Below are 72,089 nucleotides of genomic sequence, written 5' to 3'. Positions count from 1 at the left end.
GGGTAGTCATGCCCCAGAGGGACAGGGAGGCATTCACCAGGGAACTCCACAGCGAGCACCCAGGCATCGTGCTGATGAAGGCCATTGCCCGGTCACATGTTTGGTGGCCTGGAATTGATTCAGACCTGGAACACTATGTTCGCAGGTGCACGACGTGTGCCCAGCTAGGTAATGCCCCAAGGGAGGCCTCGCTCAGCCCGTGGCCCACCAGACAATGGTCATGTATTCTTGTAGACTATGCGGGCCCGTTCATGGGGAAAATGTTTCTCATTGTGGTAGATGTGTACTCGAAATGGATCGAGTGCATCATTTTGAATTCGTGCACAACATCCACCACTGTGGAGAGTCTACATGCGGTCTTTGCAGCCCACGGCTTGCCGGACATCCTTGTTAGTGATAATGGCCCATGTTTCACGAGCTACGAATTCCAGGAGTTCATGTCGGGCAATGGCATCAACCACGTCAGGACTGCACCGTTCAAGCCGGCTTCCAATGGCCAGACGGAACGTGCGGTCCAAATCATTAAGCAAGGTATGCTCAGGATTCAAGGACCCTCCCTTCAATGCCGCCTATCACGCCTCCTGCTGGCCTATAGATCCCGACCGCACTCGCTCACGGGGGTCCCGCCCGCTGAGCTACTTATGAAACAAACACTCAAAACTCGGTTGTCCCTCATTCACCCAGTCCTGACCGACATAGTTGAGGGCAAGCGCCAGTCCCAAAATGAGTACCATGACTGAAATTCAAGGGGGAGATGTATAGAAATAAATTACCCCATATTTGTCCTCAATCACGCCATGGGGCCCAAATGACTTGAGGGCACTGTAATAGACAAAGAGGGGAACAGGGTTATTGTGGTTAAACTTAACAATGGGCAGATATGCCATAAGCTTCTGGACCAAGTAAAAAAAAGGTTCAGCATGGACACTGAGGAACCTGAGGAAGATCATGAGATGGTGCTCACACCACTGCCAGTGAACGAGCAACAAGAACATTCAGCAGCATGTACAGTCCCGGCGGTCAGCCCGGAATCACCACAGGTGACAGACACTCACGCCAAGGCTCAACAACCAGTGCCCCAACTGCGGCGCTCCACGAGGGAGCGTAGACCACCTGAAGGACTTAACCTATGATCCCAATAAGACTTTGGGGGGGAGGTGATGTCATGTATGTAACCTCTATGTAACACCACTGCAATACTGTATATACTTAAGCAATGCACACCTTTACCACAGGGGGTGAACTTGTGGGAGACACTCCTTACCTGGTCATCCAGGTATATAAAGGGAGGTCCCACGCAGGGTCATGACTTCTTGGTCCTGTGAATAAAGGTTCAGGTCATGGAGTGACCTTGTCCATAGAATGTGCCTTGTGTGGGTTTTGTGCCATTGAGTAAGGACATTACAGTTCTGGTCTCTATAATTACAAAAAGATATAGAGGCACTGGAGAAGGTGCAAAAAAGGTTTCACAAGAATGATACCAGAACTGAGAGATCAGGAAGGACTGAACAGGCTGGGACTCTTTTCTCTCGAAAAGAGAAGGCTGATAGAGAGTTTTTAAATAGGGCAGACGTAGAAAAGATGTTTCCCCTTGTGGGTGGGTGGGGGCGAGACCAAAACTAGAGGCCATCAATATAAGATAGTCACTAATAAATCCAATGGGGAATTCAGAAGAAACTTCTTCATCCAGAGATTGGGGAGAATGTGGAATTCGCTACCACAGGGAGTGGTTGAGGCGAATAGTATCGATGCATTTAAGGGAAAGCTAGCTTGAGGGAGCAAGGAACAACAGGATATGCTGATAGGGCTAGATGAAGCAGGGTGGGAGGAGGCTCGTGTGGAGCAGAAACACCGGCACAGACCAGTAGGACCGAATGGCCTGTTTCTGTGCTGTAAATACTATGTCAGGATGTAGTGCAGTTGGGCCATGGAAAGAAAGAAAAAAAGACTTACATTTATATAACGTCTTTCATGACCACCGGACGTCCCAAAGGCTTTACAGCCAATGAAGTGTAGTCACTGTTGTTTTGTGGGAAACGCAGCAGCCAATTTGCACACAACAAACTCTCACAAACAGCAATGTGATAACGTCCAGATACTTTGTTTTTGGGATATCGATTGAGGGATAAATATTGGCCAGGACACCGTGGATAACTCCCCTGCTCTTCTTCAAAATAGTGCCATGGGATCTTTTACCTCCACCTGAGAAAGTAGACGGGGCCTCGGTTTTAATATCTCATCTGAAAGACGGCACCTCCGACACTGCGGCACTGGAGTGTCAGGCTAGATTTTCTTTGTGCTCAAGTCTCCGGAGTAGGACTCGAACCCTCGACCTTCTGACTCAGAGACGAGAGTGCCACCCACTGAGCCACAGCTGACACTGTGGAAGGCAGTGATTAGTTATCTCACAGAAACATATAAAATTCTGACGGGACTGGACAGGTTAGATGCAGGAAGAATGTTCCTGATGTTGGGGAAGTCCAGAACCAGGGGTCACAGTCTAAGGATAAGGCGTAAGCAATTTAGGACTGAGATGAGGAGAAACTTCTTCACTCAGAGAGTTGTTAACCTGTGGAATTCTCTACCGCAGAGAGTTGTTGATGCCAGTTCGTTAGATATATTCAAAAGGGAGTTAGATATGGCCCTGACGGCTAAAGGGATCAAGGGGTATGGAGAGAAAGCAGGAAAGGGGTACTGAGGTGCATGATCAGCCATGATCTTATTGAATGGCGGTGCAGGCTCGAAGGGCTAAATGGCCTACTCCTGCACCTATTTTCAATTTTCTAAATACACTGAGGCTATGATCTCGACCTGGCACCTCATTTGATGGGAGTGCTGATCGGAGAAAGACTGAGGTTTACATCTCTCCCTTTAGAAGCCACTCATTTAAGCAGAGGTGAATAGCAGCACACTTTTTGACAGGCAGTTTACCGGGATTTCAGAGAAAGCCAAGAAGGTAATACTTAACACTGACACTGAGGTACAAACAATAATTTCACAAACCAAAAGTTAAGGATAAGATCAGGTCTGATACTGTCATCAATACTGTCAGCACAACAAGGCTTGTTTTGGTAGGAAGAAAAAGCACACAAGCTGAGAAAGTAGACACAGTACGATACGCAGGAATAAACAACGGAACACAGCAAAGCACCCAGGGATAGCCACAAGCCTGTGAGTCGTCAACCACCCACACACTGCTTCTTTACTCTCACTGCGGATGCACTGTGCCTGACAAACACAAATTAAATTGAAGGCTTTTGGAGAGAAATGCAGTGTGAAATATTTATTAAAGGATTGTATCATTGAAATGTGATATCCAACACTAGTCTCCTTCTTCCTTGGACCTGTCAACCATGAGAATTCAGCACTTCTGGTAGAGAGGCGGTGAGGGAATTCCAGAGGTTAGGGCCTTGGCAGCTGAAGGCACAGCCATCAATGGTTGAGCGATTAAAATCAGCGATGCTCAAGAGGGCAGAATTAGTGAAGCGCAGATATCTCGGAGGAGGAGGTTACAGAGATAGGGAGGGGCGAGCACCTCTCTCAATCTTCGCTTCCTGTACCTTTCAGCCATCCTTTTTTAAAATCGGGTAAAGTGTAGCGTGTTTGGGAGGAGTCGGTGGCTTTGTAGCCATGGTTCCTAAAGCTCTCCACCACTGGGGAAAGGGGTTTTCCTCGGCTCGTGCCTGGGTCTGCTGTAGACTCATTGATAGAGATTGATCGCTGTGATTGGTCAACAACAGCATTCTGGTTGGATCATGTGACCACCAGGATGGTAGAAGGCGAACTGGATGGGCCTTGGTCTTTTAAGAAGAAGGAGCAGGAGTAGGCCATACGACCCCTCGAGCCTGCTCCGCCATTTAATACGATCATGGCTGATCCGATCATGGACTCAACTCCACTTCCCTGCCCACTCCCCATAACCCCTTATTCCCTTATCGTTTAAGAAACTGTCTATTTCTGTCTTAAATTTATTCAATGTCCCAGCTTCCACAGCTCCCTGAGGCAGCAAATTCCATAGATTTACAACCCTCTGAGAAAATAAATTTCTCCTCATCTCAGTTTTAAATGGGCAGCCCCTTATTCTAAGATCATGCCCTCTAGTTCTAGTCTCCCCTATCAGTGGAAACATCCTCTCTGCATCCACCTTGTCAAGCCCCCTCATAATCTTACACGTTTCGATAAGATCACCTCTCAATCTTCTGAAGTCCAATGAGTAGAGGCCCAACCTACTCAACCTTTCCTCATAAGTCAACTCCCTCATCTCCGGAATCAACCTTGTGAACCTTCTCTGAACTGCCACCAAAGCAAGTATATCCTTTCGTAAATATGGAAACCAAAGCTGCATGCAGTATTCCAGGTGTGGCCTCACCAATACCCTGTACAACTGCAGCAAGGCTTCCTTGCTTTTATACTCTATCCCCTTTGCAATAAAGGCCAAGATTCCATTGGCCTTCCTGATCAGTTGCTGTACCTGCATACTAACCTTTTGTGTTTCATGCACAAGTACCCCCAGGTCCCGTTAATATAGATTATAAATAGTTGGGGTCCCAGCACTGATCCTTGCGGCACCCCACTGGTTACTGATTGCCAATCCGAGAATGAACCATTGATCCCGACTCTCTTCGCCGATAGTTAGCCAATCCTCTATCCATGCTAATATATTACCCCCAACCCCGTGAACTTTTGTAATGACTCAAGAGATTGGTAACTGTAAACTCACTCAAGTGCAACCTGATCCATCTTTATTCCAGCCCAAGAGTGCCAGCGTGACAAAGACACACAGCTTATATACAGGTGACCAAGCACACATGCCACATGTGTACAGCCCGATGACCTCCAACTGCGGCGCCCTCTGGTGTCTGGTGACCCCCCAAGCATTAATACATAACAGCTATCTTTTCTCTTACACCCTTTTCTCCTCACTGGAATATATTTTTCTCGTCGAGCAATACCGCTGAGAAAAGCAGTTCTCAGGCTGGCAAAATCGACGGTTCCACAGGAAGCCACATTTCTGTCTTAATCACTGACCCAAATTCTAACTTTTCAACACATCACCGCTGGGCAAATCTGTCCATTCTTCTTGCAATCTATCAGCTTTTAAAACCTAAGGTAAGCATTACCTAACTGCTGGTCAGTGAAGCTCCCCACTCTAATTGAGTGGACATTGACAGGTCTACTTAAAAGATAGACTGGAGAAGCTGGGGTTGTTCTCCTTGGAGCAGAGAAGACTAAGAGGAGATTTGATTGAGCTGTTCAAAATCATGAAGGGTTTAGATAGAGTAAATAAAGAGAAACTGTTTCCAATATCTGAAGGGCCGATAATGAGCGAGCACAGGTTTTAGGTGATTGGCAAAAGAACCAGAGGCGACAACACAAAATACCTTTTTACACAATGAGTGGTTAGGATTTGGAACACACTGCCTGATAGGGTGGTGGATACAGATTTAATAGAAGCCTTAAAAAGGAAATTGGATAAATATTTGGAGAAAAAAATTGCAGGGATATGGGGAAACAGCGGGGCAGTGGGGCTAACTGGATTGGTCTTCGAAAGAGCCGGCGCAGACTCAATGGGCCGAATGGCCACCTTCAGTGCTGTACTATCCTATGATGATCTGGAGAGCCTTCAAATGGTGGGTTGCCCGCCCTCCATTACAGAGAGGCTTTCGATTCTAGGAGGTGGCAGCCTTCAACTACCATCAGGGTAAAACACGAATGCTCCTCCAGCCCCAAAAGCAAAGTCGCAGCCTCCCCTGTCCAGGACACCCCCACTTCTCTTTCCGTGAGACCCTCCTGAACCCCCCACCCACAACTTACCTTAATGTCGCTGAGCTGACCTTTGCTGCTGGCCAGGGGCTCTGGCCGTCCAATCATCCGATACCGCCTGCCACTCAACTGGGGCACATCTGACCAATGACACTGAGGCACGGGAGTTAAAATTCCCCAGGCCTTAAATCTTGGGCAGTGAATGCGTTTGGCCTTCTGTTTTTTTAGATGTGTAGTCGGTATTGTAATGTAGACAAACATGGTAGTAAATTTGCACACAGCGCGATCCCACAAATAGCAATTGGGTAAATGACCATCTGTTTTTTGTAGTGTCGGTTAAGGGGTAAGATCCCCAGCATTGAAGCACTGACCACACTTGATCAGCTCCGCTGGGCAGGCCACATCGTTTGCATGCCAGACACGAGACTCCAAAAACAAGCGCTCTACTCAGAACTCCTTCATGGCAAACGAGCCAAAGGTGGGCAGCGGAAACGTTACAAGGAACCATCAAAGCTTCCCTGATAAAGTGCCCCACTGACACCTGGGAGACCCTGGCCAAAGAAGTGGAAGAAGTGCATCCGGGAGGGCACTGAGCACTTCGAGTCTCATCGCCGAGAGACTCAAGCACAGGCTGCGGAAAGAGCGTGCAACAAACCAGTCCCACCCCCCCTTACCCTCAACAACTATCTGTCCCACCTGTGACAGACACTGTGGTTCTCGTATTGGACTGTACCGTCACCTAAGAAATCATGTTAAGAGTGGAAGCAAATCTTCCTCGATTCCGAGGGACTGCCTATGATGATGAAGCGCTGGCCAGACAATTCGTTGCTCTTCGACGAATCATGCCATGAGATCTTTTACAACATACCGAGGGCAGACAATGTAGTGTCCTTACACCTTACTATAGAATCACACGAGGCATGTACTGCAGACAAGGTCACGACGAGACCTGACACTTTTATTCCCAGGACCAAGAACTGCTGACCCTGTGTGGGACCTCCCTTTATATACCTGGATGACCAGGTGAGGAGTGTCTCCCACAAGTTCACCCCCTATGGTCAAGGTGTGCATTACTCAGGTGTATACAGTGTACAGTGTTGTTGCATAAAGGTTACAGTTATGTGAAGGTTACAAACATAACATCACCTCCCCCCAATGCCTTTGGGTCAAAGATTGAGTCTTTCAGGTTGACGCTCTCTCGTGGAGCGCCGCAGTTGGGGCTCAGGTGGTTGGGCCTTGGCATGCGTCTCTGTCGCCTGAGGTGATTCTGGCCTGTCCGGGCTGGCCGCAGGGACTGTGCATGCTGGTGAATGTCACTGTTGCTCGTTCACTGGCGGTGGTGTGGGTGACATCTCATGATCTTCCTCAGGTTCCTCAGTGTCCATGCTGAACCTTTTCTTTACTTGGTCCAGATGTTTGCGGCATATCTGTCCATTGTTAAGTCTGACCACTATGACCCTATTCCCCTCTTTGCCAATTACAGTACCCTCAAGCCACTTGGGTCCCAAAGCATGATTGAGAACAAATACAGGGTCATCAATTTCTATGCATCTCCCCACTGGGTTGCGATCATGGCACTCGATTTGGGACTGGCGCTTGCCCTCAACAATGTCTGACAGGTCTGGATGAATGAGGGACAGCCGCGTTTTAAGTGTGCGTTTCATGGGTAGTTCCGCGGGCGGGACTCCCGTGAGCGAATGCGGGCGGGACCTATAGGCCAGCAGGAGGCGCGATAGGCGGTACTGAAGGGAGGGTCCTTGAATCCGGAGCATGCCCTGTTTTATCATTTGAACCGCAAGTTCCGCCTGGCCATTGGAAGCCGGCTTGAATGGTGCTGTCCTGACGTGTTTGATACCATTACCTGACGTAAACTCCTGGAATTCATAGCTAGTGAAACACGGGCCATTATTGCTAACCAGGATGTCCGGCAAGCCATGGGTCGCAAAGCCACTATCCACAGTGGTGGATGTCGTGCACGAATTCAATATGATGCACTCGATCCATTTCGAGTATGCATCGACAACAATCAGGAACATTTTTCCCATGAACGGGCCTGCGTAGTCTACGTGAATACGTGACCATGGCCTGGTGGGCCAGGGCCACGGGCTGAGTGGGGCCTCCCTGGGGGCATTTCCCAGCTGAGAACACGTCGTGCACCTGCGAACCCAGTGTTCCAGGTCTGAGTCAATTCCCGGCCACCATACATGTGACCGGGCAATGGTCTTCATTAGCACGATGCCTGGGTGCTCGCTGTGGAGTTCCCTGATGAATGCTTCCCTTCCTTTCTGGGGCATGACTACCCGGCTGCCCCATAGCAGGCAGTCGGCTTGGATGGAGAGCTCGTCCATCCGTCTGTGAAACGGCCTGACCTCCTCGGGACACGCTCCGTGTGCGGGCGCCCAATCCCCAGTCAGGATACATTTCTTTATCAGGGATAGGAGGGGATCTCTGTTGATACAGATTTTGATCTGGCGGGCTGTGATGGAGGAGCCTGTGGTGTCGAAAGCCTCAACGGCCATGACCATCTCCACGCTTTGTTCTTATGCCCCCTCGGTGGTCGCCAGTGGGAGCCTGCTGAGTGCGTTAGCGCAATTTTCGGTGCCTGGCCGGTACCGTATGATGTAGGGCCCACCGCTGTATGCGGGCTGACGCATTGGCATTGACAGCCTTGCTGTCGGACAACAGGGATGTTAACGGTCTGTAGTCCGTTTCTAACTCAAACCTTCTGCCGAAAAGATACTAGTGCATCTTTTTCACCCCGTAGACACATGCGAGTGCTTCCTTTTCAACCATCCCATATCTCCGTTCTGCCTGGGAGAGCGACCTGGAGGCACAAGCCACAGGTTGTAGTTGGCCCTCATCATTACTCTGCTGCAACACGCACCCAACCCCATAGGATGATGCATCACACGTTAATACCAGTTTTTTACAGTGGTTGTACAAGGTCAACAGCTTGTTGGAACAAAGCAGATTCTGCACCCGATTGAAAGCCCGTTCTTGACAGTCCCCCCCAAAACCATTCACAACCCTTATACAGGAGCACGTGCAGCGGCTCCAACAATGTGCTTAAGTTCGGCAGAAAGTTCCTGAAGTAGTTCAATAGTCCCAGAAATGACCGCAACTACGATGTGATGCCGGGCCTGGGCGCACGACGGATCGCCTCCGTTTTGGATTCGGTAGGCCGGATCCCGTCTGCGGCAACCCTCCTGCCCAAAAACTCGAGCACTGGGGCTAAAAGCACAAACTTGGACTTCTTTAGTCGCAAGCCTACCCGGTCCAGCCGGCGTAGCACCTCCTCCAGGTTGTGGAGGTGTTCCTCGGTGTTTCGACCCGTGATAAGGATGTCATCTTGGAATATGATTTTTCCAGGGATGGATTTAAGTAAGCTTTCCATGTTCCTCTTGAAGATAGCGGCTGCTAAACGAATGCCAATCGGACACCTGTTGTAAATGAATAGCCCCTTGTGCGTAGTGATGGTGGTCAGAAGCTTGGATTCTTCAGCCAGTTCCTGAGTCATGTAGGCTGAAGTGAGGTCCAACTTGGTGAACAGCTTGCCACCTGCCAGTGTGGCAAAAAGATCCTTCGCTCTCAGAAGCAGGTATTGGTCCTGTAATGACACTTGGTTGATGGTGGCCTTGTAGTCGCCACACATCCTGACCGAGCCATCCGCTTTAAGGACAGGAATGATGGGGCTTGCCCAGTCACTGAATTCAACAGGCAAAATTATGCCCTCTCTTAGCAGCCTGTCCAACTCACTTTCAATTCTCTCACGCATCACATACGGCACGGCTCTGGCTTTGTGGTGCACTGGTCTGGCGTCCGGGGTGATGCGTATCACTACTTTGGTGCCCTTAAAGGTCCTGACACCTGGTTGAAAAAGTGGCTCGAATTTCTGTAGGACCTGTGAGCATGAACTTCGCTCCACAGATGAAATAGTGTGTACATCACTCCATTTCCAGTTCATCTCAGCTAGCCAGCTCCTCCCCAAGAGCGCGGGACCATTCCGCGGGCCAATCCAGAGTGGCAGCCAGTTCTCCGATCCATTGTGTGTGACCACCAAGTTTGCACTGCCTAGTACGGGGATGATCTCTCTGGTGTACGTCCGTAGCTGCTTGTCAATGCGTTCCAGTTTAGGCCTGTTAGCTTTGAGTGGCCGTAGTTTTTCAAATTGTTGGGCACTCAGAAGTGACTGGCTGGCTCCTGTGTCCAGCTCCATGAGTACCGGGATACCATTTAATAGAACTTTCATCATCATAGGTGGTGTTTTGGTATACAAGCTATGGACGTCTGCCACATGAACCTGCTGGACTTCAGCGTCCATAGCTTTGCCCCAAGCATCACCCTGCCTTGCAGACCCCTCGTCTGGTTCCTCTGCCTCATAAACTAGCCTCGCTACGGGCTTTCTGCACATTCTGGCCAGATGTCCACTGAAGTTACAGTTTCTACAGATAAATTGTTGAAACCTATAGGTTTTCGCAGCATGACTGCCACCGCACCTCCAGCATGAGCTGAGATTGTTGTGAACAAAGGAACTGTTAACATGCATTCCTCTCTGATTGTCTCTTTGATTACTCCTGAGCACTCTGTTGCTGAATGTCAATGGTCCCATCCCGGGACGCATTGTCCCTTGTGATGGCGTGAATTGCCGATCCCCCCGCCATTGTCTCTGTTGCTGGCCCACCCTAGAGCCTGTTGCTGCCTGGGCGGTGTCGAATTGCCCTTGCCTGCCTGCGGGGTTCTGTGTCTCGTTTACAATGTTAACTCCCTGGTCCATCGCCACGTTGGAACCAGGGCTGCGCGCATAAATTATCCTGGTCTCCTCTTCCCCTGCCATGAAGGTCTGAGCTATCAGTGTTGCTCTTTCCAAAGTCAAGTCCTTGGTCTCAATAAGCTTCCTGAAAATCCCGGCATGACCAATGCCCTCAATGAAGAAATCCCTTAACATCTCCCCCCTGCAGGCGTCTGTGAACTTACAGAGGCTGGCCAAACGCCGAAAGTCCGCAACGAAGTCCGATATGCTTTGTCCCTCCCGACGCCAGTGTGTATAGAACCGGTGCCGGGCCATGTGTATACTGCTCGCCGGTTTGAGGTGCTCACCGATCAGAGTGCTGAGCTCTTCAAAGGACTTATCCGCCGGCTTCTCGGGTGCGAGCAGGTCTTTCATCAGCACATACGTCTTGGATCCACAGCTGGTCAGTAGATGTGCCCTCCGTTTTTCAGCCGTTTCCTCTCCCAGCCAGTCCTTCGTGACAAAGCTCTGCTGGAGCCTCTCAACGAAATCGTCCCACCCCTCAACAACACAGTACCGTTCCTCTGTGCTACCGGTGGCCATCCTCGTGGGTCGTCGATTCCCGTTTCTCGTCGTCAAATGTGGTGTCCTTACACCTTACTATAGAATCACACGAGGCATGTACTGCAGACAAGATCACTATGTGACCTGACACTTTTATTCCCAGGACCAAGAAGTGCTGACCCTGCGTGGGACCTCCCTTTATATAACTGGATGACTAGGTGAGGACTGTCTCCCACAAGTTCACCCCCTGTGGTCAAGGTGTGCATTACTCAGGTGTATACAGTGTACAGTTTTGTTACATCAAGGTTACAGTTATGTGAAGGTTACAAACATGACAGACAAGGCCTTGGTTTAACGTCTCAGCCGAAAGACAATGCCTCTGACAGTGCAGCGCTCCCTCAGTCAGCCTAGATTCTGTGCTCAGGTCTCTGGAGTGAGGCTTAGAATCCGCAACCTTTATGGCTCAGAGGCGAGAGTGCTACCACTGATTGAGCCAAGGCTGACGCCTATTAGGTGGGACTGTTTTTCGGATCAGATGTTAAACTGAGGCTCTGACTACCCTTTCAATTAAGATTCCATGGCACTATTTTGAAGACGAGCAGGGGAGTTATCCTGTGTGACCTGGCCAAATTGCTGTTTGTGGGAGCTTGCTATGCGCAAATTGGCTGCCATGTCTCCCTACAACAGTGAGTACACTTTGAAAAGTGTTTCATTGTCTATAAAGCGCTTTGGCACTCTTTCAGCAAGCCTTACTTCTTAAATAGTTATTCAGAATAATGACTGGCCTGCTTGTCTACCTGATAAGCTTCAGGAAAGCAAATGTTATGTTAGCTTTTGTTACAATGGGATTAGAGTATAAGAGTAACAAAGTCTTACTACAATTATACAAGGCATTGATGAGGCTACATCTAGAGTACTGTGTACAGTTCTGGTCTCCTTAGCTAAGGAAAAACAGTTTTGTTTCAGAGGGAGTGCAACAAGAGTTCACTCGACGGGTTTCTTGGATGAGGGGATTGCCCTATGAGGAGAGATTGAGTAGACTAGGCCTATATTCCCTCGAGTTTAGAAGAATGAGAGGTGATCTTCTTGAAACATATAAAATTCTTAAGGGGCTTGACAGGGTTAATGCTGAGAAGATGTTTCTTCTGGCTGGGGAGTCGAGAACCAGGGGTCACAGTCTCAGAATAAGGGGTTGGCCATTCAGGACTGAGAGGAGAAATTTCTTCACTCAGAGGGTTGTGAATCTTTGGAATTCTCAACCCGCGAGAGCTGTAGATGCTCAGTCGTTGAATATATTCAACACCGAGGTCAATAACTTTTTGGGAACAAAGGGAATTAAGAGATTGATGGGATTGAAGGCCAATAAATCCCCAGGGCCTGATGGTCTGCATCCCAGAGTATTTAAGGAGGTGGCCTTGGAAATAGCGGATGCATTGACAGTCATTTTCCAACATTCCATAGACTCTGGATCAGTTCCTATGGAGTGGAGGGTAGCCAATGTAACCCCACTTTTTAAGAAAGGAGGGAGAGAGAAAACAGGGAATTATAGACCGGTCAGCCTGACATCGGTAGTGGGTAAAATGATGGAATCAATTATTAGGGATGTCATAGCAGTGCATTTGGAAAGAGGTGACATGATAGGTCCAAGTCAGCATGGATTTGTGAAAGGGAAATCATGCTTGACAAATCTTCTGGAATTCTTTGAGGGTGTTTCCAGTAGAGTGGACAAGGGGGAACCAGTTGATGTTTATTTGGACTTTCAGAAGGCTTTCGACAAGGTCCCACACAAGAGATTAATGTGCAAAGTTAAAGCACATGGGATTGGGGGTAGTGTGCTGACGTGGATTGAGAACTGGTTGGCAGACAGGAAGCAAAGAGTAGGAGTAAATGGTTACTTTTCAGAACGGCAGGCAGTGACTAGTGGGGTACCGCAAGGTTCTGTGCTGGGGCCCCAGCTGTTTACATTGTACATTAATGATTTAGACGAGGGAATTAAATGTAGTATCTCCAAATTTGCAGATGATACTAAGTTGGGTGGCAGTGTGAGCTGCGAAGAGGATGCTATGAGGCTGCAGAGCGACTTGGATAGGTTAGGTGAGTGGGCAAATGCATGGCAGATGAAGTATAATGTGGATAAATGTGAGGTTATCCACTTTGGTGGTAAAAACAGAGAGAAAGACTATTATCTGAATGGTGACAGATTAGGAAAAGGGGAGGTGCAACGAGACCTGGGTGTCATGGTACATCAGTCATTGAAGGTTGGCATGCAGGTACAGCAGGCGGTTAAGAAATCAACTGGCATGTTGGCCTTCATAGCAAGGGGATTTGAGTACAGGGGCAGGGAGGTGTTACTACAGTTGTACAGGGCCTTGGTGAGGCCACACCTGGAGTATTGTGTACAGTTTTGGTCTCCTAACTTGAGGAAGGACATTCTTGCTATTGAGGGAGTGCAGCGAAGGTTCACCAGACTGATTCCCGGGATGGCGGGACTGACATATCAAGAAAGACTGGATCAACTGGGCTTGTATTCACTGGAGTTCAGAAGAATGAGAGGGGATCTCATAGAAATGTTTAAAATTCTGACAGGTTTAGACAGGTTAGATGCAGGAAGAATGTTCCCAATGTTGGGGAAGTCCAGAACCAGGGGTCACAGTCTAAGGATAAGGGGTAAGCTATTTAGGACCGAGATGAGGAGAAACTTCTTCACCCAGAGAGTGGTGAACCTGTGGAATTCTCTACCACAGAAAGTTGTTGAGGCCAATTCACTAAATATATTCAAAAAGGAGTTAGATGTAGTCCTTGCTACTATGGGGATCAAGGGGTATGGCGAGAAAGCAGGAATGGGGTACTGAAGTTGCATGTTCAGCCATGAACTCATTGAATGGCGGTGCAGGCTCGAAGGGCCGAATGGCCTACTCCTGCACCTATTTTCTATGTTTCTATGTTTTTATATGGGGATAGCGCGGGAAGGTAAAGTTGAGGTAGAAGATGAGCCATGATCCCGTGGAATGGCAGAGCAGGCTTCAAGGGCAAAATGGCCCACTCCTGCTCTTATTTGTTCTGTTCTTATAAGCTACATGGAACATCAAAAGAGCTTTGGGATGTTACTCCTACTCCTGCACCTATTTTCTATGTTTCTATGTTATCCGAGACCCAATATGGTGCTATATTAAAATAAAATAATTGCATTTATATTGCGGCTTTCCCAACCACCGTAAGTCCCAAAATGCTTAACAGCCAATGAAGTACTTTTTGAAATGTAGTCACTGTTGTAATGTGGGAAACACAGCAGCCAATGTACGCACAGCAAGCTTGCAATGGGATAATGACCAGATAATCTGTTTCAGTGATTTCGGCTGAGGGATAAATATTGGCCAGCACACCGGGCAGAATTCTTCTTCGAAGGGCAGTGCGGCATCTCACCACCACCGGCCCGCCCGCCCGTCTCAGGGGACAGCCTCTTCTTTGAAATAGTGCCATGGGATCTTTAACATCAACCTGAGAGGGCAGAGGTCTCGGTTTAACATCTCATCCGACAGACGGCACCTCGGACAGCGCTGCGCTCCCTCGGCACTGCACTGGAGCGTCAGCCTGGACTTGCAAGTGATGAGTTGCTGAAGGTGTCTTTGGAGACCATGACTCTGCAATCATGACCAGGTGGTGGCGATGCGCCGGAACGCAAGGTGGCGCTGTGGGAGGAGTCGCTCCCTCCCTGGGCCGCGGGGTCTCCGCTTGCTGTGCATTGGTTGTTGTTGGCGGCTGTCCCCGGAGACCGGCGGTGAGATGGCGCACTCCTCGAACGCAGGGTCTGTCTCTCTCTTCACTCAGTGTATAACATCGCGGAGTTTGGGCGAAGTACGGCCCCAGGGGATTAGCAGCCGAGCAGCGGCCGGACTGCGCAGCCCGAGGGGACGGGCCTGGCCGGGCCGGACCGGACCGGGGAGGCCCGAGGCCCCGGGCCCCGGTTACCCCTAGCAACGGGCTCCCAGTGAGGGCGGCCGGGCCCGCGGTGACGGCCGGAGCCGGACAATCGGCACAGGCCCTCACAGCCCATCTACCACATCCACACACTTACACCCTGTTTAAATAATAAAACCCATTTCATACACATTTACATATCAGTGTATATGAAGCATTCAGTGTAACTTCACACATTTCAATTACTGTTAACCACAGAAATTTACAGCACGGAAGGAGGTAATTTCGGCCCATTGTGTCCGCGCCGGGCCGACAAGAGGCAAGAAACATATAAAAATAGGTGCAGGAGTAGGCCATTCGGCCCTTCCAGCCTGTACCACCATTCAATAAGATCATGGCTGATCATTCACCTCAGTCGGGTACATCTAACTCCCTTTTGAATATATCCAGCCTAAACCCACTTTCCAGCACTGGGTCCGTAACCCTGTAGGTTACTGCACTTCAAGTGCGCATCCAAGTACTTTTTAAATGTGGTGAGGGTTTCTGCCTCTACCGCCCTTTCAGGCAGTGAGTTCCAGACCCCCACCACCCTCCGGGTGAAGAAATGCCCCCTCAAATCCCCTCTAAACCTCCTACCGATTACTTTAAATCTATGAGCCCTGGTTGTTGACCCCTCAGCTAATGGAAATAGCTCCTTCCTATCCACCCTCTCTGGGTCCCTCATCATTTTATATACCTCAATAAGGTCTCCCCTCAGCCTCCTCTGTTCCAAAGAAAACAACCCCAGCCAATCCAATCTTTCCTCATAGCTAAAATTCTCCAATCCAAGTAATTTCCTCATAAATCTCCTCTGTACCCGCTCTAGTGCAATCACATCTTTCCTGTAAAGTGGTAACCAGACCATTTAATATAAATTTACACGTTTCAATTATTAACCATTTAATACATTTACATATTTCAGTATATAATAACCTATAATATAAATGTGCACATTTCAATTATCAGTGTCATAGAGTCATTACAGCACAGGAGGAGGCCATTTGGCCTATCGAATCCGTGCCAGTTCTCCTGAGCAATCCAGTTAGTCCCATTCCCCTGCTCTACCCCTTAGCCCTGCAAATTTATTTCCTTTAATTGCCTATCCAATTTCCTTTTGAAATCATTGATCGTCTCCGCATCCACTACCCTATTCAGCAGCGAGTTCCAGGTCATTACCACTCGCTGCGTAAAAAAGTTCCTCCTCACATCCCTGCTGTATCTCTTGCCCAAAACCTTAAATCTGTGTCCCCAGTCCTTGTTCCATCAGCTAATGGGAACAGCCTTTCTCTGTCTACCTTATCCAAACCCATCATTATCTTGTACACCTCTATCAAATCTCCCCGAAACCTCCTTTACTCCAAGGAGAAAAACCCCAGCTTCTCCAACCTAACTTTTCAGCTAAAATCCCTCATCCTTGGAGCCATTCTGGTAAATCTTCTCCATACTCTCTCAAGGACCTTCACTTCCTTCCTAAAGTGTGGTGACCAGAACTGGACGCAATACTCTAGTTGTGGCCTAATCAGAGCTTTATAAAGGTTCAGCAAAATTTCCCTGCTTTTGTACTCAGTACCTCTATTTATGAAGCCCAAGATCCCATATGCTTTGCTAACTACTCTCAATCTGTCCTGCCACCTTCAAAGATCTATGCACGTGAACCCCCAGGTCCCCTGTCCCTGCACTCTTAAGAACTGTGCCATTATGTCTATATTGTCTCTCACTATCCCTTGTGCCAAAATGCATCACCTCACACCTCACAAAGGCAGCCTGACATCAGTAGTGGGGAAAGTGTTGGAATCAATTATAAAAGATGAAATAGCAGCACATTTGGAAAGTCATGACAGGATCCGTCCAAGTCAGCATAGATTTATGAAAGGGAAATCCTGCTTGACAAATCTTCTAGAATTTTTTGAGGATGCAACTGGTAGAGTGGACAAGGGAGATCCAATGGATTTGGTGTATTTGGACTTTCAAAAGGCTTTTGACAAGATCCCATACAAGAGATTGGTGCGCAAAATTAAAGCACATGGTACTGGGGGTAATGTATTGACGTGGTTAGAGAACTGGTTGGCAGACAGGAAGCAGAGAGTTGGGATAAACGGGTCCTTTTCAGAATGGCAGGCAGTGACTAGTGGGGTACCGCAGGGTTCAGTGCTGGGACCCCAGCCAATTACAATATACATTAATGATTTGGATGAGGGAATTAGGTGTAATATCTCCAAGTTTGCAGATGACACTAAGCTGGGTGGCAGTGTGAGATGTGAGGAGGACGCTAAGAGGCTGCAGGGTGACTTGAACAGGTTAGGCGAGTGGTCAAACACGTGGCAGATGCGGTATAATGGGGATAAATGTGAGGTTATCCACTTTGGTGGCAAAAACACAAAGGCAGAATATTATCTTAATGGCAGCAGATTAGGAAAAGGGGAGGTGCATGGTACATCAGTCATTGAAAGTTGGCATGCAGGTTCAGCAGGTGAAGAAGGCAAATGGTATGTTGGCCTTCATAGCTAGGGGATTTGAGTATAGGAGCAGGGAGGTCTTACTGCAGTTGTACAGGGCCTTAGTGCGGCCTCACCTGGAATATTATGTTCATTTTTGGTCTGCTAATCTGAGGAAGGACGTTCTTGCTATTGAGGGAGTGCAGCGAAGGTTCACCAGACTGATTCCCGGGATGGCAGGACTGATATATGAGGAGAGACTGGATCGACTGGGCCTGTATTCACTGGAGTTTAGAAGGATGAGAGGGGATCTCATAGAAACATATAAGATTCTGACGGGACTGGACAGGTTAGATGCAGGAAGAATGTTCCTGATGTTGAGCAAGTCCAGAACCAGGGGACATAGTCTAAGGATAAGGATTAAGCCATTTAGGACTGAGATGAGGAGAAACTTCTTCACTCAGAGAGTTGTTAACCTGTGGAATTCCCTGCCGCAGAGAGTTGTTGACGCCAGTTCTGTAAAGTCCTTACACAATACCACAAATCCACACGAGGCACATTCTATGGACAAGGTCACTCCATGACCGGAACCTTTATTCACAGGACCAAGAAGTGATGACCAGGTGAGGAGTGTTTCCCATAAGTTCACCTCCTGTGGTCAAGGTGTCCATTTCTTACGTATATACAGTATTGCAGTATTGTTACATAAAGGTTACATACATGACATCACCTCCCCCTCAACATCGTATTGGGATCATAGGTTAAGTCTCTCGGGTGGTCTGCACTCTCTCGTGGAGCACCGCAGTTGGGGTTCTGGTTGTTGAGCCTTGGTATGTGTGTCTGTCCCCTGTGGTGATTCCGGCCTGTCCGGGCTGACCGCAGGGACTGTGCATGCTGCTGAATGTTCTTGTTGCTCGTTCACTGGCGGTGGTGTGAATACCATCTCATGATCTTCCTCAGGTTCCTCAGTGTCCATGCTGAACCATTTTTTTACTTGGTCCAGATGCTTGCGGCATATCTGCCCATTGTTAAGTTCAACCACTATGACCCTATTCCCCTCTTTGCCTATTACAGTGCCCTCAAGCCATTTGGGCCCCAAAGCATGATTGAGAACAAATACGGGGTCATCAATTTCTATACATCTCCCCCTTGAATTTCGGTCATGGTACTTGTTTTGGGACTGGCACTTGCCCTCAACAATGTCGGACAGGACTGGATGAATGAGGGACAGCCACGTTTTGAATGTTCGTTTCATGAGTAGCTCCGCGGGCGGGACACCCGTGAGCGTGTGCGGTCGGGACCTATAGGTCAGCAGGAGGCGCGATAGGCGGCATTGAAGGGAGGGTCCTTGAATTCGGAGCATGCCTTGTTTTATGATTTGAACCGCATGTTCCGCCTGGCCATTGGATGCCGGCTTGAACGGTGCTGTCCTGACATGGTTAATGCCATTACCCGACATGAACTCCCGGAATTCGTAGCTTATGAAACATGGGGCATTATCGCTAACAAGGAAGTCCGGCAAGCCGTGGGCCGCAAAGACCGCGCGCAGACTCTCCACGGTGGTGGATGTCGTGCACAAATTCAAAATGATGCACTGGACCCATTTCAAGTACGCATCAACCACAATCAGAAAATTTTTTCCCATGAACGGGCCCGCGTAGTCGACGTGAATACGTGACCATGGCCTGGTGGGCCAGGGCCACGGGCTGAGCGGGGCCTCCCTGGGGGCATTACCTAGCTGGGCACACGTCGTGCACCTGCGAACACAGTGTTCCAGGTCTGAATCAATTCTGGCCACCACACATGTGACCGGGCAATGGCCTTCACCAGCACAATGCCTGGGTGCTCGCTGTGGAGTTCCCTGATGAATGCTTCCCTGCCCCTCTGGGGCATGACTACCCGGCTGCCCCATAGTAGGCAGCCGGCTTGGATGGAGAGCTCATCCATCCGTCTGTGAAACGGTCTGACCTCCTCAGGGCATGCTCCGTGTGCGGGCGCCCAATCCCCAGTCAGGTCACATTTCTTAATCAGGGATAGGAGGGGATCTCTGTTGGTCCAGATTTTGATCTGGCGGGCTGTGATGGGGGAGCCTGCGCTGTCAAAGGCACCGACAGCCATGACCATCTCAGCGCTTTGCTCCGCTGCCCCCTCAGTGGTGGCCAGTGGAAGCCTGCTGAGCGCGTCAGCGCAGTTTTCGGTCCCGGTCGGTGCCGGATGGTGTCGTCATACGCAGCGAGCGTGAGAGCCCATCGCTGTATGCGGGCTGATGCATTGGCATTGACAGCCTTGCTGTCTGACAGCAGAGATGTTAACGGCTTGTGGTCCGTTTCTAATTCGAACCTCCTGCCAAAAAGGTACTGATGCATCTTTTTCACCCCATAGACACATGCAAGTGCTTCCTTCTCAACCATCCCATATCCCCGTTCAGCTTGAGAGCGCGACCTGGAGGCATAAGCCACAGGTTGTAGTTGACCCTCAGCATTGCCCTGCTGCAACACGCACCCAACCCCATAGGACGATGCATCACATGTCAGAACCAATTTCTTACGGTGGTCGTACAGGGTCAGCAACTTATTTGAACAAAGTAGGTTCCGCGCCCGATTGAAAGCCCGTCCCTGACAGTCCTCCCAAAACCAATCGCAACCCTTACGCAGGAGCACGTGTAGCGGCTCCAACAATGTGCTTAAGTTCGGCAGAAAGTTCCCGAAATAATTCAAGAGTCCCAAAAATGAACGCAACTCCGATGTGTTGCCGTGCCTGGGCGCTCATCAAATGGCCTCCGTTTTGGATTCGGTGGGCCGAATCCCGTCTGCAGCAACCCTCCTGTCCAGAAACTCGACCTCGGGAGCCAAAAACACACACTTAGGCTTCTTGGGTCGCAGGCCTACCCGGTCCAGTCGGCGTAGCACCTCCAGGTTGTGGAGGTGTTCCTCGGTGTCATGACCGGTGATGAGGATGTTGTCCTGAAATACGATTGTTCTGGGAATGGATTTGAGCAGACTTTCCATGTTTCTTTGAAAAATCGCGGCCGCTGATCGAATGCCAAATGGACACCTGTTGTAAACAAACAGTCCCTTGTGCGTGGTGATGATGGTCAGTAGTTTAGATTCGTCGGCCAGTTCTTGGGTCATGTAGGCTGAAGTAAGGTCCAACTTGGTGAACAGCTTGCTACCTGCCAGTGTGGCAAAAAGGTCCTCCGCTCTCGGGAGCGGGTATTGGTCTTGTAGGGACACCCGGTTGATAGTAGCCTTGTAGTCACCACAGATCCTGACCGAGCCATCCGCTTTTAGGACGGAAACGATGGGGCTTGCCCAGTTGCTGAATTCAACGGGCGAGATGATGCCCTCTCTCAGCAATCGGTCCAACTCGCTCTCAATTTTCTCCCGCATCACATACGGCACCGCTCTGGCTTTGTGGTGCACTGGTTTGGCTTCCGGGGTGATGCGTATCACTACTTTGGTACCTTTGAACGTCCCAACGCCAGGTTGGAATAGTGACTCAAATTGTTGTAGGACTTGTGAGCACGCACTTCGCTCCACAGATGACATTGCGTGCACATCCCCCCATTTCCATTTCAACTCAGCTCACCAGCTCCTCCCCAACAGTGCGGGACCATTGCCCGGGACAATCCAGAGCGGCAGCCGGTTCACCGATCCATTGTGTGTGACCGCCAACATTGCACTGCCTAGCACTGGAATGATTTCTTTGGTGTACATCCATAATTGAGTCTCAATGCGTTCTAGTTTGTGTCTGCTGGCTTTGAGTGGCCACAGCTTTTCGAATTGTTGAACACTCATGAGTGACTGGCTGGCCCCCGTGTCTAGCTCCATGCGTACAGGGGTGCCATTTAATAGGACTTTCATCATCATTGGTGGCGTTTTGGTATATGAGCTGTGAATGTTTGCCACGTGAACCCGCTGAACTTCAGCGTCCATTGATTTGCCCCAAGTGTCATCCTGCCTCGCAGACCCCTCATCTGGTTCATCCGCCTCGTATATTAGCCTGGTTACAGGCTTTCTGCATATTCTGGCTAAATGGCCACTGAGGTTACAATTTCTGCAGATGAACTGTTGAAACCTGCAAGTCCTGGCAGCATGTCTGCCCCCACACCTCCAGCCTGAACTGAGATTCCCATTGTTGTGAACAAAAGAGCTGTTACAAGGCATTCCTCGCTGATTGTCCCTTTGACTGCTCTTGAGCACCCTGTTAGTGGGTGTCAATGGCCCCATGCCGGGCCGCATTGTCCACTGGGGGGGGGGCGTAAATGTCCGTTCAGCCTGCCATTGTCTCTGTTGGAGACTTACTCTTGGGCCGATTGCTGCCTGGGGTGTGTCGAATTGCCCTCGCCTGCCTGCGGGGCTCTGTGTCGCGTTTATGATATTGATTTCCTGATCCATCGCCACGTTGGAGGCAGAATTGCGCGCGTATATTATCTTGGTTTCCTCCTCCCCCGCCATAAAAGTCTGAGCCATCAACGCCGCCGCTTCCAAGGTCAAGTCCTTGGTCTCAATTAGCTTTCTGAAAGTCCCAGCATGACCGATGCCCTCAATAAAGAAATCCCTTAGCATCTCCCCCCTACAGGCGTCTGTGAACTTACAGAGGCTGGCCAACCGCCGGAGGTCCACAACGAAATCCGGTATGCTCTGTCCTTCCCGACGTCGGTGGGTATAGAATCTGTGTTGGGTCATGTGTATGCTGCTCGCTGGTTTGAGGTGCTCACCGATTAGTTTGCTGAGCTCTTCAAAGGTTTTGTCCGCCGGCTTCTCGGGTGCTAGCAGGTCTTTCATGAGCACGTAAGTCTTAGGTCCACAGATGGGCCCTTCGCTTGTCGGCCGCTGCATCTCCTAGCCAGTCCTTCGTGACAAAACTCTGCTGGAGCCTCTCAACGAAATCGTCCCAGTCCTCACCAACACAGTACCGTTCATCTGTGCTGCTGGTGGCCATTCTCGTGGGTTGTTGATTCCTGTTTCTCATCGTCAATGTAAAGTCCTTACACAATACCACAAATCCACACGAGACACGTTCTATGGACAAGGTCACTCCATGACCTGAACCTTTATTCACAGGACCCAGAAGTGATGACCCTGCATGGGACATCCCTTTATATACCTGGATGACCAGGTGAGGAGTGTCTCCCACAAGTTAACCCCCTGTGGTCAAGGTGTGCATTTCTTACGTATATACAGTATTGCAATGTTGTTACATAAAGGTTACATACATGACAAGTTCATTGGATATATTGAAGAGGGAGTTAGATATGGCCCTTACGGCTAAAGCGATCAAGGGGTATAGAGAGAAAGCGGGAAAGGGGTACTGAGGTGAATGATCAGCCATGATCTTATTGAATGGTGGTGCAGGCTCGAAGGGCCGAATGGCCTACTCCTGCACCTATTTTCTATGTTTCTCTGTATTAAATTCCATCTGCCCATTCTGCTAGCCTATCTCTGTCCTGTTGCAGTCGATTGGTATCATCCTCACTGTTTGCCAGACCTCCAAGTTTGGTATCATCGGCAAATCTATAGTCCAATACCCACTCATATATATATATATATATATATATATCAAAAAAAGCAGTGGTCCTAGCACTGATCCCTGGGGAACACCACTGTCTACCATCCTCCAGTCTGAAAAACAACCATTTACCACGACTCACTGTTTTCTTTCCTTAAGCCAATTTCTTATCCAAGCTGGCACTGACCCATGAGCCTCAATTTTGTTAACCAGCCTTTTATGTGGTACTTTGTCAAACACGTTCTTAAAATCCATATAGACAACATCCATTGAATTCCCATCATAAACCTTCTCTGTTACTTTCTGAAAAAATTCAATTAGATTAGTCAAACACGATCTGCCTTTTACAAATCCGTGCTGGCTCTCTTAATTAACTTAAACCTCTCCACGTGCCTGTTAATATTTTCCCTGTTTATTGTTTCTAAAACCTTCACCACCACCGATGTTAAACTGACCGGCCTGTAGTTACGAGGATTGTCTTTACACACTTTCTTGAACAAGGGTGTTACATTCGCCACTTTCCAATCCTCTGGCACCCTATCTCCACCCCCACTTCCCTTAGCAACCTGGGATGCAAACCATCCACTCTAAGCATATCCAGCCTTTCCAGTACATACTGCCTATCAATTTTCACCTCATTCGTTACCTTTACCATCTCTGCTTCTACCGATATTTTGTCAGCATCCTCTTCCTTAGTAAACACCGATACAAAGTACTCATTAAGTATTCTAGCCTTGCCCTGCGCCTCTAAGCATATATCACATTCTTTGTCCCTAATAGGCCCCACCTCACCTTTTACAACCCGCTTACTATTTACATGCCGGTAGAAGATTTTTGGGTTCCATTTTAGTTAACTGCCATTCTATTCTTATATTCTTTCTTTGCCAATCTTATCTTCCTTTTCACTTCCCCTCTCAACCTATTCGGCAATTATTAACCATTTAATAAATTTACACATTTCAATTATTAACCATTAAATATAAATTTACACATTTTAATTATTATCAACCATCTATTAGAAACCTCTTAGAGACAGTAATGGGGCGGAAAGGTTTTTCCGACCGGGAGCAGACGGATGGTCTGACCCATCCGAAATTGCCCCCGAGCCAGGGGCGGAGGAGATGGGTTTCCGCTACGCCCTGTCGGGCACGTGCCCAACCCGTTACTACCTAGCGGTGACTCCTTACCGCCCCGCGAGGGAAATTGCCCGGTGGCAGCAGATCCGCTGCCGGTCGGTGCCCCCGACAGCTTTTCCCGGTGGGATGCTCCCAACTCTCTGTCGCCCCAAACACCGCTTCGAAATTATCGAAAAGTTAAAGAGGCCAATTTCACTCTATTCCCCACCCTATCGATTCGGGCGGAGAATATTCATTGAAGTCAAATTATCCACCCCAAACAGGGCGGAGGGCAATTTCGGCTCCCCAAGTGTCCACATCCAAATTCCAACTTGTCTTTTCTCTTTCAACTAACCTGCTGTATGTTTTGAACAATTCCTTTATATTTATATTGAAGAAAATCCCAAAATAAATTTGCACTGTGGGAATAATATCTAGGTAATTTTATATATTTATTACTTAGTTAATATGATTCTGTATTATCTTATAGAAATGTCTCCACTTATATAGTTAGTACATAATATATAAATTATATTTTTGCATTACATATATATGTTTTTGCAGCACGTTTGATTCAGAGGTTTGTGACAAGGAGCTATCATGACAAGACTGTTTTTGAACATTGTTCTTTAAAAGAAAAAGTTCCATTTTTTATTAACTTTAGGCTGCTATAACAGAATTAAACTTATTCTAAAGTCAGACTGAATTAGTAAGAAAATAATTAATATATTATTTTTGTTAAAAACGAATGTGTTGTATACATAAAATACATGTCAAAACTGGTGGTTTATAGAGAATAAACTAGTGACATGGGAAGTGCTAAGTGGTTTGTTTTCCAATCCCTGTATCAATTGATATATTTTCTAATGGAAGATCTAAGGGACAGATGATTCACAGGGAATGAATGGTTCTTGTTTTTTCTTAATGGGAATATAGAGTGGTGCAGATTACTGCAAAGACGTAGGCCAGGGCCATGTTAATCACAGAGGGACAGCTGTATTTTTTTTGTTTCAGGGGAGGGTTTAAATTGAGCACTGCTCATACTTTAGAACAGATGTGCCCACTATTTTGGAGCATTGGGCTGTAACTGGGGTTGTAACTAGTGAGTGGACCTTGTCTGACTAACGATGCACTTAGCACGAGTACAGTGCTACTTTCCTTCAGCAGTATTGTGAATTCCTGGTACAGGTCTCAACTGAAGGAGGAGAGCAGCGCTGTTGGGAATGGGAGCTGCGTCAATCCAGCGATCTCCTGCAAACATAAAAACATAGAAAATAGATGCAGGAGTAGGCCATTCGGCCCTTTGAGCCTGCACCACCATTCAATAAGATCATGGCTGATCATTCCCTCAGTACCCCTTTCCAGTTTTCCCTCCATACCCCTTGATCCCTTTAGCCGTAAGGGCCATATCTAACTCCCTCTTGAATATATCCAATAAACTGGCATCAACAACTCTCTGCAGCAGGGAATTCCACAGCTTAACAACTCTCTGAGTGAAGAAGTTTCTCCTCATCTCAGTCCGAAATGGCCTACCCCTTATCCTAAGACTGTGTCCCCTGGTTCTGGACTTTCCCAACATCGGGAACATTCTTCCCGCATCTAACCTATCCAGTCCCGTCAGAATCTTATACGTTTCTATGAGATCCTCTCTCATCCTTCTAAACTCCAGTGAATACAGGCCCAGTTGATCCAGTCTCTCCTTATATGTCAGTGCAGCCATCCCGGGAATCAGTCTGGTGAACCTTCGCTGCACTCCCTCTATAGCAAGAATGTCCTTCCTCAGATTAGGAGACCAAAACGGAACACAATATTCCAGGTGAGGTCTCACCAAGGCCCTGTACAACTGCAGTAAGACCTCCCTGCTCCTATACTCAAATCCCCTAGCTATGAAGGCCAACATACCATTTGCCTTCTTCACCGCCTGCTGTACCTGCATACCAACTTTCAATAACTGATGAACCATGACATCCAGGTCTCGTTGCACCTCCCCTTTTCCTAATCTGCCGCCATTCAGATAATATTCTGCCTTTGTGTTTTTGGCCCCAAAGTGGATAACCACACATTTATCCACATTATACTGTATCTGCCATGCATTGGCCCACTCACCTAACCTGTTTTAAGTCATCCTGCAGCCTCTTAGCGTCCTCCTCACGGCTCACACCGCCACCCAGTTTAGTGTCATCTGCAAACTTGGAGATATTACACTCAATTCCTTCATCTAAATCATTAATGTATATTGTAAAGAGCTGGGGTCCCAGCACTGAGCCCTGCGGCACTCCACTAGTCACTGCATGCCATTCTGAAAAGGACCCGTTTATCCCGACTCTCTGCCAACCAGTTCTCTATCCACGTCAGTACATTACCCCCAATACCATGTGCTTTAATTTTGCACACCAATCTCTTGTGTGGGACCTTGTCAAAAGCCTTTTGAAAGTCCAAATACACCACATCCACTGGTTCTCCCTTTTCCACTCTGCTAGTTACATCCTCAAAAAATTCCAGAAGATTCATCAAGCATGATTTCCCTTTCATATATTCATGCTGACTTGGACCGATCCTGTCACTGCTTTCCAAATGCGCTGCTATTTCATCCTTAATAATTGATTCCAACATTTTTCCCACTACCGATGTCAGGCTAAGCAGTCTATAATTACCCATTTTCTCTCTCCTTTTTTAAAAAGTGGTGTTACATTAGCTACCCTCCAGTCCATGGGAACTGATCCAGAGTCGATAAGAGTGTTGGAAAATGATCACCAATGCATCCACTATTTCTAGGGCCACTTCCTTAAGTGCTCTGGGATGCAGACTATTAGGCCTCGAGGATTTATCGGCCTTGACTCCGATTGATTTCCCGAACACAATTTCCCGTCTATTAAGGATATCCTTCAGTTCCTCCTTCTCACTAGACTCTCGGTCCCCTAGTACATCCGGAAGGTTATTTGTGTCTTCCTTCGTGAAGACAGAACCAAAGTATTTGTTCAATTGGTCTGCCATTTCCTTGTTCCCTATTATAAATTCACCTGAATCCGACTGCAAGGTACCTACGTTTGTCTCCACTAATCTTTTTCTCTTCACATATCTATAGAAGCCTTTGCAGTCAGTTTTTATGTTCCTCTCGTACTCTTATTTTCCCCCTCTTAATTAAACCCTTAGTCATCCTCTGCTGAATTCTAAATTTCTCCCAGTCCTCAGGTTTGCTGCTTGTTCTGGCCAATTTATATGCCTCTTCCTTGGATTTAACATTATCCTTAATTTCCCTTGTTAGCCACGGTTGAGCCACCTTCCCCGTTTTATTTTTACTCCAGACAGGGATGTACAATTGTTGAAGTTCATCCATGTGATCTTTAAATGTTTGCCATTGCCTATCCACCGTCAACCATTTAAGTATCATTTGCCGGTCTATTCTAGCCAATTCACGCCTCATACCGTCGAAGTTACCTTTCCTTAAGTTCAGGACCTTAGTTTCTGAATTAACTGTGTCACTTTCCATCTTAATAAAGAATTCTACCATATTATGGTCAATCTTCCCCAAGGGCCTCGCACAACAAGATTGACAATTAGTCCCTTCTCATTACACATCACTCAGTCGAGGATGGCCAGCTCTCTAGTTGGTTCCTCGACATATTGGTCTGGAAAACCATCCCTAATACACTCCAGGAAATCGTCCTCCACCTCATTGCTATCAGTTTGGTTAGCCCAATCAATATGTAGACTAAAGTTGCCCATAATAACTGCTGTACCTTTATTGCACACATCCCTTATTTCTTGTTTGATGCTGTCCCCAACCTCACTACTACTGTTTGATGATCTGTACACAACTCCTACTAGCGTTTTCTGCCCTTTGGTGTTCCGCAGCTCCACCCATACCGATTCCACATCATCCAAGCTAATGTCCCTCCTTACTATTGCATTAATTTCCTCTTTAACCAGCAACGCTACCCCGCCTCCTTTTCCTTTCAGTCTATCCTTCCTTAATGTTGAATACTCCTGGTTGTTGAGTTCCCAGCCTTGGTCACCCTGGAGCCATGTCTCCGTGATGCCAATTACATCATATCCGTTAACTGCTATCTGTGCAGTTAATTCGTCCACCTTATTCCGAATGCTCCTCGCATTGAGGCACAGAGCCTTCAGGCTTGCCTTTTTAACACACTTTGACCCTTTAGAATTTTGCTGTATTGTGGCCCTTTTTTTTTTTTGCCTTGGGTATCTCTGCCCTCCACTTTTACTATTCTCCTTTCTATATTTTGCTTCTGCCTCCATTTTATTTCCCTCTGTCTCCCTGCATAGGTTCCCATCCCCCTGCCATATTAGTTTAACTCCTCCCCAACAGCACTCGAAAACACTCCCCCAAGGACATTAGTTCCGGTCCTGCCCAGGTGCAGACCGTCCAGTGTGTACTGGTCCCACCTCCCCCAGAACCGGTTCCAGTGTCCCAGGAATTTGAATCCCTCCCTTCTGCACCACTCCTCAAGCCACATATTCATCTGAGCTATTCTGCGATTCCTACTCTGACTAGCATGTGGCACTGGTAGCAATCCTGAGATTACTACTTTTGAGGTCCTACTTTTTAATTTAATTTAGCTCCCTAAATTCGTCTCGTAGGACCTCATCCCGCTTTTTTACCTATATCATTGGGACCTATATGCACCACGACAACTGGCTGTTCACCCTCCCTTTTCAGAATGTCCTGCACCCGCTCCGAGACATCCTTGACCCTTGCACCAGGGAGGCAATATACCATCCTGGAGTCTTGCTTGCGGCCGCAGAAACGCCTATCTATTCCCCTTAGCAGTGGTGCTTGTGATTTTTTTAAAAATTCATAATCCTGTGGTAGATTAGCCGTTTTCTCAATAGGAGGGATCTCACTGAACAGTTAATGCGTCTATCTGTACCTGAAGTACATAAGAAATATCAGTGCCATACTATGTACGTGAAGAAACTGCACGCCTTTTAGCTTTGCATCGAGCACACGTTGTCCGAGCCTGCATAAATTGAGCCAGAGAAGGAGCGAGGTTTTTTTACACAGCGAGTTGTTGCGATCTGAAATACACGGCCTGAAAGGGTGCTGGAAGCAGATTCAATAGTAACTTTCAAAAGGGAATTGGATAAATACTTGAAAAGGAACGTTTTTCAGGTCTACGGGGAAAAAGCAGGGGGAGTGGGACTAATTGGATCGCTCTTTCAAAAAACTGGCACAGGCACACGATGGGCCAGATTGCCGCCTCCTGTGTTGTATGATTTTGTGAAAAGTGATCGTGACATTGCCTGACAAGTCATTCCAAGTTTGGTCATTCTCTACTTTCCATGTGTCGTGTGATTTTCTGATCAAGTACTTACCGTTTTGTCTAAAAAGTCTTGGAGGCAGTGAAAATTTTCCTTCTGAAAAAGGTAATAGGGAGAGGTGGGATTGTAATGCATGGCAATGATACATTTCAGGTCTTTTGAGAGAAAGGAAAGTTTGGAGATAAGTGATAATTGACATTTTTGTACAGGAGCAGTGCTAAAGAAATGAAACTTTGCTTTTGGGGGCAGTGGAAATGCTGGTCATAAAGACAAAGGAATGTCGTGTGAACAATGATTGCAGTAAAGACATGCAACAATGTATCTATCCATTATGGGAATATAGTAATCGGAGGAGGCCATTCAGCCCCTCGAGCCTTTTCATTCAATCAGATTATGGCTGATCTGTAACTCAACTTCATTTACCTGCCTTTGCTCCATATGCCTTGATACCCCTACCTAACAAAAATCTGTCGACCTCAGTCTTGAAAATTACAATTGACCCAATATCTGCAGCCTCTAGGGGCAGAGAATTCCAGATTTCCACTACCCTTGGTTTGAAAAAGTGCCTCCTGATTTCTCCCCTGAATGGCCTAGCTCTGATTTTAATTCCCCAACAGAGGAAGGAAATAGCTTCCATCGAGTGTACAGCACAGAAACAGGCCATTCAATCCAGCTGGTCTATGCCAGTGTTTATGTTCCACACAAGCTTCCTCCCACCCCTCTTCATCTAACCCTATCAGCGTGCCCTTTTCTACCTCATGTTTTTATCTAGCTTCCTCTTTCTTACCACTCTCTGGGTAAATAAGTTTCTCCTTAATTCCCCATTAGATTTATGAGTGACTACCTTGTATTTATGGCCCTTAGTTTTTGAATCCCCTTCAGATGGAATCATCTCTATATCTACTCTATTGAACCCCTTCATAATTTTAAAGACCTCTATCAGGTCACCTCTCAGCCTTCTCTTTTCTAGAGAAAAGAGCCCCAGTCTGTTCAGCCTTTCCTGATAGTTAGAAGCTCAACGTTTTGGTATCGTCCTTCGACATTTTTTTGCACCCTCTCCAATGTCTGTATCAGTTTTTATAACTTGGAGACCAGAACTGTGCAGAGCGCTCACAAGTGTGGTCTAACCAAGGTTCTACACAAGTTTAACATGACTTGCCTGCTTTCAATTCTAGAAATAAACCCCAGGACTTGGTTTGCTCTTTTTAAATAGCCTTATGAATCTGCATCGCTACATTTTAGAGATTTGTGTATCCGTATGCCTAGATCCCTTTGCTCCTCTACCCCATTTAACCTTTTATTATCCAAGCTCAATGTGGCCTCCTTGTTCTTCCTACCAAAATGCACGACATCACAGTTACCTACATTGAAATAAATTTGCCAATTAAACATCCATTCTGCAAGTTTATTAATATCTTGCATTTTGTCACAATCTTCCTTTGTATTAACTACACCCCCCAATTTGGTGTATCTGCAAATTTAGAAATTGTACTTCTGATTCCTGAGTCCAAATCGCTAATGTAAAATTTGAATAACAGTGGTTCCAGCACCAATCTCTGTGGAACAATATTTCTCACCTTCCAGTCTGAGTAGCTGCTCTTAATCCCTTCTCTCTGTTTTCTGTTTTGTAGCTAGCTTGCTATCCATTCTGCTACCTACATAACATAAGAACATAAGAATTAGGAGCAGGAATCGGCCCTACGACCTCTCGAGCCTGCTCCGCCATTCAATAAGATCATGGCTGATCATCGATCTCAACTCCGCTTTCCCGCCCGATCTCTTGATTCTCCTAGACTCCACAAATCTGTCTATCTCAGCCTTGAATATATTCAAAGACTCACCATCCACAACCCTCTGGGGCAGCGAGTTGCAAAGATTCACAATCCTCTGAGTGAAGAAATTTCTCTTCATCTCTGTCTTAACTGGCCTTCCCCTTATCCTGAGACCGTGCCCCCCCCCCCAGTTCTAGACTCTCCAGTCTCCCCTGATTCCACATTCTCTGACCTTTGTCATGAGTCTATTATGTGGCACCTTATCAAAGGCCTTTTGAAACATATATTACTTCTACCACATCACCCTTATCTACCCTTTGAATTGCTTCCTCAAATAATTAAATACGGCTGGACGAGCATGACCTTCCCTTTTGAAATCTATGCTGACTATTATATTTTCAGTTTCTAGATGTTTTTCTGTTACATCCTTGAGTAAAGATTTCATTACCTTTCTTACTACCAGCGTTCACTAACTGTTCTATAGTTCCCTGGACTTGTTCCACTTCCCCTTTTAAATGTAGGATTAACATTAGCTGTCTGCTGGTCTTGGCACCATTCCCTTTTCTAATCAATTGTTGTATATATGTAATAGTGCCTCTGCTATCTCTTCCCTGACTTTAAATATGCTTGGATGCAATCCACTATCGTATTTACAGCACAAAAACATGCCATTTGGCCCAACAGATCCATGCCGGTGTTTATGCTCTACATGAGTCTCCTCCCACCCTTCTTCATCTAACCCCATCAAAAATCATGCTTATATTCATTTCTCCCTCATATGTTTACCTAGCTTTCCCTTAAATGCATCTCTCCCCCTTTCTATCTTAAATGTCTATATATCTTTCTTCATCTCTTCTAATGTCATGCCCACCTCGTTTGTCTCCCTGGTAAATACTGAGGCGAAGTAACGATTCAGTATTTCGCTGTCATTACCTGTGAGTTTAACTTGTGCATCCCTTCGGGGTCCTATCCCAATTCCTGATTTTTCTTTTGCTATTTATGTGTCTGTAAATTACTATTTCTTTTTATATTCCTTAATCATTTAATTTTGTAGTTCCGCTTTGCTTTTCCGAATAGATTTTTTGATTTCTTTCCTTCAATAGGTTAGATACAGACTCTCTGTGAATCTCTTTATTATTTCAAAGACCTCGATTAGTTCACCCCTCAGTCTTCTGAACCCAAGGGAATAAAAGCCAAGTGTATGCAGCCTGTTGTTATTTAACCCTTTAAGCTCTCCATTACACGTAAGTGCGCTGAATGTGCGTTAATCCTAATCTCAGGGTCCCCCATTGTTGTTCATATGATATTTAGGTAGCAAAACTCTAAAGTGAACATAAACTGGCGTAGTTTAATGTTGTGGTAATACGTTTCTTGTACAATACTGTTAATTCATCACTCTAAATTGTTCCACAGTGACAGAACTGTAAACACTGGTACTTCAGTTTAGTGTTATACAGCTCAAATTTCACCTTTCAGCAGACCACATTTAGAAGTGCAAAATCTATAATTGTACTGCTGGGTTTTTCATGGTTCAAGTTGAAGTAATGTGAAAATTTCACTGCCAGCATTACTGAAATCCCTGGGACAGCTCTGAACCTCGCTCCGCTTCCAACAGCTTTTCATTTTTATTTCCCACACCATTGGGTCATTGGATTGTTCTGAAAGATATTGCCCAATTAGTGTTGAATTATAGCAGAGGGCTCTCCACTGGGTTCTGGCCAAACACATTTTTACTGAGGAACCTTAATCACTGTCAGAGGAGAGATAGCATCTGTAGAGGCAAGATTCTAAAAGGAGACTGCCGAGATAATGGTGAGTGGATTGGGGTGGGGAAGGGTGTGGAAAAGGACAATGTATATGCTAGCTGCCAGGAAAGTCTTAATTGCTAATTGTCTTCAGTCTCCGCCGCAAACACTATTCCTTCATCCCTGGTTCCATCCCTGCTCCCTGACCGCTATCGCAAGCTGAGCCAGACCGTTTGCAACCTCGTCACTGTCCCTGACCCGAGCTTCTGACCCAATATCCTCTTAATCACAAAGACCACATCTGTAACATCATCTGTCTCTGCCCCGCCTTAGCCCATCTGCTGCTGAAACCCTCATCCATGCTCCAGACTCGACTATTCCAACGCTGTCCCGGCCAGCCTCCCATCTTCCACCCTTCCTAAACTTGGGCTCATCCAAAACTCTGCCACCCATATCATAACCCGTTCCAAGTCTCGCTCGCCCACATATGTAGAATAATAATGGATTGCAGAGTGATTACGTAGAAACATAGAAAATAGGTGCAGGAGTAAGCCATTCGGCCCTTCGAGCCTGCACCACCATTCAGTATGATCATGGCTGACCATGCAACTCTAGTACCCCGCAGGGATCCAGGTAATAATATAGCGTGCTGCGGAAGATTGTGATCTAATTCTGCTTCAAATTGAAGTGGTTCCAGTGTTTTGGAATCCACTCCATTTACATTGCAAGGCAGATTTCACAGTGACCGGGAAATATTTGCACCTGAACAGTTGAAATATTGCTATCCTGCCATTAAATTTCTAGTTAAAGAAAGACTTGCATTTATATTGCGCTTTTCATAACCTCAAGACATCTCAATGTGTTTCACAGCCAGTTAAGTACTTTCCGAAGCGCAGTCACTGACGTAATGTGGGAAATGCAGCAGTCAATCTGTTCACAGCAAGCTCCCACAAACAGCAAATAGATAATAACCAGATTATCTGTTTTGGTGATGTTAGATGAGGGATAAATAAGCTCCTTTGCTCATCAAATAGTGCCGTGGGATCTTTTACCTCCACCTGAGACGGCAGACGGGGCCTCGTTTTAACGTCTCATCTGAAAGATGCACCTCCGACAGTGCAGCGCTCCCTGAGTACTGCAGTGGAGTGTCAGCCTAGATTTTATATTCAAGCCTCTGGAGTGGGACTTGAACCCACAACCTTCTGACTCAGAGGCGAGAGTGCTACCCACTGAGGCACAGTTCACATCTGACACCTTCCAGCAGATGACCTTCCCCAATTTCGATTGAAGGTATATACAGGGCAGCAATACATCCAGGGAAAATGGCAGCTTGCGCCATTGGCCTTTGCCCCCTATGGAGCTGTGCCCTCAACAGTGCGGGCCGACAAATGCTTCTTGAAGTGAGGCCAAAGGCACTGGCACCACCTTGTTTATAGAGTCAGGGCTTCCTGTACCAAGAGCATTGCAGTACCAATGTGGCATAAAGCCTCCGTTAGTTTGAGAGCACTCCTTGTTTATTGTATACTGTTTCAGTCTCTTGAGCATTCTGTTACTGTGCAAACGGCAGCCACCTCTGTATAATAACTTGCTTTGCACCATGTCCTTGATGTACAGTGATACTCAGTGAAGAAGAATGATGATGGCAGGGTCATTGCTCCAGGTGTACAAAGAAATTATATGCAATTCAAATACTAGGAGATTGTCTTTCTAAAGTGCACTCCCAATATTTAATGAGTACTGTTTAAAACTTTGAAAATGTTATCAACATTTTTGCAGGAAAAGATGCATAACAAGGTAGCAAAGAATTCTAAAACTGCAACACTGCTGTCTCTCTAATTGTACATCTAGAATACTGGAAAGCAGCAGGATGATTGCAAGGGTGTAATTAGCTGAAGAGTTTATTTGATAATAAATTATTAAAGCAAAGTGTTTGCAGTGGAACTAATTAGCTGAACGCCCCCTCCCCAAGTTACTATTGCAGCAATAAAAATGCTCCCTTCAGACAGTTTTCTGACAAGCTAAAAATCTAGTCTGACACTTCAATGCAGTGCTGCACTGTCGGAGGTCCTGTCTTTCGGATGAGACATTAAACTGAGGCACCGTCTGCTCTCTCAGGTGGGCATAAAAGATTACGTGACACTATTTTGAAGAAGAGTAGAGGAGTTATCCTTGGTGTCCTGGCCAATATTTATCCCTCAATTAACATCACTAAAACAGATTATCTGGTCATTACCACATAGCTGTTTGTGGGAGCTTGTTGTGCGCAAATTGGCTGCTGCTTTTCCCACATTATAGAGAGGGGGGAGTAAAAAAAGAAGGATGGCCGCAGTATTAATTAAGAAACAATTACAGCAGTGAGAAGGGATGATATGTTAGAGGGGTCATCAAACGAGGCCATATAGGTTGAATTGAAGAACAAAAAAGGGGCGATCATACTACTGTGAGTGTACTACAGACCCCCAAACAGTCAGAGGGAGATAGAAAAACAACTATGTGAGCAAATTGCTGCAAAGTGCAAAAAGCATAGAGCTGTAATAGTGGGAATTTCAACTACTCTCATATTAACTGGAAAAAAAATTGTGTGAATGGTACAAAGGGTGAGGAATTCCTAAAATGCATTCAGGAGAACTTCTTGTTTGTAACAAGCCCAACAAGGGAGGGGGCGGTTCTGGACTTGGTTTTGGGGAATGAAGAGGGGCAGGTGGAAGGGGTTTCAGTGGGAGAGCATTTTGCTGCTAGTGATCATAATTCAGTAAGATTTAGAGTAGTTATTGAAAAGGACAAAGGTGGACCAGAAAAAAGTTCTCAATTGGGGTAAAGCCAATTTTGCTGAGCTGAGATGCAATTTGGCCAAAGTGGACTGGAAATGGCTACTTGATGGTAAATCAATGTCAGAGCATTCAAAGAGGAGGTCCTGAGGGTACAGAGCAAGTATGTTCCTTTAAAGAAAAAGGGTGGGGCTAACAAATCTAGAGCCCCCTGGATGTCAAGGGACAAGCAGGATAAGATAAAGGAAAAAAAGGGAAGCTTATGACAGATACCGAGAACTCAACACTGCAGAAACTCTAGAGGAGTATAAGTGCAGGGGTGCACTTAAAAAATATATCAGGAAAGCAAAGAGAGAGCATGAAAGAATGTTGACAAGTAAATTCAGGTAAAACCCAAAGATGTTTTATAAAGACATTAAGAGCAACAGGATAACTGGAGAAAGATTGGGGCCTATTAGAGACCATAAAAGAAATCTGTGTGTGGAGGCAGAAGACGTGGGTTTGATTCTTAATGAATACTTTCCATCTGTTTTCATAAGAGAGAGACGATGCAGACTTTGTGCAATGAGGGAGGAGGAGTGTGAAATATTAGACGAGATAAACATAGTGAGAGAAGAAGTATTAAGGGGCTTAGCAGCTTTCAAAGTGGATAAATCCCCAGGCCCAGATTAAATGTATCCCAGGCTGTTAAGGGAAGCAAAGGAGGAAATAGCAGAGGCTCTGCCCATCATTTTCCAATCCTCTCTGGCTACAGGTGCGGTGCCAAAGGACTGATAATATTGTACCTTTGTTTAAAAAGGGAGAAAGAGATAGACCGAGTAATTACAGGCCAGTCAGCCTAACCTCAGTGGTGGGAAAATTATTGGAAAAAGTTCTGAAGGACAGGATAAATCTTCATTTGGAAAGACATGGATTAATCAAGGATAGTCAGCATGGATTTGTCAAGGGAAGGTCGTATCTGACTAACTTGATTGAATTTTTCGAGGAGGTAACCAGGAGGGTCGATGAGTGCAGTACATATGATGTAGTGTATATGGATTTTAGCAAAGCTTTTTGATAAGGTCCCACATGGCAGACTGGTCACGAAAGTAAAAGCCCATGGGATCCAGGGCAAAGTAACAAGTTGGATCCAAAATTGGCTCAGAGGCAGGAAGCAAAGGGTAATGGTTGCTGGTTGTTTTGTGACTGGAAGGCTGTTTCCAATGGGGTGCCCAGGGCTCAGCCCCTTGCTTTTTGTGGTATATATCAATGACTTGGACTTGATTGTTGGGGGTATGAATAAGAAGTTTGCAGATGACACTAAAATTGGCTGTGTGGTTGATAATGAAGAAGAAAGCTGTGGCCTGCAGGAAGTTATCAATGTACTGGTCAGGTGGGCAGAATCGAGGCAAATGGAATTCAATCCGGATACATGTGAGGTAATGCATCTGGGGAGGTCTCATCATCATCATAGGCAGTCCCTCGGAATCGAACAAGACTTGCTTCCACTCTTAACATGAGTTCTTTGGTGGCTGAACAGTCCAATACGAGAGCCACAGATTCTGTCACAGGTGGAGGTCTGACAAGGCAAGTTAATACATATTAAATGGTACGACACTGAAACATGTAGATGAACAAAGTGACCTTGGAGTGCAGGTCCACAGAGCCCTGAAGGTAGCAGGCCAGGTAGATAAGGTGGTTAAGAAGGCATATTAGTCGAGGCATGGAATACAAGAGCAAGGACATTATGCTTGAATTGTATAAAACACTGGTTCGGTCGCAGTTGGAGTATTGTGTGCAGTTCTGGTCACCACATTACAGGAAAGATGTGATTGCACTGGAAAGGGTGCAGAGGAGATTTACAAGAATGTTGCCTGGACTGGAGAATTTTGGCTATGAGGAAAGATTGGAAATGCTGGGTCTATTTTCTTTGGAACAGAGGAGGCTTAGGGGAGACCTGATTGAGGTGTATAGAATTGTGAGGGGCCTAGATAAAGTGGATAGGAAGGACCTGTTTCCCTTGGCGGAGGTGATAACAACCAGAGGGCATAGATTTAAAGTAAATGGGGGGAGGTTTAGAGGAGATATGAGGGGAAATTTCTTCACCCAAAGTGTTGTGGGGGTCTGGAACTCACTGCCTGAAAGGGTGACAGAGGGAGAAAGCCTCAGCACATTTAAAAAGTACTTGGATATGCATTTGAAGTGCCGTAACCTACAGAGCTACGGACCAAGAGCTGGAAAGTGGGATTAGGCTGGCTAGCTCTTGGTCGGCTGGTGCGGACACGATGGGCCGAAATGGCCTCCTTCCGTGCTGTAAATTTCTATGATTCTATGATTCTATGATTACAACAGACAGTAACTACACTCCAAAAGTACTTCATTGGCTGTAAAGTGCTTTGCGACGTCCTGAGGTTGTGAAAGGCGCTATAGAAATGCCAGGTTTTCTTTTTCACATCCTTAAGATTCTTACTTGTGCAGTTTATATTTGTGAATTTCTGTGCTAGTTTTTGCCTGAATGCCATCCCTGAATGAGTTTTCTCAGTGATCGTCTGGAAATTTCACCCCGCACCTTCCTAGTTCCCCATCTATGTTGTGATTATATCATAAGAACATAAGAAATAAGAGCAGGAGACAGCCATACAGCCTCTCGAGCCTGCTCCGCCATTTAATACGATCATTGACTCAGGTCCACTTCCCTGCCCGCTCCCCATAACCCCTTATTGGTTAAGAAACCTTGAAATAAAACATATCTGTCTCTGGAACCAGGAAGGGGATAGCTTAATTTGTTTTTAACTGGTTGCCCTCCTCACGGTGCCGTGGCTCAACATTTTGGCAAATTGCCAGTTGCGACGGACGACCCACACAAGACTTAAAACTCGAGCTGCAATCCAGCGTGACATTTCTCTTTTGTTTCCCATTAGAATGTCAATTAAAGAGAAGGTCAAGCAAGTGCTGAAGATGTATGATATAGGAAATAAATACTCAGACTTGACCCTTCCCAGAGCATCGGTGCTTGTGCCCCTGTTGATGAAAAACGAGGAGCTGCATGTAATGCTCACGGTCCGATCCATGAAGGTACTGTACGGGTTAATAGAGAGTATAGGGTCGACCTTCTGAATTTGTATGACAGTCGGGAGTTTGTATTGGTCGTGCAGATCAGAGATTCGCAGGTGTGCTGCCCACGGTTTTTCTGCCTGTATTCATGAATGTTAAGCTGTTGGGCAGCAGGCCTTCAAGTTCCCAAGAGGCTCCCCGCTCCTAAAATTACATTTTATTTGTAATTCGATTTTGTCTGTTTAAAAATAATGTATAATTAACTTCATATACTAGGACGGACTATCCTTTAAGGTCATGAGGAATTGGTGCCTCAAAGGAAGTGGATTACTTCAGGGCTGAGAACTGAATGGTAAACACTTACCATAAAATGTGTCCCAGTTAGCGACTCATTTAATTTTGGAAATATTCTTGTTTATACTGAGCTTCGACATGCATGTCAATCACTCGTGTCTCATGTGGACAGGCAGCGTGCTTAGGCTGGGTTCTGCTTGTCCGAATTCACAGACAAAAATCAACACTATTTCCCCCGCCCCTCAGCGCCATTTTGCCAACGCATTGTTGTTCCTAGCTTCTCACAGTAGTTCAGCGAGATTGGAAGTTCCCTGGAGCAGTTGCACACGGTAAAGGTTGGAAGTAGCACTGAGAGGGGAGGAGAGTGCCTGTGTGAACTGGGAGCTGGGGGGAGAGTGGCAGCCTGATTGAGAGGGTGGGGGACAGGCGGAGAACTGTACCAGCGTGAACTGGAAGGGGAGGGGGAAAGAATAGGGCTGTATTGTGAACAGGGAGAAAAGAGCTAGCATCAACTGGATAGGAGGAGGAGGAGCATGTAGCGAGATCTGGGGTGGTGAGGAGTGCCTCAGTAACTTGTATGGCGGTGCAGTGGTTCCGGTACTGGATGAGTAATTCAGAGGCTTTGACTAATAATCCAGAGAACGCAAGTTCAAATCCCGCCATAGCAGTTTGAGAAATTGAACTCAGTTTAAAAAAAATAAATAAAAGTTGTAAATAAAAAACTGGTGTCAGTAAAAGTTACCATAAAGCTGTCAGATTGTTGTACAAACCCAACTGGTTCCCCCAAAGGAAACTTGCCGTCCTTTTTCGATCTGGCCTACATATGTCTCCAATCCCACACTAACGTGGTTGACTATTAACTGCCCTCTGAAGTGGCCTAGCAAGCCACTCTGTTCTATCAAATCTATCAGTGGCTCAAGAAAACCTTCTCAATGCAACTATAGAGATGGCTAAATAAATGCTGTCCTTACCAGTGACACCAACGTCCCGAAAATGAATTTTGTACATACTGTGACAATCATGTAAACAGTTTCAAGATAATAATCAAATTGAGCAACAAAGACATATCCACGATAGCTCGCAATTTTTGTTATACTATACAATTGATGGATTGCGAGATATCCTGGTAACTTAAATTATGACTATCCATTTCCCACTGCACTTTCAGCATAATTACAGGCGGCGCTGAAAATGCAGTGTTGTTTTCAGAGCTGGTTTTGAACTGCCTTTCTGAGACTCAGTTTCCTTGAAGCCGTTGGTCAGCTTCTGTTAGTTAACAGGTTGGCATATGTGGAGGCATCATTGTTTGCTTATTAACGACCACTCTGACAGTGGAAATGGCTGCCCCTTTGGTGATGATGGACACTTTTCGAGTATGCCCACCTCACTGTTTATATGGGGCCGTCACTGAGTTCTGTTGAAGGAAAAAACAACTGGTGGAGATTTAAGAAAAATCAAAAGCCAGTTCCTGATTGGGCCAAAATCACAGAACGATAGCAATGATCAGAAGTAGACACGATCCAAGGGATTCTCAGTGCTGACATCACTAGAATATATCTGCCTGCTGTTTCACTGGGTAAATGGAAAGACAGACTACTCTATAGAAGATGTTTGTAAATGGGAATATTTTCAAACTTAGTGAACATAAGAACATAAGAAATAGGAGCAGGAGTAGGCCACCAAGCCTGCTCCACCATTTATTAAGATCATGGCTGATCTGATCATGGACTCAGCTCCACTTCCCTACCCACTCTCCATAATCCTTTATTCCCTTACCGCTCAAAAATCTGTCTATCTCCGCCTTAAATATATTCCATGACCCAGCCTCCACAGCTCTCTGGGGCAGAGAATTCCATAGATTTACAACCCTCTGAGAGAAGAAATTCCTCCTCATCTCAGTTTTAAATGGGCGACCCCTTATTCTGAGACTATGTCCCCTCGTTTTAGTTTCCCCTTTGAGTGGAAACATCCTCTCTGCATCCACCTTGTCGAGCCCTCTCATTATCTTATACGTTTCGATAAGATCACCTCTCATTCTTCTGAACTCCAATGTGTATAGGCCCAACCTACTCAACCTATCTTCATAAGTCAATCCCCCTCCTCTCCGGAATCAACCTAGTGAACCTTCTCTGAACAGCCTCCAATGCAAGTGTATCCACGGTACTCCAGATGTGGCTTCACCAATACTCTGTACAGTTGTAGCAGGACTTCTCTGCTTTTATACTCTATCCCCCTTGCAATAAGGGATAACATTCTATTTGCCTTTCTGATTACTTGCTGTACCTGTATGCTAACTTTTTGTGTTTCATGCACAAGGACCCCAGGTCCCTCTGTACTGCAATACTTGCAATTTTTCTCCATTTAAATTATAATTTGCTTTTCTATTTTTTCTGCCAAAGTGGAATCTCACATTTTCCCACATTGTACTCCATCTGTCATATTTTTGCCCACTCACTTAGCCTGTCTATATCCCTTTGCAGATTTTTTGTGTCCTCCTCACAATTTGCTTTCCCACCCATTTTTGTATCATCAGCAAACTTGGCTACATTATACTTGGTCCCTTCATCCAAGTCATTAATATAGATTGTAAATAGTTGAGGCCCCAGCACTGATCCCTGCGGCATCCCACTAGTTACTGTTTGCCAACCGGAAAATGACCCATTTATCCCGACTCTCTGTTTTCTGTTAGTTAGCCAATCCTCTCTCCATGCTAATATCTTACCCCCAACCCTGTGAACTTTTATCTTGTGCAGTAACCTTTTATGTGGCATCTGATCGAATACGTTCTGGAAATCCAAATACACCACATCCACTGGTTCCCCCTTATCCACCGTGCTCGTTACATCCTCAAAGAACTCCAGCAAATTTGTCAAACATGATTTCCCTTTCATAAATCTAGCAACTTACCTGGAAGCATTTGGAGTAAATGTTTGCCATTCACAGTTCTTAACAAAGAGTTACCTTCTCTTTTTAAAAAGTAGCATGAGACTAGTTATTTTAATTTTTTTTTAAATCATGTTATATGTTTTGCTAACTCCTTCAAATTAAATGAGAAGAAGAAAGAACTTGCACTTATGTACACCTTTTACAACCTCAGAATGTCCTGAAGCACTTTGCAGCCAATGAAGTACTTTTGAAGCCTGCCATAATGAAGAGAAACATGGCAGCCAATGCACACAGCAAGGTTCCACAAATAGCAATGAGACAAATGGCCAAGTAACTGTTTTAGTGGTGTTGGTTAAAGGGATACATATTGGCTAGGACATCAGAAGAACTCCCCTGCTCTTGATAGTTGCATGGGGTCTTTTACGTTCTCCGGAGAGGGCAGACGAGGTCTCGGTTTAACATTGATCTGAAAGACGACACCTCCGATAGTGTAGCACTCCTTCATTGCTGCAGTGTAGTGTCAGGCTAGATTATCTGCTTAAGTCTCGGGATTGGGGCTCGATGCCACAACCTGCTGACTCAATTTGCGGTCAACAGCGAAGCAAAGGCATTTGCTGCTGGCCCCAAAGTAAGCTTCTCACAAAGATCCCGTGATCTCTATGGCGAAAAATTTGGCTTTTCTGATGTGCAGTTGAAATCAAATTAGTTCAGTGGGAATCCCATGACGTGAGCTGCAATGACATCAACAAGCTGTCTAAGCAGCCAATCACAATGCAGAATTTTCATAGACCAGGAACCAAGAAATGAGTAAGCTCCTTTGATTCTAACTTTTAAAAAGTGTTAGAGAGAGCAAAACCAAGATTGGGGCTCTCACATAGGGAAAATGCAAACCTGAAATAAGGTGAACCAACTTCAGTTTTTTTTTTAAGTTTCTTAAAGTATTAAAATGGAGAAATTTGACACTCCACAAAATGAAAATTAGTTTTTCAGGACCAGAACATTGGTTTAGCTGTCAATGTGCTGTTAAAACCCAGTTACACCTAATCCCTTTGGGACTAACTTTGAATGGAGTATTTAACAGCAATATTACTGCGGAAGAGCCCACGTTTTCGTCAGTTTCCCTGATTTTACAGATTACACTCTGAGGGAACGGCCACAGCGCAGCCAGTGTCAGAGCGGTGAATGACAGACCGCAACTTCAGGATTTCCGCGTTAGGATGCACAGGCGCTACATCCTGAAGTTGCGGTCAGTCTCAAAGGGGTAAAAGCAATGAATGCTGTTCGTTTGCTGCTATTATCCACCGCAAATTCTGGTCCAATAGTGTTATTACTGAGCCAAGGCTAGTTCAGAGGCCTCTTGCACTGAATGCATTCCCTCTTCCACCCAATATTAACCTATCACCGTACTAATAATCATCCACTGAATCTACAGTAGTATTGGTTTTACTGCCCAGTCCTCATGATCGTTAATTAACGGTCTGACCCGTTGCTACTCTAATTAGAAGTTATTGCCCAACAAATTAGATCGAGCTGGAAGACGAGGTGGTATTCCACGATTTCCGAAAACTAATTAGTGCCAAGAAAAAAAATGGAATGTCAAAATTCAGATAGGTATTATCTTAATCTGCAAGCTGTATGTAATTAGCTGCTATTTATATACAATGAATAATGTAGCATACAGGCTATAATGTGTTAAAAGCACCATCCTCCAAGGTCTTTAAGTAAAATGTGTTGTTAAAAAAAAATGTCCTGACGAAATTGCGGTATGATTTCTAACTGCAAAATGAACCTGGCTGAGAAATATTGAGGAACCACAAATATCGAAATATTACAGACGTGACAAAACAGGAATAACATCGACAAGATTGGGTACTCAGGAGTAGATGCGAGTGGGTAAGCAGTCCCATTCAGGGCATTGGGATGGCTCTGGTTCCAATCATTATCCGAACTCTGAAATGAGATTACAGAAATTAGTCGCATTAAAAAAAAAACAATTTATTGTATGCAGTGTGTGGCAGAGGCTTTGTTCCATGCTGGATCCATATTTTTGCCTGCAGCAGATGTCTTGGTGGATTTGAATGCTAGGTAAAGATAAGGTGCATTTGTAAATTTCCCAATTCTGTTCTAAAGGCTGCGAGTGCATTGAGTGGCAATTCACACCCGGTTACTGGGAGATATTAATCAGTACGCTGCGGACTGCATAACCCACAGATTGGGTGTGTTTGACAGGCAGCCCCATATTGAGAGGTTCAAATGATGTCTGAACCATGATGTCTGTTATGTCCCTGAAACACGTCTTTCATACTGTGCTGAAGAGTACATTTGGGACAGTTTCTTTCTGCTGATGGTGGTGATCTCATGGTAGAAAAGAGCAGCAGATTGATATCTGAATGCGAACTGAAGTACCAGGATGCTGCTTGACTCTTCCACTGTGATACCGGGTTTCATTGCTGCCTACTATAGTAAAATATTTTATTCCAGCTTTGCAAGGACAAAACGCATTTGAGGTTTCAAATGACTCTTCAAAAAAAAATGCACAAGCTGCAAATCCGAGAAAAAAAAAACAGCAGCTGCTGAAATGCACAGCGTATATTTGACTTCTTAGCTCCAACCCCTCTCCTCCCCCTCCCCCCTACAGTCCTCACCAATCCAGCATCATAGAAGTACAGCAGGCAGAATGGTAAAATCACAAGCAAATGTGTCAGCCGTGGCTCATAAGAATTAGGAGCAGGAGTAGGCCATTCAGCCCCTCGAGCCTGCTCAGTTGGTAGCACCCTCGCCTCTGAGTTAGAAAGTTGTGCGTTCGAGTCCCACTCCAGAGACTTGAGCACATAAATCTAGGCTGACACTCCAATGCAGTGCTGAGGGAGTGCTGCACTGTCGGAGGTGCTGTCTTTCGGATGAGACGTTAAGCTTGTCTGCACTCTCACATAAAAGATTGCATGGCACAATTTCGAAGAAGAGCAGGGGAGTTGTCCCCGGTGTCCTGGCCAATATTTATCCCTCAAACAGCATCAGTAAAACAGATTATCTTGTCAGTATCACATTGCTGTTTGTGGAGCTTGCTGTGCGCAAATTGGCTGCTGCGTTTCCTACATTACAACGGTGACTACACTTCAAAAAGTACACGTCATTGGCTGTAAAGCGCTTTGGGACGTCTGGTGGTCATGAAAGGCGCTATATAAATGCAAGTTTTTTTTTCATTCAAACATAGCTTCGGAGCAATTGCACACACGCAGCTCTTACAGTATTGCTCTCCATCTAACACCACAATGTCGGCAGTGGGACGTGCCTCCCACCATAACATACAGCTGCTCACAAACACACAATGGATAAGTTCCTCCAGCTACTGAAGGTTCAGAAAATTAATAGATGAGACCAGTAAGATTTTCCTTGTTATGGAATTGCCGACAACTAGTAATGGAATGTTAGAAAAAAATGACAGTGACATCAGAAAGATGTAACCTTTCGGCCTGTTAATGATTTGTTTCCAGACAGGTGGGACTACATAATGCACAGGACTGGAGGACACCATTACAGTCCCTCTGGATGGTGCCAGAGCCTGAGAGATATCTTGCACTATATCTCTCGTGCCCCTCACTCCCTTTGTCTGTCCAGTTCACTTATGAATTTTGCCAACTCCACTGCCTCCGTGGGGTGTCTGTTCCAGGTGACTTGGACTTTGGGGTGAGTGCAGGGCACAATTTCAAAATTTGCAGAAAACTCAAAATTTGGAAGTGTAGTAAATATACTGTGTGGAAGAGAGTGATAGATTTCAAGAAGACGTAGATAGGCTGGTGGAATGGGGGACACATGGCAAATGGAATTCGACGCAGAGAAGTGTGAGGTGACACATTTTGGTAGGAAGAATGAGGAGAGCCCATATGCACTCAATGATACCATTTTAAAGGAAGTGCAAGAACTTAGAGACCTGGGGGTACTTGTGCACAAATCTCTGAAGGTTGGCAGGACAAGTTAACAAAGCAATTAATAAGGCGTATGGGATCCTGGGCTTTATTTATACAAAAGCCAGGAAGTTATGCAAAAGCCATATAAAACACTAATTGCAGGGTAGTGGGGAAAGATCGGGGGAGTGGGACTAACTTGATTGCTCTTCAAAAGAGCCGGCACAGACTCGATGGGCCAAATGGCCTCCTTCTGTGCTGTACTATTCCATGATTCTATATTTTCATTACCGCTGTGTACAATCTGGTTAAATCTGAACTGGCTGTTCATCTCTCTTCTGAGTTTGACTGCATGGCCTTTCTGTCGAAGGTAATGAATTGAATTGCATCGGTCTTAAACCACCTGCACTTGATATTTGTGTGACAGAATAATAAAGCAAATATAGATGGCAGACTTCCTCTCTTTGATATTTGTAGTCTTTATGCACACATTCACAATTTTGGTATAAATAACAACCAGAATAAACCTTCTCTGTAAAGGTTCACAATTACAAGTGCTAGTATTAGCCCTGACCCCCAGATGATTAACAGGCATCTGCCACCATTTTGTGTTTAAAATGTTAAAAGGATTTCATAGGGTGGATATGGAGAGACTATTTCCTGTGGTGGGGAATCAGGAACAAAAGGACATAATCTTAAAGTTAGAGCTCGACCATTCAGTAGAAATCTGGAACACTCCCCATAAAACTGTGAATGCTGGGGATCAACAGGAGCGTTCAAAACTGAGACACATTTCTATTAGGTAAAGGTATCGAGGGTTATGGAGCAAAGGCGGGTAAATGGGATTGAGGTGTAGATCAGCCAAGATCTAATTGAATAGGGAAGCCTACTCCAGTTCCTAAGTTCCTAATTCTGCAACTGTTCATTAACCATTGCACCAATCCTCTCATAGCACAGATGGTATGTTTGCTGCCCACTGTGACATGAAGCCAGACTGACCAGAAATGTTCCACGCTTGATTCCTGGTCTCCGCTGAGCTGCCAGTCTCGAATGGGACGGCCATTGGGTTGCTGCACTTGGTCTCAGTGGCCTTGCGCTGGGTAGAGTGGGAAAATCAACCGGTGGTTTCCCCGTCCAGGGTGCTGTGTAGTGACCCCTTGCTAGAGAGTGCACCGGTGCTGGGAGAGGACAGAAGTGGGCTCAGCTGTGTTGCCCCCTCACAGTTCAGACAGAAAAGAATGGCCACTCCATCGAAATACTGGAGGGAGCCCTTGGTAGCATTCCCCAGCATGAGCCAGTGACCTTCAGAGAGGAGACAGAAAGGAACTGCATTGCTGACGATGTGTATGACAATTGAGACCAATGTAGATGCTCTTATGCAAAACACTTAGATGGACTGTAATAAGATTTCTTTGTACTATAGAGAGAAATTCCGTTTTGCTCAGTAACATTTCTCTCTGACTGACTTTGGTGTTAAAGTTGCACAGCAGCCGTGGAGAGGTGTGCTTTCCTGGTGGGAAACAGGAACCGAAGGACAGAAGTGACATAGATACAGCCCTTCGCGAGGCACACGAAGAAATCGGTCTTCTTCCAGATCAGGTGGAAGTTATCTGCAAACTGGTCCCTATAATCAACAAGGTAAATGACTGCATGTATTTCTCCAGTCAACTATCAGCGCTGTGCGCTCGGGTATCCGGACCAATCCACTACCTAAACCAGCACTGTGGGATGAGGCATGTTGACGTGTGTGTGTGTGTACCACAATGTTTCATGGCGTTGGTAGGGCACAGGTTTTGTGCCTGCTGTGTTCCAAGTTCCCACTCTGGAAGATTGACACTTCCCCCGCAGCGAAGGAGAAGAAAGCTGGGAGGTCAAGCCAATCATTCCCACTGTCACTCTGTCTCCTTATGGCTAGGGCAAGCATGCCAATTATAGAGGCCTGGTTGCAGGGAATTCAAGTAACGTGGTGGCTTCTAAAAGGGATGTGGGTGGGGGTGGGATAGAAAGCAATGTACAAAGCTGGCACTGCAAACTGCTGTATTGTGATTCACTAAGTCACATTAGTACTTCAGTTGGCTATTGCAGAACATCTGCCAGAATAATAAGTAAAGAGCTCTTAATATGCTTCGAAGTTAGTGGTGGTAATTATTAAAGATTGATTTCTTAAAGTAAGGAATTAATTTTTAATCCAGTAGAACAAAATGGATATACTTACGGTTTTCCGTGGAGCGATAAATGCGTTTATCTGAAAATCAAACTGAGCATGACTAATAAATTACCTTCATACTAAAGCTCCCTATAACATCATCAGCAAAAGTTTATTGTGAGGCACATGCAGTGTTTTACATACGTGGCGAGACCCCCTCTCCAAACTCCAGTCTTTTGATTCCTCCGTGATCTCCATCCTTCGCCCTCCCCCCCCCCCCCCGCCCACCTGATCCCTCCTCTCTGTGTCCTGGTGCCACAGGCCTACCTGCCCGACAGCCTCTCCACCTGGCTGGCTGCGGGCAAGAAACCGAGAAGCCAAAATGTTAATCAGGCTCTGCCATTAAATCCGACAGGGTCCGAGACCGCATTGCCGCCTCCCCGCTCCCCGAAGCTTTTAAAGTGACACCAAGTCAGTCAACAAAGGAGGTTCCAGCTGTTCAAAGGTACACGGTGCACTGGCCTTTGTGCACATGATTTGTAACGCTTGGGAGATGCTTTTCCTTATTTTTTTTATCAAGTCGTGTTCTTTGAGGTGGGGATATTTATGCTAGAGAATGGAACGCTTTTCAATGGTGGCCGACCGGCATCAGCATTCAGCACGTGCGGTTCAGCTGCAGTACTCTGTCTTCTGCCCCACCAGCAGCCCACAGCACCAGCCTCTGGACAGCATTACTTACCAACCCCCCAGTGGGACTTGATTTCTATTTCCCATCCTGTAGCCTCTCTGAGTGAGGCAGACAGTCCAATGCCCAAATTAGGTGTAGTTTTGTATGCCTCCTCGGAACAGGGATCAAATATTTTACGCACGTTACAGATCTTACTGTACATCTCGCACTGTAAAAGCTCAACATAAAGTCAGTCTTGACCTTTACATCCGGTACCCTGAATGTATTGTGGGTCATCACTAAGACCGCTTATTTCCATCTTTGGAACATCCCCGTCTCCGCCTCTGCCTCAGCTCATCCGCTGCTGAAGCCCTCATCCATGCATTTGTTACCTCTAGACTTGACACTTCCAACGCACTCCTGGCTAGTCACCCACATTCTACCCTGCGTAAACTTGAGGTCATCCAAAATTCAGCTGCCCGTGTCCTAACTCGCACCAAGCCCTGCTCACCCATCACCCCTACATGGGCTCCCAGTTAAGCAATGTCTCGATTTTGAAAATTCTCATTCTTGTTTTCAAATTTCTCCATGGCCTCGCCCCTCCCTATCTCTGTAATGTCCACCAGCCCACAACTTTCCGAAATATCTGCGCTCCTCTAATTATGACCTCTTGAGCATCCCCGATTTTTAGTCGTTCCGCCATTAGTGGCCGTGCCTTCTAAGCTCTGGCCGTAAGCTCTGGAATTCCCTCCCTAAACCTCTCCGCCTCTCTACTACTCTCTTCCTTTGAGACGCTCCTTTAAAAACTTCCTCTTTTTTTGTCATCTGCCCTAATATTTCCTTATGTGGCTCGGTGTCAGATTTTGTTTTATAACGCTCCTGTGAAGCGCCTTGGGACGTTTTACGATGTTAATGGCCACATATAAAGAAAAAAAATGTGCATTTATATAGCGCCTTTCGGACATCCCAAAGCTCTTTATAGCCAATGAAGTACTTTTTGGCGTGTAGTCACTGTTTTAATGTTGACCAGCCAGGAGTGCGTTGGAATAGTCACATCCAGAGGTATCAAAGGTATGGATGAGCTGAGGCAGAGGCGGAGACGGGCAATGTTCCAAAGATGGAAAGAAGCGGTCTTAGTGATGGTGCTCAATATGTCAACGTGCCGGATATAATATAAATACAAGTTGTTCTATACTTTTATCCTAATATTTGCCTTGCATTCTCCCCACCCTACAGGATGACATCCTGGTGACGGTGGTGGTGGCATTTATCGCAGATGTATTCAGGCCAAAGCCCAACACCGATGAAGTGAGCGAGGTGTTTATCATCCCACTACACTACTTCCTAAAGTCGGAAGAGCACACTTCCACTCCGTACGACATGGGAAGCTTGCTGCATTTCTTCACGTTCAAGGACCAGCACCTGAACAAGTCGTTCACTATCTGGGGCCTCACTGCCCAACTTTGTATCATTGTGGCCTATTTAGCTCTCGGCCAGAAGCCTCTGTTTAAGGTCGATTTTGATGTAGATGACCCCATTGCAAGTATGGATAAGTGTCTTATGGCAAAATATGCCACTAGTAAGCTATGAGTTTATCGATAGATTTCCTCTTTCTGTCTTTAAATGGGCAGCGGTTAAACATGTGTATTTTAGTGAGGTCCGAAACCTAATACGCCCTTGGATCCCGCTGTAAGATGACTTGTTGCTCGCCATTTTAATTGTTTAATTCAATATTGAATTTATGTACAGTCTTCGCAATTTCTAGACTTTCCATTTTTAATTTGTTGTTGTCCATGATAGTGCTTTGCTATAAGGTTAAATAAGTTGAGCCTTTTGAGGCATTACCACAGTGTTTTATGATCACTTATGTTATGGTCTTGTGCTGTCGATTGATGTGAAGTCTCAGCAGAATTTGTGTCACTTAAACAAATAAGTACATGTTATGTAATGAATTGACACATAGAAAAATAAATTATTTTATTTGCTAATATATCCTTGAACAGGCTGACCTACAGTACGTGCGAGGGTGTGCTTCTATCAGTTCTGTCCTTCAGTTATCAAATGAGACTTGCCTTAAGAATGATCAGGGTGGTTTAAGAACATAAGAAATAGGAGCAGGAGTAGGCCCTATGACCCCTTGAGCCTGCTCCGCCATTCAATAAGATCATGGTTGATCATTGACCTCAACTCCGCTTTCTCGATCAATCTCTATATCCCTTGATTCCCTTAGACTTCAAAAATCTCTCAATCTCCCTTGAATATATTCAGGGACTCGGCATCCACAGCCCTCTGGGGCAGAGAATTCCAAAGATTCACAACCCTCTGAGTGAAGAAATTCCACCTCATCTCTGTCTTAAATGGCCTACCCCTTATCGTGAGACTGTGACCCCCAGTTCTAGATACTCCAACCAGGGGAAACAGCCTCTCGGCATCTACCCTGTCAATCCCCTTCAGAATTTTGTATGTTTCAATGAGATCACCTCTCATTCTTCCTAAACTCCAGAGAGTTTAGGCCCATTCTACACAATCTCTCCTCATAAGACAGCCCTCTCATCTCAGGAATCCCAGCTTGTCTGCTGAGTTGCTCTTCTGCCTTGGGGTCCTGTTTCCTTCAGTAACGCACTGGTTATCTTAAATGGGCTAACGGCCGTGTTGAAGTAGCATGCAAAGGAATTCTTTGGAAAACGTATCAAGCAGTGTGCTACCAGAGAAAAAGGTGGGGAAACCTCTGCAGGCTGCCTCCTCTTAATGGCATGATCGCCTGTACAATCCCAGCTCGCGATCCTTTGTCACATCGTGCAGCACATGTTCCCTATAAGTTGCGTTTTGTTCCGCGCAGCCTGTTTCTTTAAATTTCTGTGCATGCGCGGTATTTCCTATCTAAAAGCTTCTGAGCGACCTGCGCGAGACCTTGGAGATTACTGTACAGCCGCGCGCATGTGCAATTTAGAGGGAAGGCTGCACGTGAGCCTCGCCCCAGGTTTTGAAAATTTGTACATTTCTCGCGCTCTTTTTCAGCTTGTCTCCCTTGCTTGATTCCGTGCTTGTATGCAGTTTATGCTGGTTCTGGGCGAGAACAGCTTTCAGCAAAGCAATGGCGCACTGTGCGGGTAGATGCTTCTTCCCCAAGTCGCTGGTCCCAAGGATAATCAATTCATGGAATCCGTTACCCAGAGCCTGCTGCTGAAACAAGAACAAAAGAAATAGGAGCAGGAGTAGGCCATATGGACCCCTCGAGCCTGCTCCGCCATTCAATACGATCATGGCTGATCCGATCATGGACTCGGGTCCACTTCCCTGCCCGTAAGTCTTTCGGCCAACTAGACTGATTGGGACATTGTAGAACTTCTTTAAGCCAGTGGTTTCCAAGCTTGTCAATATTTTGGTGGGCTAAATCAAACTGCCTGGAAGACCATGTGAAGTATAGGTCTCTTGCATTTAAAGATGGCACAGGTCTTTTATTTAATGACCACCCCCCGTCCAACCCATACAAGCAGGCTTAAATGGACGATTCAGTGCTCTTCTAGCCAGATTCTTCCCCTCCTCCACCTGAGGGCATTGACTCCTTGCTGGCTGCAATTTCACGTGAAAGTTGACCTTTGGTACCTTGTACAGGTGTCCGTTGTCCATGCGTGAGCTTAATGGGCTATTCGACCACAGTGGGGGGGGGGTGTCATCCCAACAGAACCTGAACCTATCCTCATCCGAGAAATGCACACACGCTTACGCTTCCAGCCGGGGCGCAGGATAACGATCAGAAATAGGAGCCTTGGGCAATTTGCCCCCTCCTTTTCCTGCCCACCCCTACACTCAACCTGATCAGGTAATACAACACAGACCACGGCTTAAAATAAGGCCCTGCTGATCAGTATGGCTCAGCTGATCACTGAATAAACTCTGGGGGAAATCTGGACTTTGCCGTGTTCCCAAACCAGTCGGTACTATCTTTGTAAGATTTCTGGGTCTTAACGTTTGTTTAAAAAAAACATAGCAGATTTTACTAATAACTGAAGTGAATGAAATTGGCCGCCGATCTTATGAGTTTAGTTTCAAAGGTTATTTAATCAAGCACGGGGAGAGGATTAACTAATCTCCAGAGAGAGCGCAAGTCAGAACTGCACATTCCAGCACTGAGGAGAATAGCACTCCGTTTATTCACTAATGGTGGTGGACAGCTTATATTTAATATGAATCTCACATAGGAGAAAAGGATAATTGTATTGCAACGGGCTGGATAGTGACATGATTTCCTGATCTATCTGAATCAGACAACGCAGAAGGCGGCCATTCGGCCCATCGTGCATGTGACAGCTCTTTGGTAGAGCTGTCCAATTCGGCCCACTCCCCCCGCTCTTTCCCCATAGCCCCTGCAATCTTTTCCCCTTCAAATATTTATCCGATTCCCTTTTGAAAGTTACTATTGAATCTGCTTCCACCGCCCTTTCAGGAAGCGCGTTCCTAATCATAACAACTAGCTGCGTAATTTTTTTTCTTCACCTCCGCTCTGGTTCTTTTGCCAATGACCTTAACTCTGTGTCCTCTGGTTACCGACCCTCCTGCCACTGGAAACAGTATCTTCCCATCTACTCTTATCAAAATCCTTCATAATTCTGAACACCCTTACCCTTGTCAGCTCTAAGGCGAATTACCCCAGCTTCTCTTGTCGCTCCACTGTTCAACTTGAATGTACAACAAATGTAGTAATATAGTTCAGGTCTTTAAAGTACATTTCATCATTTACTGCACTGCACGGTAGCATAGTGGTTATGTTACTGGACTCGTAATTCAGTGACACAGGTTCAAATCCCATCACAACAGTTGGAGATTTTAAATGTAGTTAATTAGTTAAATAAATCTAGAATAAAACGCTAGTGTCAGTAATGGTGACCGTGAAACTACAGATTGTCATTTAAAAAAAAAACATCTGATTCACTAATGTCCTTTAGGAAAGGAAATCTTGCCGTCCTAACCTGTTCTGGCCTATATGTGACTGTAGATCCACAGCCATGTGGTTGATTCTTGACTGACCTCTGAAATGGTGGCTCACCATCATCTGCTTGGGGGCAATTAGGAAGAGGTAATTTTAAGAACAGCACGGCAAAATTGTATGGAAATGCCTCTGGAAATTTAAAGGTGTGCAGCTATTATTTTAAAAAAAATTATTGACCTTGCCAGCGATGGCCACATCCCGCGAATGAATAATTAAAATAATGGCTGCACACCTTTAAATTTCCTGAAGCATTTCCATACAATTTTGTGGTGCTGTTTTTAAAAGAAGGTTTCAAGGTGATGCCAAGGAAGTTGCACAGATTTTCACACTGTCCCAAAGTTGGTGGCTATATAGGCCACAAAGATAACTCCACAGATCAGCAACATTCGCTGGTCTATCCCCGTGCTCCATTCTGCAGCAAGAGCTAACTCATTTTGCGACTGCAATAGGATTCTAGCAGTGAATGGAAAAAGGAGATGCATTTTAAAGACCTGGAATATGTTGCTGAGCAAATCTTTTTATATCGTCCAAGGTACATCAGGAAATCCTTCAGGTACGAAGCAGCCTGGTGATATCTCCCACTGCTTTCTAGTACGGTACTGTAATCCATCGAGGTGTGTGACGGCAGCAAAATTGGCAGCATACCTTCTTGTAATTGCAGTTCCCACTGATGATTTCTTTTTTATGGTCCTGGGATGCTATCAGTCATATAGAATAATCTGGCAGTGCTGTGATAAAAACAGTGCAATTACTAAAATGCTGGTTGCTGTGAGAATTGCTTGCTCTCCAAATGCGCAAAGTACCCTGCAGCTCATGTCTCGCACAGAAATGGTCATTACCCCGACAGATGAATAGTATTTACTGAAAAACCACCTCCCTGAAACAAAAACAGAAAATGCTGGAAATGAACGTAAGAACATAAGAAATGGGAACATTCGGCCCCTCGAGCCTGCTCCACCGTTCAATAAGATCATGGCTGATCCGATCTTGGCCTCAACTCCACTTCCCTGCCTGCTCCCCATAACCATTGACTCCCTCATCGTTCAAAAAACTGTCTATCTCCACCTTAAATATATTCAATGACCCAGCCTCCACAGCTCTCTGGGGAAGAGAATTACAAAAATTTCCGACCCTCTGAGAGAAGAAATTCCTCCTCATTTCCCTTTTAAATGGGCGACCCCTTATTCTGAAACTATGCCCCCTAGTTCTAGATTCCCCCACGAAGGGAAATGTCCTCTCTTACATGTTTCAATAAGATCACCTCTCATTCTTCTAAACTCCGATGAGTATAGGCCCAACCTTTCTTCATAAGACAACGCCTTCATCTCAGGAATCAACCTCGTGAATCTGCTCTGAACAGCCTCCAATGCAAGTATACCCCTCCTTAAATAAGGAGACCAAAACTGTATGCAGTAGTCCAGGTGTGGTCTCACCAACAGTTGTAGCAGGACTTCCCTACTTTTATACTCTATCCCCCTTGCAATGAAGGCCAACATTTCATTTGCTTTCCTAATTACCTGCTGTACCTGCATACTAACTTTTTGTGCTTCATGTATAAGAACCCCCAGATCCCTCTGTACCTCAGCATTTTGTAATCCCTCCCCATTTAAATAATAAATGTTCAGCAGGTCAGGCAGCATCTGCAGAGAGAGAAGCTTCAGGTCGAAGACCTTTCATGACCTGAAGCCTTAACTCTTGTTTCTCTCTCCACAGTGGCCACCGAGCCCACTGAGTGTTTCCAAGGTTTTCTGTTTTATTTCAGATTTCCAGCATCCGCAGTATTTTGCTTTCGTCTTTTCTCCGAGTGAGTTGACATCAGCCGAGGCGACACTAGGCGATCTGCATTTGGTCTCGGCCATCCTGAATTATGGTGGTGGGGGGGAAACAAACCAAAGTTTTACCAAACCAACAATCCAGAACCCCTCCCCCTCTGCCCCCCCGCCCCTCCTCCCCACCCTAGGAAAATGCAGGTGTGAATGTTGGCTGATGGCAGAATAGGTTGTATTTATCTGCCATGGGTCGATACCTTGCCAACCGCCTATTCTCAGCCATGACTAATGACCACTTGGATGAAGGAATGTCAGGGATACCAGTGCCTAAGTGAACGTGTCTCAGCATATCTTCAACAACACCCCCCAAACCCGTGACTTATACCACCTAGAAGGACAAGGGCAGCAGGCACCGCCAATACACACACCATCCTGACCTGGAAATATATTGGCTGTTCCTGCATTGTCGCTGGGTCAAAACCCTGGAAGTCCCTCCCCAACAGCGCTGTGGGAGCACCTTCATCACAAGGAATGCAACGGTTCAAGAAGGCGGCTCACCACCCTTAAGGGCAATTAGGGATGGGCAATAAATGCTGGCCTTGCCAGCGATGCCCACATCCTGGAATGTAACCTTTCAATCAATCCCCAACCCCAGGAATTCTACTATTCTGTTATTTCTTGCATATTAACTGGAATTTTGGGAAGCACCTTATGTTTTTCATCTGGCTCACTTTGTTTGCAACTTAGAAGCGATCTTCATTAAACGTGGTGTCCAGCATCGCTAACCTCTGATATCAGCTTATACAGATCCTTTTTTCATTTATTTCCATATCTTCTGCATGTCTCTGAATTTCACAAGTCCTTCGATTGCAACTAAGATGAAGTTCATTGTAGATATATTTAAAATAATGTATTTAACACAATAGCATTGATCCATTTAAAGGGGAAGCTAGATAGGTGCATGAGGGAGAAATGAATAGAAAGTTATGCTGATAGGGTGAGATGTGGTAGGGTGGGACAAGGCTCGTATGGAGCATAAACACCGGCACGGACCAATTGGGCTGAATGACCTGTTTCTATGCAGTAAGTTAAATGTAAATGTTTTTTTCAGTATAGCATCTTAAACTGAGGCCAATACCTAGCTCAATATCTCCATTTGCCTTTCCTACAAAGAATGCACAAGACTTAGATGCAAGCAACAGATTGGCTATACCTGTATAAAATATTGAGTAACTGTACATCTCATTCACGTTATATATTATCATGAAGGAACACAGGTGAGGTTGAGAAGATCAAAGTGTGGCCATCAGTTCTGTTTCCCTTTGAAGTTGAGGAAGCCACCCACGGGATTGGGAGCAGCTAATGAGAAATTATAGGCAGAAATCCAAGTCCCAACACTTCATCCTATAGCATGGAGAACACCAGTTGGGTCGGCAACAACACTGCAACCAATACAGAGCTCTTGAAAATGGAACAGTTGAATTTGCAAACTCTCTGCACTAAAGCTCATATTCCTACTGCAGCACCTCGCAGTCATTGTTGTAACGTAGAGCTCCCCTAGTGGACTACTGCTCCACCTAGTGGATTACTGATGTAATGCAACTGCTGATATAAATTCAATAAAGAGATCATGGCCACATAAGAACATAAGAAATAGGAGCAGGAGTAGGCCATACGGCCCATTGAGTCTGCTCCACCATTTAATACGATCATGGCTGATCCGATCATGGACTCAGGTCCACTTCCATGCCCGCTCCCCATAACCCCTTATTTCCTTATCGTTTAAGAAACTGTCTATTTCTGTCTTAAATGTATTCAATGTCCCAGCTTCCACAGCTCTCTGAGGCAGCGAATTCCACAGATTTACAACCCTCTGAGAGAAGAAATTTCTCCTCATCTCAGTTTTAAATGGGCGGCCCCTTATTCTAAGATCATGCCCTCTAGTTCTAGTCTCCCCTATCAGTGGAAACATCCTCTCTGCATCCACCTTGTCAAGCCTCCTCATAATCTTATAAGTTTTGATAAGATCACCTCTCATTCTTCTGAATTCCAATGAGTAGAGGTCCAACCTACTCAACCTTTCCTCATAAGTCAACCCCCCTCATCTCCAGAATCATCCTTGTGAACCTTCTCTGAACTGCTTCCAAAGCAAGTATATCCTTTCTTAAATATGGAAGCCAAAACTGCGCGCAGTTTCCAGGTGTGGCCTCACCAATATCTTGTATAACTGTAGCAAGACTTTCCTGTTTTTATACTCCATCTCCTTTGCAATAAAGGCCAAGATTCCATTGGCCTTCCTGGTCACTTGCTGTACCTGCATACCAACCTTTTGTGTTTCATGCACAAGTACCCCCAGGTCCCGCTGTACTGCGGCACTTTGCAATCTTTCTCCATTTAAATAATAACTTGCTCTTTGATTTTTTCTGCCAAAGTGCATGACCTCACACTTTACAACATTATATTCCATCTGCCAAATTTTTGCCCACTCACTTAGCCTGTCTATGTCCTTTTGCAGATTTTTTGTGTCCTCCTCACACATTGCTTTTCCTCCCATCTTTGTATGGTCAGCAAACTTGGCTACGTTACACTCAGTCCCTTCTTCCAAGTCGCTAATATAGATTGTCAATAGTTGCGGTCCCAGCACTGATCCCTGTAGAGCCATCTTGTGTATATGTGTGTGTTTGTGATTTCATAAAGAATATGTCACAATTGTGTAATAAAATATTTCCCCTTTTCCAATAACTTAGTGGGTAAAGGCATTGTTGACTCATACAGACCAGATTCGATCCGGTTTGCAGCGTTAGATTCTCTGCACTGTTAGCTGATCTCGGTTGGCCACCAGTGAGAGGCAAAAATCTGCCAGTGACCCTTAATAGAACGTGCAGTTGCATAGGGCCTTGGTGAGGCCTCACTTGGAATATTGTGTTCAGTTTTGGTCTCCTAATCTGAGGAAGGACGTTCTTGCTATTGAGGGAGTGCAACGAACGTTCACCAGACTGATTCCCAGGATGGCAGGACTGACATATGAGGAGAGACTGGATCGACTGGGCCTGTATTCACTCGAGTTTAGAAGAATGAGAGGGGATCTCATAGAAATATATAAAATTCTGACGGGACTGGACAGGTTAGATGTAGGAAGAATGTTCCCGATGTTGGGGAAGTCCAGAACCAGGGGTCACAGTCTAAGGATAATGGGTAATCCATTTAGGACCGAGATGAGGAGAAACTTCTTCACTCAGAGAGTTGTTAACCTGTGGAATTCTCTACCGCAGAGAGTTGTTGATGCCAGTTTGTTCGATATATTCAAGAGGGAGTTAGATATGGTCCTTGCGGCTAAAGGGATCAAGGGGTATGGAGAGAAAACAGGAAAGGAATACTGAGGTGGATGATCAGCCATGATCTTATTGAATGGTGGTGCAGGCTCGAAGGGCCGAATGGCCTACTCCTGCACCTAATTTCTATGTTTCTATGTTTTTATGTTTCCATGATACGTGTAACTGTTAGCTGCAAGCGGGGTCAAGCCTAACTGTGATGCCCCCATGATAAAATAGCCTTTTCAGTAAATACTGTCTAGGCTCACACATGAGGAATAGTCATTTGGGTGAGGTACAGAGGCATCCCACATCCCCAACAAGAATCAGCATTTTCGAAAGGAGAAGAAGAGAAAATGGAATAAAGCAAAAAAAGTCTGCTGAATTTTTTTTTAACTTTGCCAATTAACTTGGTTTCTCTAGATCTTCTGCAAGGACATCTTTCTCCATTCAGAGCATGCTGGTGTCTGATGACCCATAGCTTGAATGCTCATTAATCCAGGGTTTGTTAAAGCTTCACACTTTCATGGTTCTGCAGGGGAAATATTTGCACGAGAGAAAAGCCAGTCTGATCAATCGTTAAGTCCCATTGAACGTTGCATGCAGCTGCCCCTTGGGACCCTGGGGCTTCATCTTATCTCCAGCAGCATCCCACATTCTACGTTTAGCCGCTGATTAAAACTCCTTAACTAGTTTGCTACTAATCCCCATGTGTGGCTCCACTAGACTGCAGAGATGGTAATCCGTGCAGACTTGTGGTCAGATATTCGGGTGGGGGAGGTGTGGGGAGTCAATTCAAAGATTTGAAATGCTTCAGCCCTATTAATCGAACCTAAATCTGCGCTCAAAATATCAGCATCGCTAACCTCTGGTCTCTCAAAAAACTTCTAAACTGTCCTCTCCACTGAAATCTTCAGTAAAACACAAAGGAGGCGAAATTGCCCCTTTTTATAGCCCGTTAGCGCCCCCGGGGGGCACTAATGAGGCACAAGACACTTTTCGCCCAGGGAGGGGGGGCGCTGCCGTACACCGCGGTTAGCGCCCCGGGTCATCGCGTAACAGTTGATGTCATCAGCGCCCCGCGGGTCGCAAAGCTGGTGGACATCCGCTCGCGGGGCGCTCCTTAAAGGGGAGGGCACCAACGCCCCGGTTCGCTATCTTTATTTTGTCGGCCGATTCGCAGGTCGGCTCAACGATGGCGGCCCCAGCGTGGTTGGGGGCCGCCTTCGTGCAGCCCGGCACTCCGTCTTGGGTGCCAGGCTGCAGACCCGGTCTCACGCTGCCATGATGGCCCAGGGTGGGGGGAGGGGGGGGGGGGCCATCAGAGGCTGTGTAGCGTGCGCAGCGGCCCTCCCCTTTAATCGAAGGGGAGGGTGTTGAAGCACGGAGCATCCGCGTAGCGCTTCCTTCAGCGCCCAGCAGCTTCCCGTTTACTGCCCCCAAAGGAAGTGGAGCGTGTGAGATTGCGTTCCGCTTCCTTTCTGGGGTGGTAAGGGCAATTCCGTGGTGGGGGCGGGACTTCTGCGCCGGACGCTAAAAGTCCCGGTCCCAGAAGGTTAACAGGCTCCAATTTCGCTTCCAAAAGGTCTACACAATATGAAGACTACATGGCAGTGATAGGCCATTCAGCCCAACTGATCCATGCTGGTGATTGTACTCCACACGAGCCTCCTCCCACCCTATTTCATTGAACCCTGTCAGCACATCCTTCTATTCCTCTCTTCCTCCTGTGTTTGTCGAGCTTCCCCTTAAATGCAACCATGCAATTTGCCTCAAAAACCACTCCATGAGGGAGGGAGCCCCACATTCTCACCACTTCAGAAAAAAAAAACAGTAAAAGGGAATATTATTTGAATGGGGAGAAATTACAACATGCTGCGGTGCAGAGGGACCTGGGGGTCCTTGTGCATGAAACTCTTTTAGAGTCTACCTGCAAAAACATAAAACATTAAACCGTGCCACCCAACCTGGGTGACACACCAGACATTTACAAAGCCCTTTTTTCCTTTTTTTTTTGTGTTTTTCATTTTTTTTTCGTTTTTTTTTTGGGCACTAAAATCACAATTTTCCCAGTGCCCCCTATAAAAGGGAAGGGGACACTAAAAGCACCGGCAATTAAAACAAATTAAACTTTAAAACGTAAAATCAAATTAAAATTTGGTTGCCGGGCGTGATGATGCACTCCAGTCCCTCCGGTGCCCACCTCTCGCGGAAGGCCGCGAGCGTACCGGTGGACACCGCGTGCTCCATCTCCAAGGACACCCTGGACCGGATGTAAGAGCGGAAGAGAGGCAGGCAGTCAGGTTGAACGACCCCCTCGACCGCCCGCTGCCTGGACCGGCTGATGGCACCCTTGGCCGTGCCCAGGAGCAGTCCTACGAGGAGGCCTTCGGACCTACCCGCTCCCCTCCGCACAGGGTGCCCAAAGATCAGGAGAGTGGGACTGAAGTGCAGCCAGAATTTCAGGAGCAGCCCCTTCAAATAATAAAACAGGGGCTGCAACCTTGTGCATTCCATAAAAACATGGAACACGGACTCTTCCAGACCGCAGAAATTGCAGGCGGCCTGGGAGTCCGTGAACCGGCTTAAAAATTTGTTGCACGGCACTGCTCCGTGCACCACCCTCCAGGCCAAGTCCCCGATGAATAGTGGGAGGACCCCTGCGTAGAGTGCCCTCCATCGGGGACCCCCACCTCCTCCGGACGGCAAGATGGTACGCCATGGCGTGTCCGGACGGCCGGCGAGGATGGCAAAGTTGAGAGTGTGCAGGAGCAGCCCGTACAGGAAACCCCTCCGCGCGGAACTGAAAGGCACGGAGGGGATTTCCCCGAGGCGGCTCAAGTTGTGAGGCGCCGGCCCCCGAGGGAGGTTCTGGGGTTTGGCGCCGATGAGGAATTCCGTCCGGACGGTGGTCAGTTCGGACGGGATCTCCCCACGTGCTTGAGCCTCCTCGATGCACCTAACGGAGTCAGGGCCCAGAGCTGTTTTTAGTGACTCGATGGCATCGGCCGCGTGGCGGACGTTGGCAGAATTTAGGCGCCGCGCCAGCGTGTCTGGCGCCATCCAGCCTGCTCCTCCGCCATCGAGCAGGTCCCTGACCCTGGTCACCTCACCAGCCACAGCCCTCTCTTCCGACCGCCACATAAAACCTCGGTCGTGGAGGTACGGATTCCCGAGCAGCGGCTCCTGCAGGACGGCCGCCACTCCAGCCGGCGGAGAGCTGCGCTTGGTGGAGACTTTGTTCCAGGCCCTGATGAGTTCCTTGTAAAAGACAGGCAGCTGCCGGAGGGCGGTCCTGACACCCCCCAAGTTCACAAACAGGAGCTGCGTGTCGTAATTGAGGTCGCGCTGCTGGCGGAAGAAATACGTCGCCAGAGCACACCACCTAGGAGGGGGCTCGACATAAAGGTATCTCTGCAGGGTCTGAAGACGGAAAGTCGCGAGCTGGGCGCTGACGCACACCAACGACTGACCGCCCTCCTCAAGCGGGAGACTCAAGACCGCGGCAGAGACCCAGTGCTTCCTGTTGTTCCAGAAGAAGTCCACCAGCTTCTTCTGTATCTTGGCGACAAACGCAGGGGGAGGGGTCAAAAGTGACCAGGCGGTACCACAACATTGCGGCCACCAGCTGGTTTATGACTAGCGCTCGACCCCTGCAGGACAGCACTCGGAGCAGTCCTGTCCAGCGCCCTAGGCGAGCGGCGACCTTGGCCTCCAGCTCCTGCCAGTTCGCCGGCCAGGCTCCCTCATCGGGGCTAAGGTAGACTCCCAGATAGAGGAGATGGGTCATGCTCCAGGCAAAAGGCCTGAGCTCCTCCGGCAGGGAGTCCACCCGCCACTGACCCACCAGGAGTCCGGAACATTTCTCCCAGTTGATCCTGGCGGAGGACGCGGCTGAGTAAATCTCCTGGCACTCACGCATCCTCCGCAGGTCAGCGGGATCCTCTACCGCGAGGAGCACGTCATCGGCGTAAGCCGAGAGGACGACCTCCACGCCCGGCCCTTGCAGAGCCAGTCCCGTCAACCTCGTCCGCAAGAGGTGCAGGAAAGGCTCCACGCAAACGGCGAAGAACTGGCCGGACATGGGGCATCCCTGGCGCACCCCTCTCCTAAAGCGAAGGGGCGCCGTCAAGGACCCGTTAATCAGACACTCCGCGGCGGCGTACAAAAGTCGGATCCGGGCGACGAAATGCGTCCCGAACCCGAAAGCGCGCAGAGTTCCGAGCAGATAGTCGTGATCCACCCTGTCGAACGCCTTCTCTTGGTCGAGGGATAGGAAGGCAACCGACAGACCAGCCTCCTGGGAACAATTGATGAGGTCCCGGACCAGATGGATGTTATCGTGGATTGTCCGGCCCGGGACCATGTAGGACTGGTCGGGGTGGATCATGTGGTCCAGCACGGCACCAAGGCGAGCAGACATCGCCCTGGCGAAGATTTTGTAGTCCGTGCTGAGGAGGGAGACCGGGCGCCAGTTCTTAAGGAGGCGGAGATCGCCCTTCTTAGGCAGCAGGACGATGACTGCCCTGCGCCAAGAGAGAGGCATCTCCCCGGTCGCCAGACTTTCCCCCAGGACCCGCGCGTAGTCGCCCCCAGGACGTCCCAGAACGCCCTGTGGAACTCCACGGTCAGCCTGTCCAGCCCCGGGGATTTTCCCCTCGAGAGCCGGTCGAGGGCACCGGTCAGCTCCGCCAGGCTTAGCGGAGCTTCCAGATTTTCGGCGCCCTCCGGGCTGACCTTCGGCAAGTCCTCCCACAAAACTCTACGCGCTTCCTCGCTGGACGGATCCGGAGAGAACAGAGCCCCGTAATATTCACGGGCCCTGTTGTTGACGCCCTCCGGATCCGAGACGAGAGAGCCGTCGTCGGCCAGCAGCGTCAAGAGCTGCTTACGGACACTCTGCCTTTTTTCCAGCGAGTAGAAGAAGGGGGAGCTGCGGTCCAGATCCCGCAGGAACCGGATCCGCGACCTCACGAACGCGCCTTGGGACCCGACGAGCTGCAGGTCCTTCAGCGCGGCCTTCTTCGCTTCGTACACCGTCCGCAGGGCCGGGTCCTGGACGACTTGACCGAGACGGGCTTCCAGGTTGAGCACCTCTTTTTCTAGGCGCCCGACTCTGGCCGCCCGCCTCTTGGTCGACCCCCTCGCGTACTCTTGACAGAAGACGCGGACGTGAGCCTTGCCCACGTCCCACCATAGCCTCAAGGAGGGGAAGCCCCCCTGCTTCCTTCTCCAGTCGGACCAGAATCGACGGAACGAGTCCTGGAACCGCACGTCCTCCAGCAGCCGGTTGTTAAAGTGCCAGTACGCGGACCCCGTCCTCGCGCGGAGCGAAGCGAGCTCCGCCCACACCAGGTGGTGGTCCGAACACGGCACCGGCCGCATGGAGGCCGCCGGGACGCAGGAAACGTACGCCCGAGACACGTAAAGGCGGTCGACTCTGGACCATCCTACTCCAGGCCTCACCCAAGTAAAGGCGCTGGAGTCGGGGTGGAGATTTCGCCAGACGTCCACCAAGTCGAAGGACCCGACCAGGTCCCTCAACTTCTCCATCGCCGTCATGCACTGCGGGGCACCGGAGCGGTCCCTCGCCTCGAGGGTGCAGTTAAAATCCCCCCCGAGGACAATGCAGTCGCCGACGTCGACGGAGCCAAGAAGAGCGGACACCTCTTCAAAGAAGCGCGTTTGCCAAGGGCCGGGCTGAGGGGCGTACACGTTCACGAGATGGAGCGGCACGTCCCCCAGGCGAACCGTTACGTGCAGCAAGCGGCCTGGCATGGGCTCCTTGACCCCCAAGATCTCCGGCTGAAAATGCGGGCCCAGCAAGATGGCCACCCCACTAGAAATGGCGGTGAGGTGGCTCATGCGGACCTCTCCTTGCCATTCCAGGAGCCACGTGGCTTCGTCTCCCGGAACGGTGTGGATTTCTTGCAGGAAGCACACCGCATATTTCCCCTCCCGCAGGAGCGAAAAATTGTCAAATCTACGGCGTGCCCCTCTGCCGCCGTTGATGTTGAGGCTGGCTATGGTTATCTTCATGGCAAAAGCATAGTGCAAACTCTACCTTAACCTATTGTGGGGGGGGGAGCGGAGTCTTTTGTTGAACTCTACTCCCTCCGCAGCCCAGCGAGGAGTCCCTCGAGCTCGCGCAGCTCAAGGTGTTGCGCCTTTGTCAAGGGCCCGCCCGCGGCCAAGGTTTTAACGGCAGCGCGGACGGACCCCTTGATCAGCTCTGGCTCGGACCATTTTTCCAGGGCCAGTCGGGCTTGTTTGCAGCGACCCCGGCTCTGGGCCAAAAAGTCCCGGAGTTCCTTTGCAGGAATGAGGATGGTCTCGGCAGCGGCCGCGAGCAGATCCACCGCCTCGCTGGCGGTGGTCTCTCGATTTTCTCCCGCGTCCCCCGCCGAGTCCCCGTCCTCCTCCGGGAGGTGGCCGCCAGCAGCCGGCCCATCGACCGCACAAGGTACGGCAAATGACCCGGCCGCTCCAACCGGCCCTGGCTCTGCCCCGATCCCACCCCCAGGATCGTCGGCAGAGGAGTCCCCACTGGGCTCTTTTAAAAATGGTGCTGGGTCGGGAAATGACAGCGGAAGGGGTTCCCCCTCCGCCCCAGGAACCGGGGAACAAGGAGAGACCCGGCCATAGGAAATCCCCAGGCTCCCCAAGTGCTCCAGCTCCAAAGCAAGGGGCGAGGGTGGGTGTTCCTCCCCCTCCCCGCTGCCACCCCCCGGCCCAGCATGTACAGTGTCATAAAAATCAGTCGTTTCATTTTCTGCCGGGTCGAGCGACTCCCGGGGGAAGTTGGGTAGTGGCTGGGCGGGCTCAGGTTCGGCCTTTTCGGCCCCGCCCGCCTCAGTCCCCGGGACGCCCGGCCCGGCGGCAATGCATTCCTCCGCGGTCCCCACGCCCCCCACGACAGGCAGATCTTCCACGCCATCCCCAGGAGGCAGCGGCTGGGCAACCTCGACTGTCTCACCCTCCCCGGGGACAGACTCCTCCCGCCTACGGCGCTGCTTGGGGGCGCTGGTGGGGGACGCGGGACACGCGGTGGGCACCGACTCCTCCGCGGAGGGATGTTGTTCCCCCTCCGCCTCAACGGAGCGGCGCCTCCTTTTGTTGCTGGAGGTGCGCTGAGGCAGGGAGACCTCCATGTCTGCCAAGGCCTCCCGCTCTGCCCCCCCCTTTTCCTTTTCTTGCCCGCGCCCGGGCCCCTCTGCGGTGTTGTTCAAGGGCTCGGGCACGGGCTCAGGGCACCCCGCGCTCGCCGGTGGCTGGGTTGGGCCGAGCGCGGTGGTCAATCTTTCTGGCGCACTGAGGGGACCCGCCTCTAGATGTTTCTCCTTGTTCCGCGCCTTCTTTCCGTTCGGACGCTCTCCCTCCCCCCCGCCGGAGGCCCTGAAAACAAAGGCCTCCGACGATGCCCGCGCACCTACGGCTCCCGACACACGGACGCAACTAGGGGGAGGGGTGGCGGCGGCGCCAGCCTTGGCCGCCTTCGGTGGTTTGGCGGCCTTGGAGGCGGGGCAGTTCTTGCGAACGTGCCCCACCTCCCTACAGGCATGGCACCGCACGCCGTCCGACGTCCAAAAGACGCGCTAGGCAGTCCCCTCGTGCACCACATTAAAGTTCCCCTCCGTCGTCTCCTCCCGCGCCAGCCGGACAAAGAGCTGGCGGCGGAAGGAGAACACGTGGCGCAGGCTGTTCTCCCTGAGGCCGAGCGGTATGGGGTTGATCCCCGACCTTACCTCCCCCAGTTGGTGTAGGTGAGGGAGGAGGAGCTCAGCGGAAACAAAGGGCGGGACGTTTGACACGATGATCCTCTGCGCAGTGGCCTCGAGAGGGTCCACCGGCAGGAACGTCCCGCTAACTGTGAGCCCCTTTTCAAGGGCCAGGGACACCGCCCGCTCCGACCCCAGGAAGAACACGGCCTTCCCAGACATCTTGGAGGCTGCGACAATGGCCGAGGGGCCGACTACCCCAGCCATCGCCCGCACGCACTCCTCGATGGTCATTGTGGGGTGAGTGTAGCTCTTGACCCCGTGTTTTTTCGTGATTAGTTGAAAAGGTGGTAGGGCAGCGGGTGGCGCAGGAGGTGCCGTGGAAGCGGTTGCCACCTGCGCATATGTTCTCGCTGGCCCTGCCACCGGCGTGGATGGGGTCGCCATCACGGGGTCCCTTTAAGGGCTACACCCACCCCAAAGTCACAGGCCTTAATGGTCTTAATTGGCCTCGTATATAGACTGAGCAGAGGAGCTCTTAACGAGGCACCTCTCCCCTAGTTGGCAATTGGGGAGGGGCCTTGCTCCCTCTGCTCAGTTGTCTCAATTGTTTTTTTTTGTAATTTGGAAGGAAGGGCTCTCAGAGAGAGAGGGGAGAAACAGAGAGTAACAGAGAAAGAGAGAGGGGGGGTGGGAAGGGGGGGGAACTGCGAGGGCAAGTCTCCCCTCGCAGCTGTGGGTGGGTGCAATCCCCAGATGGCAAAACACAAATAGTCTTTGGGGTGGTCTTCAGGTGAGGGGAGAAGATGTCTTCACCTGGGGCAGCTAGAGCCAACCAGGCACACACTCCCAATGATGTTTAATTAGGTGTTTAAAGAATCTTCAGCCTGGTAGCTCCAGCTATCCCAGGCTAGGCAATTGGGGGGGGGGGGTTCAATTGTGTGTGGGGCCTAGTTGTAAGCAAGGCCCCCACACACACTTCCACACACACACACCCCCCGCGATGTTCCGGCCCTCAGTGGTCTTCTTTCCTCCCCCCACCGCTACAACAAAGTCTTTTTGGGAAATGCACCCACACCCACCTGTCGAAATGGTAGAGTCTCCCTCCTTCCACACTGGATGTTGTTTTGGTCTTTCCCCCTCTCTCCAACTCTTTGTAGAAATGGTAAAAAAAGTTTTCTGCTTTTTCCTCCTCTCCCTCTGGGTGAAAGTTGGTGGTGAAGCCCCTTCCTTCCTTCTCTTCCTGGGCTGGTCTCAGGGCTCACTCCACGCCTTCCAGGCAGGAGCTAAGGTTGGTAGCTCCTCTCCTCACTGCAGCACAGCTCCTACTGTGCAGGACACGCCTCCACTGCTCCACAATTGGTCCTTGTGCATGAATCCCAAAACGTTAGTTTGCAGGTGCAGCAGGTAATCAGGAAGGCGAATGGAATGTTGGCCTTCATTGCAAGAGGGATGGAGTACAAAAGCAGGGAGGTCCTGCTGCAACTGTATAGGGTATTGGTGAGGCCGCACCTGGAGTACTGCGTGCAGTTTTGGTCGCCTTACTTAAGGAAGGATATACTAGCTTTGGAGGGGGTACAGAGACGATTCACTAGGTTGATTCCGGAGATGAAGGGGTTACCTTATGATGATAGATTGAGTAGACTGGGTCTTTACTCGTTGGAGTTCAGAAGAATGAGAGGTGATCTTATAGAAACATTTAAAATAATGAAAGGGATAGACAAGATAGAGACAGATAGGTTGTTTCCACTGGTCGGGGAGACTAGAACTAGGGGGCGCAGCCTCAAAATACGGGGGAGCCAATTTAAAACCGAGTTGAGAAGGAATTTCTTCTCCCAGAGGGTTGTGAATCTGTGGAATTCTCTGCCCAAGGGAGCAGTTGAGGCTAGCTCATTGAATATATTCAAATCACAGATAGATAGATTTTTAACCAATAAGGGAATTAAGGGTTATGGGGAGCGGGGGGGTAAGTGGAGCTGAGTCCACGGCCAGATCAGCCATGATCTTGTTAAATGGTGGAGCAGGCTCGAGGGGCTAGATGGCCTCCTCCTGTTCCTAATTCTTAAGTTCTTATGTTCTTATGTTCACATTCTCATTCCTGCAAAAATAGCTAAATCTGCAGTTCTAAGGGGGAGTGGCAGCTGAACAAATAAAAAAGATAGCTGGAAAATACCGAGTATGATGAGCGATTATGAGAACACAATTTCATCAACAGTTCAAATGGAGTCATGAACTGAAACAATGGACCCCATGATGCAATCACACGATCACCTCCTGACGGACTCCCGCCCTCTCATCAACTGGTTTGAATTCAACAGGTGCTGGAGTGGCGGATGCAAGTCACACTTCCACTAAAACGATGGAATCGTTTCTTGTATTGTGTAGCCCAGATTTCGTACAACGCAATGTTATTTTTTTCTTTGAGTAACTTTTTAAAAAAGAAACGTTAGCACTCCAGCTTGCCCGCAGATTGGGAGCAAAGTTCAGGTGCTCGTGTCCTGCGTGGTGAAGTTTCAAGCCAAGAGTGGCATTTACCCATTAACTCATTGTGGGGAAGAGCCTCCATACCACTCGCCTGCATTTTAGGCGGGAAATCAGTGCTTCGGACTTGGAGGGAGAGGAATTCTCCTCCGGGGGCAGAGTTACTGCGAGATGGGACTTCTACCCATCCCTGTACTCCAACCCTAGCTCTGTCTCTTGGATCAGGGCTTGCTATGTATGCACAGTGGGATTCCCACTTTCAAAAGGAAGTATGCAGACTACAGTCGTGTAGTGGTTATGTTACCCACCTGGTAATCCAGTAAGCCTGGTCAAATAATCCAGAGCACGTGAGCTCAAAATCCCAGTTTGAGAATCTGGAAATAAAAAGCTGGTTAAAAAGTGTCAGATTGTTGTACAAACCCACCTGGTTTGCAGGTGTCCTTTAGGGAAGGAAACCTGCCGCCCTTACCTGGTCTGGGCCTATATGTGACTCCAGACCCACAGCAATGTCATCATAGGCAGTCCCTCGGAATCGAAGAAGACTTGCTTCCACTCCCAAAGTGAGTTCTCTGGTAGCTGTACAGCCCAATACGAGAGCCACAGGTCCTGTCACAGGTGGGACAGATATTCGTCGGGGGAAGGGGTGGGTGGGGCTGGTTTGCTGCACACTCCTTCCGCTGTCTACGCTTGACCTCTTCACGCTCTTTGCGTTGAGACTCGAAGAGCTCAACGCCCTCCCGAATGCACTTTCTCCACCTCGGGAGGTCTTCGGCCAGGGTCTCCCAGGTGTCATAGAAACATAGAAACATAGAAAATAGGTACAGGAGTAGGCCATTCGGCCCTTCGAGCCTGCACCGCCATTCAATGAGTTCATGGCTGAACATGCAACCTCAGTACCCCATTCCTGCTTTCTCGCCATACCCCTTGATCCCCCTAGTGGTAAGAACTATATCTAACTCCTTTTTGAATATATTTAGTGAATTGGCCTCAACAACGTTCTGTGGTACAGAATTCCACAGGTTCAACACTCTCTGGGTGAAGAAGTTTCTCCTCATCTCGGCCCTAAATGGCTTACCTCTTATCCTTAGACTGTGACCACTGGTTCTGGACTTCCTCAACATTGGGAACATTCTTCCTGCATCTAACCTGTCTAAACCCGTCAGAATTTTAAACGTTTCTATGAGATCCCCTCTCATTCTTCTGAACTCCAGTGAATACAAGCCCAGTCGATCCAGTCTTTCTTGATATGTCAGTCCCGCCATCCCGGGAATCAGTCTGGTGAACCTTCGCTGCATTCCCTCAATAGCAAGAATGTCCTTTCTCAAGTTAGGAGACCAAAACTGTACGCAATACTCCAGGTGTGGCCTCACCAAGGCCCTGTTCCTGCTTTCAGTGTCAGTGTCAGTGTCAGTGGTGATGTCTCACTTTAGGGAGGCTTTGAGGGTGTCCTTGTAACGCTTCCGCTGCCCACCTTTGGCTCGTTTACCATGAAGGAGCTCCGCATAAAGCATTTGCATACAGCAATGTGGTTGCCTCTTAACTGCTCTCTGTACTGGCCTAGCAAGCCACTCAGTTGTATCAAATGGCCATAGAGGTTCCAGAAGGCGGCTCACCATCACCTTCTCAGGGCAACGAGGGATGGGCAATAAATGCCGACCTTGCCAGTGACACCCACATCCCGAGAAAAGGAATTTTTAGAACATTTTTTGAAAATAGGGAGCCTGATAATGCAAAGAGGTGAACAGTGGGGATGTCAGTACAGGACCAGAAGATCAAGACAGGAGAGAAGGAGAGACCCAGCATCAACTGGGGAGGGGGGAGAGAACAATAACAACAACTTGTATTTATAGAGCGCCTTTAACGTAGTGAAACGTCCCAAGGCGCTTCACAGGAGCGTTATGAGACAAATAAATTGACACCAAGCCACATAAGAAGAATTTAGGGCAGGTGACCAAAAGCTTGGTCAAAGAGGTAGGCTTTAAGGCGCTTCTTGAAGGAGGAAAGAGAGGCGGAGAGGTTTAGGGAGGGAGTTCCAGAGCTTAGGGCCTAGGCAACTGAAGGCACGGCCACAAATGGGGGAGCGATTATAATCAGGGATGCTCAAGAGAGCAGAATTAGAGGAGCGCAGACATCTTGGGGTGATTGTGGGGCTGGAGGAGATTACAGAGATAGGGAGGGGTGAGGTCGTGGAGGGATTTGAAAACAAGGATGAACATTTTGAAATCGAGGCGTTACTTAAGGAGAGTCCCAGCATCAACTGGGGATAAAGGAGAAGATTTGTGCTTTCCTTTGTAACAACCATATAAACAATTTTAAAACAGTTTACCAATCAGATTCAGCAATGTCCTCGATAACCTCAAGGAATCAGGGGAAATCGCCCCAATTTTTTGCTGCAACCTTCTACTACCCAAGTAATGAGATGTTGGTATAACTGCAGCTTAAGTTATGACAAGCCCATGTACCACTGCACCTTGCAGTATAACTACGTGTTATAGGCCTGTATGTGAAATGATAGTGAAAGTAAAATGGAAAACAGTGGGGTTCAGGACCGGTTGTGAGTAGTTCCGGTTTTGGGAGGGGGGCTGCTTTTCATAAACATGATGATGCAATATAAAGTCCGACATAAAAATTATACCGGCACTTAAATCCATCACAGCGTAAATGGAAAATGGCGTTTTGTGATCGATTGACACAAGCCAGATCCGAAAATTAGTATTGGAAGCTCATTAGATGCCAGCATGTCATAAATCCTGCTAGGAATGGTTTAGTTAATACGATCAGAACCATAGTGCTTGCAAGGACTTCTAACTTGTCAATAAATGGCAGCAAGTCATTACTCTATCAGCACACGCATTCCCCCTCACTATTCACTATTATACAGAGTACAAAAACAAGGAAGTTATGATGAACCTGTATAAAACACTGGTTCGGCCTCAACTGGAGCATTGTGTCCAATTCTGGGCACCGCACTTTAGGAAGGATGTGAAGGCCTTAGAGAGGGTGCAGGAAAGATTTACGAGAATGGTTCCAGGGATAAGGGACTTTAGTTATGTGGATAGACTGGAGAAGCTGGGGTTGTTCTCCTGAGAGCAGAGAAGGTTGAGAGGAGATTTGATCGAGGTGTTCAAAATCGTGAGGGGTTTGGACAGAGTAGATAGAGAGAAACTGTTCCCATTGATGGAAGGGTCGAGAACCAGAGGACACAGATTTAAGGTGATTGGCAGGAAACCAAAGGCGACATGAGGGA

At 47.6% G+C, this 72,089-nt stretch overlaps 1 protein-coding gene across 1 annotated transcript; it reads left to right on the top strand.

Moving 5' to 3' along the window:
• The first annotated feature begins 14,781 nt into the window (after positions 1-14,781).
• On the top strand, positions 14,782-50,563 carry nudt7 (nudix (nucleoside diphosphate linked moiety X)-type motif 7). Its single transcript, XM_070898286.1, has 4 exons — positions 14,782-14,862; positions 38,543-38,696; positions 47,240-47,398; positions 49,810-50,563. The coding sequence occupies exons 1-4, from the start codon at positions 14,840-14,842 to the stop codon at positions 50,161-50,163; spliced, it is 690 nt and encodes a 229-aa protein (XP_070754387.1). The 5' UTR covers positions 14,782-14,839; the 3' UTR covers positions 50,164-50,563.
• Positions 50,564-72,089: the final 21,526 nt, after the last annotated feature.

This window comes from Pristiophorus japonicus, chromosome 13, assembly GCF_044704955.1.
Source record: "Pristiophorus japonicus isolate sPriJap1 chromosome 13, sPriJap1.hap1, whole genome shotgun sequence".
In the NCBI taxonomy this organism is placed as follows: Eukaryota; Metazoa; Chordata; class Chondrichthyes; family Pristiophoridae; genus Pristiophorus; species Pristiophorus japonicus.
The sequence above is the reverse complement of the archived record's forward strand: the minus strand, read 5'-3'. Positions and strand labels throughout refer to the sequence as shown.

Coding starts and splice junctions, on each gene's coding strand:
- nudt7 (XM_070898286.1), top strand. CDS start 14,840: ATGGCGCACTCCTCGAACGCAGG. Junction 14,863..38,542: donor GCGCACTCCTCGAACGCAGG/GTCTGTCTCTCT, acceptor GTTTCCCATTAG/AATGTCAATTAAAGAGAAGG. Junction 38,697..47,239: donor TCACGGTCCGATCCATGAAG/GTACTGTACGGG, acceptor TTGGTGTTAAAG/TTGCACAGCAGCCGTGGAGA.